We start from the raw sequence: 50,887 nt of genomic DNA, 5'->3' as shown, positions 1-50,887 counted from the left end.
TTGAAATAGGAATTTAATAAATAAACATGAGCCATTAGCAGGACCTCACCCGGCAGCATCAGCGCACGGCTGGACCAGCGGCTCATCCCTCATCCCCAGTTTTCTCCAGTGGCGATGCCTGTGTGTCCCCACAGGGCTTTCCTGTGCAGCTTCTCTCCTTCAGAGAAGAGGAGCTGGAGGCTCTAAGCAAGTTTTGTAGTGGTGGCTTTTGTGCAGGAGCTTTGCCAGACCCAGAAGGAAGTAAAACAGCCCCAAGGGTGCCCATGGCTGCTGGGCAGGTCTCATGGCTGCACCATGCTGTGTGTGCCCCAGGTGGGTGTGGATCTGGTGCCAGCCCCTCACCAGGCATGGCTGAGTGCAAGACTGTCCTGGCACTTCCCCCAGTCCTCTTGGCATTGTTATTGCTGCATGTTTATGGCTTGTGCCAGGGTCTGGATTTGAGCACGGGGATGTTTGCAGCTCAAAGATGGGTCAAAGCTCTTCTCAAGAGCTGTGCTCCCACCTCGGCAGCATGTTCTGAAATCTTTCCCCAAATTATGTTGTTTTCCCATCTTTCTGTACCCAGCCATTTCCCCTGCCTCTTTCTTTCCATCTTTATTTTTATGGATTTACTTGGATGAGTTTCCTGCCATCATTCCCATGTTTTCCCCAATTAATCTGGGGTGGACAGACCAGTGGCCCACCCTGCAGAGCAGGTTCCACAGCCCCCACCAGCCACCGTCCCCTGTTAATAAGTTTATAACCAGTCCAATCCCACAGCCCAGGGGATTTAGGAACGCAGGGAGGTTTATAATCCTGTTAACCCTTCACTGCAGTTGACACCTAAACTGGAGCCACAGCACCAGCCCCAAGCAGAGCAACAGATTGGCTGCCTCATGGGAGGGTGAGGAGGAGGAGGAGGAGGGAGGAAGGCTTCCTTGTGTGAGAGATGTGACAACACTTTGGTCTTCCTTTCCTTGGGGTGAAAATGGAGGACCCTGTGTGAGCTTTCCCATGTGATTGTATTTAAATTGTGTTAATCCCCATCTCAAGTGGGTACATCCGAGGGCTGGGCTGGATGGGGGACACTTATCTCGGCTACATACAGGCCTCTGGAATAAACACCTTTGCCTAAAACCTCTGGCAGACCAAACCTGACCTCTCTTCCACTTGAAACAGCCTCTCTTCCTAATTACTGTGAGACAGGCTAATTGAAGAGGTCCTTTTTGCCTTTTCCTCAACCAAAACCTTTTGGAGCAGCACAGGAAGAGCTGCCTGTGGATGTCCATGGGAAAATACCTGTACCCCCTTGTTATGGTTTAACCTCTCCAAGCCCCAGAAGTCTTGGAGAGCAGCTCTGCCAGGCAGGTGCTCATGGATTGACTGTCTTCATCCTGGGCAAGAAACACCTCCAGAAAGTGCTCCACCTCTGTTGACTTGATGCAAAATTTTCAGGTGGGATGAGCCCCTGTCCCCACCAGGGTGTAGGTGATGGGCAGCAAAGACCTGACTTTCAGACAGCAAAGGTTCATTGGGATGAATCCCTCATGCTGAATAAATCCACTGAGAAGGATATTGGGGATAAAGTTTAGAGGAGGATGATAAAAGGGGTGGAAGAATGGAAAAACCTGGCCAGCAGTGAGAGATGGCATCTCCATGGTCTTGGTGGCCTGGTGGTGCTGGTTCATGGGGCAGATGTCTGGGAGAAGGGGCCTTCCTTTCTGAGGAGTGAGGAGATACATCCAGCCTCAGGTGGAGACGTCTTCCTTCAGCAGGAGAAGGGAGCGAGCACTGGAAAACTGCCTCGGCATTAAAAACTCCTCATCTCTCCATCTTCAAACTAATGAGCTTGACTCAGGTGGGAGTGAGGGGTGATCCACCACCAGAAGGAGTAGGGAGGGAAAAACGCTTCCAGAAGCCACCGTCTGACCTCTGCAGCTGGAGGGGGCTCAGAGGAAGGGACTGAGGGAGAACCGGGGTCTGGATGGGAGGAGGAAGGTGCCTGTCGGGTGTGTGGACATCGAGGTGTGACTGTTGGCAGCCCTGCTCCTGGGGCTGAGGTTTCACCACACGAGGTTTCCTGAGGAAAGACCTCAGGCTTGGAGGAGCAGTGCTGCCCACCCAGGGCTGGCAGCATCACTTCACCTGCTGCCACCCCTCTGCCCACCTCAGCTGATGCTGAGGGCAGGGATGGGAGCATGGAGCTGCCTGTCCTTGGGTGCTCCCCACAGGACCTGCCTGCTGCCTTCACCAGGAATTTCAGCAGCATGGTTTTGTTTGGGTACAGGTGATTCCTGGGGAGATTACAGTTGGATGCAAGAGGCGAACTTGTCACAGTGCAAACAATAAGCCATTGGAATCATCTCCCCAGGGAAGTGGTGGATCCCCCAACACTGGATACTTTCAAGATTTAGCTGGGCAGGGTGCTGGGCTGTCTTATCTAGACATGCTTTTGACAAGAAAGGTTGGACCAGATGCTCCCTGAGGTTCCTTCCAACCTTATTGTTTGTTCTCTCTTCTGTTCAGACTTGTTTGTGAACGTCTCTGATCTCAAGAGCTCATCTGAAGTGACTCCACGGGTAGAATTGTGGAAACACTGTGTGGGTGCACTGTGACTCCGACTCCTTCCCAGCTCCAGAGCAGCTGATTTATTTTTTGATTGATTCCCAGTGCTCTGTAGCTGATCTTGCAAGCAGCACAGTTGCATTTTTCTCTCTTCTAATCGGGTGGAAATGCCTCTGCACCCCACGCTAATTTTGTTTTGTCACGAAATGAACTCACTTAATAACGATCCAATGTTCCCGACGCTGCCTGGGCAGCCCTTGGCTCCCTCTGTAGCTCCTGGTGGGACGTGGGCAGAGACTGTGACACAGTGCCCTGCCGAGGTGAACCCTCCCACCCCCAACCTCCTTAATGCCGCTTTCCGGAGCCGAAAGCCCTCAGACAGACCTCGCTGCCACTGCAGGATGTCTTTCCACTTCTAATGCCCTCCCACGCAAACCTACTTGGACCCCGTTCCCTGCTCAGCCGTGCTCTGAGGCTCCCTGTGGGCTGGGTGATGCTGCTGTCAGCACATCCTTCCCACCCCGTCCTGGCACCCTTGTGCTGCTGCTTCACCGAGCTCAGGATCCTGCCCGGGATCCACCCTCTGTTTGGGGTGATTTGGTCCTGGCCTAATCTCCTGGTCCACTCAGGGGTGCTCCCTGTGGGACCTGGCCAGGCTGGGCATCCCCACGGGGTCTGGCCATACCTGGGCTCGGCTGCTCCCCACACCTGGTCCCTGGGTTTTAGCCTGGATGTTGGGGCTGGAATACCTGAGGAGACTCATGGCTCTGTTCCTTGCTTGTATGGCCTTAACATGACCTGGAGGTGACCCCACCTGAGCAGACAGGATGCAAAGGGCTGTTTGGCTGGGGAGAGCACTCAGGGAACCCCTGAATTTCAAATGGAAGTACGTTGCACAAGAGATGAGCCTTGAGTGACATCCTCCCACATAATTCTGCCTTGTCTGCTGCACATGTTGATCATGTGATGCCAACACTTCCAATGATTTTAAACCCATCCCCTACCCTCACAGTCCAGCTGTTCCCAGCACTGTTTGCTTCTCATCTGTGTAGGAAGGACAAAGGGAGACTTGAATTATGAGAAGAAACAACTTTACTATTGGTTGTGCTCATTTCAGCCATCCTCTTCAACTCTTTTCTCTCTGGAAGCCAAATACATCACCACCACCTTCTCCACCAGCTTCCTCTTGGCAGTGGTTCCTGGGCCTCTCCCCAGCGCTCCCAGTTTCACTCTCCCACACTTTGCCCTTTATGATCTCTCAGAAAAATGTATTGGAAATGCACCTGACTTGTGCTATGTTCTGCTGTCAGCATTTTTAAACTCTGCTTCTGCTCTAAGCCTTGTTTTGATTCCACTTACAGTTTCCCAGCTCTGCTTATACATGGTAGTGTTAAGTAAAGCTGACTGACACAGTTTCTCTCAACTTTGTCTATTAAAAATATATTTTTCTAGCAAAAATAACTTTTCCATTGTGAAAAAAAATCCATTTTTCAATGGGTTCAATGAGTTTTCCTAATTTTTCTATCAGTCAATGAAAAAGTGGACACACAAGTAGAGTACATGTTTATTTGCTGTCCAGCCCCAGGGGGTTAGTTTGTACTTAATTCACAGTCCTTCCATTCTCTCATTTATTCAAGAATGTAAAGTCTCACATTGGTGGTTTCCTGAGTTAGAATCCTGGATTTCCTGAGTTACTCAGCTGGGTCCCAGCTCCGTAAAGAGCTTGAGCAGGTGACACATCCCCTTTGCCAGAGGGACGTTTGCCTTCAACACTGGTTACACAGAGCAGGACTGGGACCCTTGGGCAGGTTATAAACCCTTTCTGAATGTGATTCTGGGTTTTAAAACTCTGAAAATCTTGTGAAACATTTTTGCTGAAACTTTCTCTAGTAAGACAGACATTAATCAGCAGGAGCAGCACCAGCATCTGATGCTTTTGGGGTCAGACTGTGTTTTGGAGGAAGCAATCGAGGATCTGTGTGTTTGGAGATAAACTTGGACACTGAGCACTGCTCCTCTTCCCTGAGGGCCTCTTGGATTCCATTTTCATTTACTTTACCACCTCATGGTCAAACCTGTGGTTTGTTGGAACATCCCGCCCGGATGGTGTGAAGCACTGGCACATGGGAAGGATGGGGAAGCCCGTGGTTGGTCTGCTGAGGGACTTGATGTGGAAGGTGCTGAGCACCCAGACCCCAGTCAGACACATCTGCTTGATGCTGAGTGTGGAAATTGTTCCCTGAGATGCAGAAATCATGGTGGGTGAATTACTGAATTGCCAGGCAGGGAAATTTTCCCATTTTCCTGCATGTTTTGGGTTGGGCTGGCCTGGCTCCAGTCAGCTCTCCTGCAGCACCTCTGATGCTGGGCAAAGAGGTCACCTTACCACAGAATGGTTTGGCTGGGAGGGACCTTAAAGCCCAACCAGTTCCACCCCCTGCCATGGGCCACTGGACCAGGTTGCTCCAAGCCCCGTCCAACCTGGCCTTGGACACTTCCAGGGATGGGGCAGCCACAGCTTCTCTGGGCAACCTGTGCCAGGGCTTGTGTTATCCCTTGCCTTCAGCAGCCCTGATTTATTCCAGCCAAGACTCTGGCCCATGAATCAAAGGCATAATTATGTGACCATGCATCAGGAGAGCCTCAAAGGACCTCAGAAGGCTGTATGTTGTATTTGGTCATGGGATGGAAATTGTCTCTTACTGTGACCAGGGTGGTTATTGGTGCATTAGGGGATCTAGAGTGTGATCATTAGTGTAAGTGGCTGGAGGCTGGTGGGTGAGGGCTGCTTGGGCATCCATTCACAGCTTAGCTGCCCAAAAAGGGCACTCCAAGTTGGGTGTGGTGCCAGGACACTCCTGCCCCTTGAGGAGCTGTGCCCTGGTGTGGAGCAGCTCCCCGCAGAACAGGCACGGATGGAAGGTCACCACACCCCAGGGATGAATTCGTGTCTGTGTTCTGGCTCAAAACCTCCTGGTGAGCCTTGAACGAGTCACTTTCTCCAGAACTGGAGGTCAGCAGGTGTTGGACTCTCCTCCCTTAATTTTTGGCTCTCCATGTCCCGGTCATTGTCTACAGGATGGCAGGAGAAAGAGCATCTCCCTGACCTTGGGTCACTGTGAGGACGAGCAGGTTTTGAGGCTCTTGGTGCAGTGAAGGCTGAACCAACAGTCTGGGACATGGGCCCAGGCTTAGCCTGGTTTGGCCAAAGCCTTGATGTGGACATGGACTAGGTGTGGCCACGTCTTGCTGTGGTGGGGTGTAATGTGTAATGTATTGCCAGACGTGTCTATGTTTGATGTCTAGCTGACATAATTTTTTAGGTAAGTTTCGGTCATCTAAAGGTTTAGTCTGCTCAGATTTTTAATATTTCATCTGAATGCCATTTTTTAAAAAATGGCATTTAATTAAAGTGGAGGAGAACTTTTCCCATTTTTCACTCTTTTGAAGCACCTTGCACTTGTGAGGCTTCACACGGCCATCGGGGGGGCTCCTGCTGATAAAACTGGTTGTTCACACATGGGAAAAGTACCATCCAACAGCATCAGAGTCAAGGAATTATTTGGCAAAGGGTCTGCAGTCCCAAGCAAGCACGTCCACATCTGATGATGCTCAGCTAACGAGGTCAAGTGCCACTAATGGGGCCTGGCCAGGAGCCTGCAGAGATGGTGTGGGAACAGCACAAGGAGGACACTGTTGATGGAGTCAGGGCTGAGAGCTTTCCTGTGACCTTAGATGTCCCCCAGAGCTGGTTGGGATGCAGGATCCCTGTCCTCCTGCAGCTCCAGGGGAGCATGTTTCCAGATGATTTCTCTTCTCAGGAAAGATCACCAGATCTTTTCCACCAAGATCACAGCCCTGCTCCTGCCAAGCCCTGAGGTGGATTGTTGTAGGTCCGTCCTTGCTCGCTGGCCAACCTTGAATAGTCTTTTTTCATCCCTCCATCCCCACATCCCACAAAGTGGGGGTCCTGCTTCTCTACCTGGATGATGTGCATCAGGATTGAGGTGGAAGAGGCTGTTCAAAGGCAAATCATGATTCTGACCTCCCAGCAGACAGTGGAACAGCTGAACTTGCTTTGCAGCAAGAAGGAAATGCTGTGGGCTGGAAAAGATGCTAAAAAAAAAAAAAAGAAAAATCAACAACAACCCTAAACCCCTAAGTGCTACATTCTGTTATTACTTCCAAAGCTTTGCTACGGATTTTAATCCTTTAGGGATGCTGAGCACACATGTCCTGCACCGAACGCTGCCCTCCATCCCTGGGGGGGCGTTCCATCCAATGCACCCCGATAATTAGCCCGTTGTGCTAACGAGGAAGGGGCCAGCCCTGCTGGGGGGCAGCCGAGCTCCTGCCCCGCTGTGGGAAGGCGCTCACGATGGGCCGCGTTGGCTTTGGCTTGCGTAAGCTTTAATCTAAAGTTGGGGATGTTTTTAGCTGATCTGTGTTAATGTTGGGTGGAATTAACATGCATACGGGGAGACCACGTGACCCCCTCCGACCTCCCCCTTTTTTTCCCATTTTTTTTCCCCATCACTTTAACGGATTCCTGCCAAATCCGAGCGGCTGGTGCCTGGCAGGGCTGGGCTGCCGCCGCCAGCAAGATGCCCGCGGTCTCTGTCCTTTACAAGGGAGCCATCATCATCAGCAGGTAATCCCCCCAGCCGGGGCAGGAGTGGGGAGGGAGTGGCAGCCCTGGGGGGCCCGTGGCCACCTCTAGCCAAGGTTCCTGTGCTGTGGCTCTCCAGGAGCAGGGTGGGGTGGCAGGGGTGGCGTGTGCGCAGCAGAAGGAGCCAAGGGCGCTGTCCCCAGCCCCTGGGGTTGGGTCTGTGCCTCTCTGGCGTTAGCAAAGCTGCTGCTGCTGCTCCCTGTCCGCGCACCCGTCGGGGATCAGAGTTGATCGTATCAAGGAGGCATCTGCTCCGCCGAACTGCTGCCCGTGTGTCGCGTCCCAGCCCGGTCTGAGCTATTTCTGTTCACCCCTGGGGGAATTTCCTTGGTGATTTACTCAAAGTACTCTGAAAATCCTGGGTGGTTACTTGAACCAGCCTGGGCCCAGGGCTGCTCTGGCTTCCTGGGATGTCTTCAAGCTCCATTTTCTGACAGCCAGATGTGTCCAGTGGTTTGTTCGGTCTTGAATACGTGAAACAGTGCAAGAATATCAAGGAGGGGCATTGTTTTAACAGGGAGAAAAAGCTTCCAGTCCGAATCTTAGAGGTGGGTGTTACTGGCTTTGCAGAATAGCTTGATATTTTGGGATTTATTTTGGACTCCTGAGAAGAAAAGTCCTCACAGTTGATTCTTATCCTGCATCCCGCTGGACTCGGAGGAGCCTGTTGTTTCCCATGGCTTTGTTCCTCCTCATCTGTGTTCAGATCTGGGACCTGATATTCATTTGGAACCACCTTTTCTCTTGCAACTTAAACCCTAGGGAGTGTTCTGGGAGCCACTCAGCCCTGGTTTCCCACCTGGCTTGTCTGGCTCTGGGTTTCTCAGGTCAAAGCTCACCATCCTCATGGGGGTGACCACCACGGGCCACCCAAGGAGGAGAAGCATCAGTGGTCCTGGGTTTAGAGTCTGACATCCCCAATTGGGGCAGAGTGGGACTGGTGGTTTTTGAGGTCATTCATTTGGGACACCCCCCTTGCCTGATGGTGTTGGGGGGAGACTGTGGGGTGTTTGGGAGAGTTTCTTGGCTCAGGGGAATCTCAGGTGTACGATCTCTGGCTTGTGATGAGAAGCTCCCACCCTGCACTCGGCCAGGCAGGGACTTGAAGCGGCTCAGCAGATCTTGCATCCCCCTTTTCCAGACCCCCTGCCCACATTAAAAAACCCTCAGGAGCAGATTGTGCCTGGCTGTCTTCATTCCAGGCTGCCTGTATTTGTGAAACTGGTTTATTCCCAGAACATTGGTCCGAGCTCTGATCTCATTTTCCGGGAGCTGGACAGCTGTCCAGCCCCGATAATCTGAGGTAATGAATCACAGACAGGTCTATCAGATTTGCTGGGTGGGGAGGATGATGTCCAGCCCTGCACATATTCTCTCATTTATCTGTGTGAACTCCGGGGGGGCAGAAGGGGGTTGATTTTGCCACAGTGTGGGTGTAACGTGGGGCCGTGGCCCTCACCCTGCGTGTCTGCAGTGGTGTTAGGCCAGGTCCGGGGAGGTGGGGAGGATGTGCCTGTGTGTGTTGGTTGGGTGCTTGTGCATCTGTTTATTTTAGCCTGTGACAGAAAGATGCTCCTCTTCTCTCTCCCAGGACACTCATGGGACCATACGGGATGGACCGAACCGTGCACTGCTTTGACTTCTATGACTGTGCAAACGGGCTGGGTGAGTGCAGACCCTCCAGCAGGGACACTGGGGTGGGCTGGGGTAGCTCCAGCATCCCCTTGGTCCCTGTGTTGTGATGTGCCTCCCCATGTGACAGTCTGATATCTCACCAAAGTTATGGTTCCTGTGCCTGCCTGTGCCAAGCACCTGATGGCACGTTTTGCAGCTGGGATGTTAAAATCATATCAAAATCCCAGTTAGTTCCATGTTAATGGTGAGCAGCCAAAGTGCTGAGAGCTGTGCAGGAGCCCAGGACCAGAGCCCCAACCTTGAGCAGGACGGGGGGGAAAGGCTTTACAGGATTTCCTGAATTAAATAAATTAAAAATTATATTAAATAAATAAATAAATGTATAAATAAATAAATAGAATCCCCAGCACTTCCCAGTCACCTGCCCCTGTCCTGCTGCAGACTTTCCCCCACCAGAAATCACCCCAATGGACAATGCAAGGTGCTGTAGCTCTCCTGGGGACTGGGCTGTATGAGTTATTTTGGGAAAGTTTGGCCCACAGGTTAAGGTTATGAGCACCCAGTGAGTCAGATGTCCTTCCACAGTGCTCTGAACATCAAAGCATGTAAGAGAAAGGAAAAGAGAAGGTTCTATCCAGCAGAACATGAGAAAGTCCCAGGTACATGCCACTCATCCCAAAGGGATCCAACAAAGCATCTCATCTGTCTTCTATATATCCAGCAGCATAAATACTGGTGCTTTGCCATGGGCTTTATAAAAATCTGTTATCCTGCATCAGGGTTTCTTGGGGTCCACCTTGCAGTGTCCCCCATAACTCAGTTGTGAGTGCAGCCCATCCTCCTGCAGAGCAGCTGCTGGCCCCTCTGTGAGGTCTCTGTGACCATTTGGGGACCCTTCCTGAGAAGCCAGACTCACCAGAGAAACAAGTTCAGGTTTCCTGAGCCCTGAGATTAATGATAGATTAATTATTGGCTGTTTCCAGCTCTGGGCTAACGGGACTTTCTGCCATGGAGAAACGGCTTTGCTGACTCTTCCCTTGGTCACGAGGTTCATGAGGTTCACAGGAGCTCAGGAAAATGTCTTTTCTCGGTGAATATGATATTTTAATCTCCAGAGGTGGATTTGGTTGAGTTTATGAGATTTTAACTGCTGGGTTAGATTAGCTTGTTGAAGGAGGAGACCCAGGAAAGCCTGACCTCTGGAAGGAGTGCACAGATGTGGCAGCCACTGTGAGCCACTTCACATGCTCCAGCTGCTCTCCTTTCCCCCAGTTAGTGGCCAGAGGGTCTTTGCAGGCTCTTGCAGACCCTCTACAGCATCTTGTGATGTGCTGCAGGAAGGTGTAACAATGTGGATTTCCTAATGCCATCATCACCTGACTTCATCCTCTTCTGTGAGGCTTGAAACACCCAAGACAAGGGATCATCCCCCAGAAATCACAGATTGGTTTGGTTGGAAGGGACCTTAGAGCTCATCTCGTTCCACCCCCTGCCATGGGCAGGGACACCTTCCACTAGCCCAGGTGAATCCAAGCCCTGTCCAACCTGACCTTGGACACTTCCAGGGATGGGGCAGCCACAGCTTCTCTGGGCAACCTGTGCCAGGGCCTCACCATCCTCTGAGCAAAGAACTTCTCCCCAGTACCCCATCTAACCTTCCCCTCTGGCAGCTTAACCATCACTCTCTGCTGAGGACCAAGTGGTGCTTGCAGGATCCCCATGTCTGCTGTAGGTGTAATTGCTCAGAGTATGGGGTTTTTTTGGGAGAAAAGCTCATTCATGAGTTTCCTGGTTAGATGCAGGTGTCGTTCCAGCAGAGTTCCTCTAGAGCAGCATCACCCGCTCGGTGCTGGCGTGGCAGGTCAGCGTTTGGCCCCGGGTCTGTTGCTCTGTGGCTTTAGGTAGAAACCCACATGTGAACTTCAGCAGAAGTTCAAAGGGGTTACTGGCAGCTCCTAAAACCTGCACCTCGAATTACGGAATAGCCATCAAAGGGAAGTGCTGATTAAGAAGCATTTCTCAGAAACACTGAGATCTCATTATCTTGACCTTCATCTTCTTAGGACAGGGCAGTGAGTGATTCACCTCCAATCTGTCCCTTCCTCCAGACAGAAAAAGCTGGCCAGGGCCACAAGATCAACAGAGGGATTAAGGGAAATGTAATTGAACATTGCTGGCTTAGGCACAGAGTGGCCTCTCCATGCAGCAGCCGGTGGGGTCAGGATGCTCCAGAGATGATCCCAGTTGGGCTAAACAACCAGATTAGCCAGGACACCCCCTGACCTGTGGAATAGGGAGCTGGGAGCAGGTGAGATTATAGCCTGAGAACTGCAACTATGGCATTAGTGGGAGCGGGATTAGAGGCACCAGAGAAGCTTGAGGGTCTTTAAGAAACTTATAGGATCGTTCAGAGTCTAAAGAAAACACCACCTCGGTCAGTAAGTTCATCTGGAGTTTTCCTGTCAAACTTTATTTTGCAAAAGAGAAAATACTGGGGACATGGGCACCAACTCCAGGACCTTTGCCAGAAAGGAAAGATTAAATAGAGGGATCCAAAATAGGCTAGATTATCTGGCCCTAAGTATGACTTAATAAGCATTATACCAGGACTTTGATGCTGTGACAATTAGAGAGCTGTTATTTACCTACACTGGGTCCCAAACAGAAATTTTGATTGAAGTAAGTGTTAATAAAATGGATAAGAAAATATACTCCCAGGGTGCTGCCACCAAAATCCTCGATGATTCGGGTTTGCTGCCATCAGTCCTGGGCTGTCCCCTGGCTTGGTCTGAGCTCTGGAAGGGGTGAGACCTCCTGCCCTGGTGGGGACCCTTCAGTGCATTTTAGGGGGCAGGACTGGCACCCACAGCACCTCCTTGGCGAGGTGATGGGTGGGAGGGCAGCGTGGGCAGAGCTTGGCAGCACCCAGCTGCTTTCCCAACAAGGGAGTTAAAAACCAGGGATTTTTCCCTCCCCCCATCGAAGTTTGAGTGTGTCTGCAGCAATACTGTGAGTAATCACCGATTTTAATAACAAGATCGGATTTTCTCATGACATCGTTGGGGATAAAGGAGGATTTGTAGATACTTCAGCTATATTAAGGCATTATTACAATTGATTTGCAGACACAAAAGGAAAATGAGTCATTATTGATCTGATGCCTCGGCAGAGGTGCCACTCACACGCAGGTCCCGTGGGCTGCTGGGAGATGCTGAGGCTGAGCCTCCACAGATGCAGATTTTTTACACAATTTGTCCAATGTGCCTCATCATTCACAATTACTTCGTGTTCTGATGTGAAGAAAGACGTGGGATGACTTCTTGAGTCCTCACCTTGGCTTAGGCTGGACTTCCAGTGTTCTCCCCATCCAGGGGAGATGGGACTTTGCCTCTGCAGGACCCCCAGTGCCAGGGGTTTCCCAAACCCATTCCAAGTGTGACCCTGCAGCCAAGGTGTCTCTGCAAAGCCCAGCAGCAGCCACTCTGGTCCCATTGGGAGGGGAGAAGTTTTCCAGCCGAGCATCCTGGCCAATAAGCAGGTTTTACCTTCTTTCCCTGAGCTTTGGGGCTGCAGCATCTCCTCTCTGTGCTGGTTTACAGGTGTCTGACCTGCTCCCCCTGCCTTGGGGAGGCTTGTGTTGCTTGGAGATACTTCTTTTGGGCAATATTTCCAATTTGAGTGAATTTCTTTTAAAATGCAATGGAGAACAAAATTAGTGCCTATTCTTGAGGTGTTCTGCTGTGAGTTCCCTGTTCCATCAGTAAAACAGCTCCTCACAGGTGCCTGGTTAATGCATTAAGCCCAGAGAATAAACTCAGCACTCAGACAGAGCTGGGGTTTTGAGCCTGGGAAAAGCAGCAATTGGTGCACATAGGAACGAACTGAAAAACTGTAATAATCTAATTCTAATATAAAGGTGATTTAAGAGACTAGATCTTTCCCTAGAGACAGATGGAAACTGTGAGGGGCCTTAAAGCAGAGCCTGGGTTAAAAAAGGAAAGGAAACAGGGATGGAAATAGTTCTGTGTCCTGAATAATCCCAATCCAGGGTCTGCTCCTCTCCCCTCCTGCCTGTTTCAGAAGGGGGTCTCTTGTCTGGGGGAGCAGCTGTGCTCTGCTCCCCGGGGGCAGGAATTTCTTGCACAGGGTCACTCTGTGCACCCAGGACCTCACCAAGGCTCGGGGCAGCCCATCAACCCGGGCAGCAGCTGGAGGGTGAGGCTGGGCTGGCACTGGCAGTGCCTCTCTCCGTGGCACAGCCTGTCCCCAGCCTGCCCTCCTGGCCAGAGCAGCAAAGTGCCTGACCGGCGGCTCTCAGGGGAGATTTGTTAATTAAAGCCAGGCTTTTTAATCCTTCTGTCCACAGCCTGGATCTTCGAAGTAGGACTTAATGAGCCCTGGATAAATAAGTCTCTTGGACCTTTTCCTGCCAGCCAGCTTATGCTCTCCAGCAGGGAAAGGTCCCGTGGCTGGAGGGGTGGCCGTGTGGAGCAGGAGCCCTTTGCCAAAGTGCCACAGGGCACCTGAGCTGTGCTGCTGCAATGAGGGGGTTCAGAGCAGCAACTGGGTCATCTCTGTGCCTGGGTTCCTGCCTCTGGGAGTTTGGCTCCTTCTGGGTCCAAACACTGATAAAAGTGGCTGCTCCTGATGTTCAGCTCTGCCATCAGTGGCAGCATCAAAGACTGTGGTGGAGATGGTGCTGGGGCCTGGCAGGAGGGTGGGCAGTGGGGGTGTCCCAACCACCCCAGTGAACCTGGGGCTTGTCCAGATGTTGCACCTGGAAGTGGGTCCCCTGCAGAAACTCCTTGTCACCAGGAATGTTTTGTATGACAGTTCTTATCAGAGAAATGAGCACAGGCTGAGGCATCCACAGCAGAAGCAGATTCTTTCCTGTCACTGATGGATTTGGAGCTTCTGGAGAGAGTCCAGAGGAGGCCAAGAAGATGCTCCAAGAGCTGGAGCCCCTCTGCTCTGGAGCCAGGCTGGGAGAGCTGGGGAGGTTCACCTGGAGAAGAGAAGGCTCCAGGGAGATCTGAGAGCCCCTTCCAGGGCCTAAAGGGGCTCCAGGAGAGCTGGAGAGGGACTGGGGACAAGGGCCTGGAGAGACAGGACAAGGGGGAATGGCTTCCCACTGCCAGAGGGGAAGGTTAGATGGGATATTGGGAAGGAATTGTTGACTGTGAGGGTGGTGAGGCCCTGGCACAGGTTGCCCAGAGAAGCTGTGGCTGCCCCATCCCTGGAAGTGTCCAAGGCCAGGTTGGACGGGCCTTGGAGCAACCTGGGCTAGTGGAAGGTGTCCCTGCCTGTGGCAGGGGGTGGAACGGGATGATCTTTAAGGTCCCTTCCAACTCAAACTATTCCATGATTCTGTGAACTTCGGGTTGAGGCTGCATCCCTTTGAGACTGCCCATGGAAACTGATTCTCCTCCTTTTGTATGGACTCTGCTTTCCCTCCAGGTATTAAGGTCATTGGTGGCATCAAGGAACTCACTGGAGAAGAATATGGAGTTTATGTCAAGAGGATCCTTCCAGGGGGTGTTGCTTATGCAGATGGTGAGTTAAACACAGTGCAGAGCACCACAGAGTCTGGAAATAGCCCCAATCCAGTGTATTTATTTTGCACATTGCCATATTAGATATTTCAGTGGGAAATGTGGGACATTTCAGGTGCTTCCTCAGAGTTTTTCCAGTAGTGGGAGTATTTTTTTAGCGTGGCAGTTGTTCTAACACTCAGTGGCAGTCTTGGATTGGCTTCTCAGCACATGTACAATTGCTTCATGTCTCTAAAGCTGTTCCCATCTCTGCCACAGCAGAACTTCACTTGGCTGCCTGTCCTTCCCCACCTGCCACTCACTGCCTGTAGCCCCAAAATGACCTGAGATACTTTGCAAATTCAGCTCTGCTCTGGGTCACTGATTTAATTCTGAATATGTTCAAATAAGTAGGTATTAGGGGTCTGCAGAGTTCACCTGTTAGAACTTAAGCCAAAAAGATATGGGTTTTTTTCCAAATGTTACATCATTTTTCCATCCAATAAAGGAAAATAAATCCAGAACAGGTGGAAGTGCCAGTCATGGTTTTCTACCTGACCTCCAACTGAACTATGTGACCTCAAACTGAATTAAGTAAAAGCTTCATTGCATTTTTTGGAATTTACTTTCGTAACTTCCTGGAGCAGAGGAAGTGCTGGGACATTGGCACAGGTTGCTCTGGGAGGTTGCAGAAACTTCATCTCTGGACATCCTGAAAAACAGGTTGGACGAGCACCTCCGGAAGGACCAATGCATTTTTCATCCTGTCTCTGGGCAAAGGCAGGATCTGCCCAGCCTCTCCCAGTCCCTCCAAGCTGTACTTTCTGGAGTTTCTATCCATTAGTTTTCTTTTCTAGGGCGCCTGCAGCCAGGAGACCAGATCCTGGAGGTCAATGGAGATTCCCTAATTGGAGTTACGAGTGAGAGGTACCATATCCAAATGGAAATGTGGCATTCCTGTTGTTTTTGTGTAATTCTGGGAAGTGGCTTAGGCTGAGGGTTGCATGGAGGACACCAGGGAATCACTCTGTCTGTGCTGTTCCCAAGAGCCCAGTTGGGAATTCTCAGTCCAAAAAGATTTGATATGAAAATAGACCGGTGAACCCAAACAGTATTTGTGAGATATTCAGACATTTCCCCCAAATACTGGGGTTTTACACAGCTCCTGGCACCCCCACTCCATCTGCTCCAGTTTCCCAGCCAGCCCTGCAGCTCCCAGCACAGAAGGTTAGCTGGAGCCTAAGCCTGACAGTGCTGCTCTGTGTGGGGGATTCCCTGTGGAGCCACAGTCCAGCCCCTCAGCTCCCCACCAAGAAAATAATTAACGGCTCCAGAGGAGCAACAACCCTCTTGGGGCTCCCCTTTCCCACTAAGCATGGGGCTAGGCCACTGTCTGCCTTAAATACCTGCAGGGTGTGCTGGATGGATCTTGGGAAGCACCATAAGGAGCTTGTCCTGCTCCCAGAGCCCCAAAGCAGCTGGGTTGATGGTGGAAGTCCCTGAGGATGCCTCTGTGGCTGTGGGAGGCTGTGCCTGGCCCCAGCACACTGTTCTGGCTCCCATGGGAATACCTGTATTTTGAACCAGAAAGGGGCTGTCCCTGAGATGGAAACTTCCACAGGGAGGGGATTATAGAATCCTGGAATGGTTTGAGTTGGCAGGGACCTTAAAGACCATCTCGTTCCAAGCCCCTGCCGTGGGTGTGCTGGGAGGTGTTTGCTCACCACCATGGGCATCCCCTGAGTTTTGTTATCAGGGACTTCTCATTTATTGCAGAAGTGGGAAAATCGGGATGTGAGCTGGCTGCTCTCTGGCCCCACAGCCAGAACAGGGAACATGTCTGTTCCACGGGCATCCAGCTGGAACTGGTCACTCAGCTGCTGACAGGGCTTGCCCAGGCCACGGGTCTCTGCCCAGTTTACACAAGCTCTGCTGTGAGGCTGGGGGAGCTCGGAGGGCAGTGCTGTGAGCCAGCCACGGGCTGTGTCCGTGTTTTCCAGGGCCGTGGACATCCTGAGGACGGCGTCGGCCACCAGCCACATGCGGCTTCTCATCGCCCGCGACGACGACGCCAGGTGAGGGGGGTGAGGGGGGTGAGGGAGGTGAGGGAGGTGAGGGGGGTGAGGGGGGTGAGGGGGGTGAGGAGTGGTGAGGGGGTGGTGTCACACCGGGCAGGGGCATCGTGGCACTCGCTGGCACCACAGCCAGAGTGCCCTGGTGTGGAGGCTGAGGTGGCCACTGAGATGGCCCAGTGTCTTTGGTAACTCTGTGCTGGTGGGAACACAATGGAGCTGTAACTGGAAGGGAAGCAAAGCTGGTGGCTCCCAGCTCCAGCCCTGACCGTGCCGGGTGTGTGGGACATTCCACAGCTGAGCAGATTTCCACAGGCCTTTTCCCAGGGAGGACCAGGGCAGCTCCAGCCTTGGCTGTAGGGTGGCACAGCTCCCCCAGCTCTGCTGTGTGGTGATGAGCTGCCTGTGGTTTATCATGTCCTTCAGAGCTTTGGATGAAGATATACAGGTACAGCAGGATCTTCCTTTTCCTTTCCAATTGGACACGTTAAGGTCTTCCTTGTCCAGAGGATTCTTCTCCCCTTGCCACTCCCTGGAAAACTTTACTTTTTCTGGAGGGGCTTGGATGATTCAAAAGGAGAAGGAAAGAGTTCAGTCTTGTCTTGGCTGGATTTAGGCTGTGTGGGACAATGATGGTCCCAAGAGAGAGGGCAGAGCTGTGGGAACCAACATATAGGATCAGCAGGGTCTTTCCTTGCATTGCCTGGAAGATCTGGCACAATGTGGTGGCACATCCTCTCCCTGGAATAGAAACACAGGTCTGGAAAGCTGAGGTGCACCAGGAGCCACAGAAATGAGGGTGGGTTTCAGCAGAGCGTGGCCGTGGGCCCACAGGCTGCTGGACCAGGGCTTTGCACCATCTGTGGGTGACTGGAGGTTACAGAGGCACCTGCTCCATGTACCCACATCCCATTAGGGTGGAGGTGATGGATTCGTTCCTTATCCATCAGCCACTGTGGAGAGTTCCTGCCTTGACAGGAGAGTGAGAGTGCTGTAATGACAGAGGTGAGACTAATTCTGACACAGCAATACACTGGTGAAAGAATTATTTGCTATTAATGACGGGCTGCTTTTTACCCACCCTCTTCCACTGGAAATAACATCTCCAATTATTCTATTAAGTGCAAGTCCTTCAGCAGCTGCTGAGGAAGTGCAGGGTGAAGCAGGCAGGTCACCTCTGGTCTCAGTAAGGATGCTCAGGATGCAGTTCTGTACCACAGCACTTCCCCTGGGAAGTGACAGGATCCTGGGCGACAGGATCCCACCCCTCCCAGCAGGAGCATCCATCCCTCAGCAGCAGCACTTGCTGCAGCAAACACTTCATTTCTCAGCCAGAGCCCCCCGAGCAGGTTTTCTGCCTTCGCCCTGCTCTGTTCCGAGCTGTTCGGGCATCTCGCTGTGGTTCCTAATCCCCTAAACTGCAGCAGATGTTCTCCGAGCATACGCACGCGTGGCTGTGCCGGCGGCTCCGGCTCCCCCTGCAGCTGCCGCAGTCCCCAGTCGCCCTGCCCGGAGCCGGGGGAGCCCGGCAGGGCAAGGAAACTTTAAGCAATTTATTCGGCCTCCGTTTGCTGTTGGTTATCTGTTAAATCTGCAAAAGGTTAGCCAGAGGGAGAGGGGGGAAAGTAATCAGTTTATTTATTTTTTTTAAAAAAGATTTGCAGAGATTTCACTTACATAATCATCTCACAAACTGTTTAATACACGAATACATATCTCCAGGATTAAGGGCTGTGGGAACAGGGGGAAGGATTTTTCTGCTCTCTGCTTTTTTTTTTCCCCCCTTAGTTTTGTCTTTTATTGATGCCCTGTTATCTTTTAAGTCTATCCTTGAGTGTGGGTGAGCAGACAGCCGGGTTGAAATGGGCTCAGCTCTGGAGGTGCCACATCATGAGTTGTGGGCAACCTTAAACCTTCCCACTGCCCAGCAAAGCAGCTCACGAGACCTGAAAGCTGAGAAGGACACAGGGAGGACCATAAATCAGTGTATTTTCAGATCCTTCAGAACCCCAGAGTGCACAGAGGAGGGAACGTCATGGCTCTGGGTTTGGACGACAATCCGACCTGCCTGCCAATTTTTCCAGTGACTCAGCTGAGTAGCATTTTGTTGTGGTTGCCCTGGGGTGAATTTGACTCATAAATGCTATTATTTGTCCCTGGAGTTAATTATAGGCCCAAATTACCTGTGCTTTTCATGGAACTCAGGCCTGGCATGTATCAGATGCATGTTTTCAGCCTGTCGCATCAGCCCTGCTGCACAGAGGGGCAGCAATGCCAGGGCTGAAAGCAGAACATTCAGATTTGGAGCTGGACATGCTGGGTTTGGGGGATGGTTAGCTCCAATTTTTGCCTGTGCTCACCTTCAGCTAATGAGGATAATTTTATTGCATACACATAATTATTGTTTATTCATTCTCAGCCTGGGAGTTACAATAGGTCCCTGTTTCTCTGTGCTGCACAGATATCATCCTTGTCTTTCAGGTTTATCACTGTGAGAAAGACAGTTTGAGCTGCACCTCCTTGTCCTTCATGATAAAATGCTAAATACATCGTGTCTCTGCAGTGTCATCTCGGGGAACATGGGCTGGGGATTAACAGGGCTCCCACAAGGAGCAGCAAGGAAAGTGGGCAGCTTCTCTGCAAGTGCCCAAGCAACAGGCAGGAACAGAATCACAGAATCATTAAGGTTGGAAAAGACCTCCGAGCTCATCAAATCCAACCTTTGACTGTCTCCATCTTGTCAACCAGACCAGAGCACTGAGTGCCATATCCAGTCATTTCTTGACTCCATCACCTCCCTGGGCAGCCCATTCCAATGCTTGGCCACCTTCCAGTCAAGAAATTCCTCCTGATGGCCAACCTGACCCTCTCCTGGCACACCTTGAGGCTGTTCCCTCTCGTCCTGTCCCTTGTTCCCTGGGAGCAGAGCCCGACCCCCCCCAGCTCCCCCCTCCTGTCAGGTTGTTGCAGAGCCAGAAGGTCCCCCCTGAGCCTCCTTTTCTCCAGGCTGAGCCCCCCCAGCTCCCTCAGCTGCTCCTGCTGCTCCAGCCCCTTCCCCAGCTCCGTTCCCTTCCCTGGACACGCTCCAGCCCCTCAGTGTCTCTCTTGTTGTGAGGGGCTCAGAACTGGACACAAGACTTGAGGTGTGGCCTTTGGGTTGTTGTCTGACCACTTGGTGCTAAACTGGCAGGGAGGGCTGGGACTGACTCCAGCAACCCTGGGGGTGCTGGGGACATGGGCTGTGCTTTGGGAAAAACACACATCCTTTTACACAGCAGCTGAGATGCACCTGTGCATGTCACTGCTTCCATCCCACCCTGCCAGTGGTGGAAATGATGGAATGCTTTGGGTGGGAAGGGACCTTCAAGACCACTCCATTCCCACCCCCTGCCATGGGCAGGGACACCTTCCACTAGCCCAGGTGGATCCAAGCTCCATCCAACCTGGCCTTGGACACTTCCAGGGATGGGGCAGCCACAGCTTCTCTGGGCAACCTGTGCCAGGGCCTCACCACCCTCACAGCCAACAGTTCCTTCCCAATATCTCATCTAACCCTGCCCTCTGGCAGTGGGAAGCCATTCCCCCTTGTCCTGTGACTCCAGGCCCTTGTCCCAAGTCCCTCTCCAGCTCTCCTGGAGCCCCTTTAGGCCCTGGAAGGGGCTCTCAGGTCTCCCTGGAGCCTTCTCTTCTCCAGGTGAACCCCCCCAGCTCTCCCAGCCTGGCTCCAGAGCAGAGGGGCTCCAGCCCTTGGAGCATCTCCGTGGCCTCCTCTGGACTCTCTCCAACAGCTCCACGTCCTTGTGCTGTTGGTTCCCCCATATCCTGAGGCAGCTCTGCAGGGGGGTCTCACCTGAGGGGGCAGAGGGGCAGAATCCCCCCCTCCCCTGCTGCCCACGCTGTGGGATCAGCCCAGGGCACGGGGGGTTTCTGGGTCCCAGCACACACAGCCAGGGCATGTCCAGCCCCTCACCCACCAGCACCCCCAGATCCTTCTCCCAGAACTGCTCTCCATCCGTTCTCTGCCCAGCCTGGATTTGTGCTTGGCACTGCCCTGACCCAGGTGCAGTATTTTGCACTTGGCCCTGTAGATCTACATAAGGTTCACACAGACCCACCTCTCCAGCCTGTCCAGGTCCCTCTGGATGCCCCATCCCTTCCCTGCAGTGTGTGACCTCACACACAGCTCTGTCAGCTCCAAACTGGCTGAGGGTGCCCTTGATCCCACTGTTGCTGTGACCTGCATGTGAGAAAATCTGCTTTTGTGACGCTTTTGCAGTGCTTTGGGTTCATGGCTCCCACTCACCTGCAGGTTTGGTTTTTTTGAGGCAAACTATTAATTTCTGATGTCACAGGCTCCACTTTCTCTCCCAGCTGAGGTTTCCAGACGCTATGTGCTCATAACCTTTGATGTAGGAATCACCCTTTGTTCTCCCAAGAACAAAAGGGCAGGACAAAGAGGCATTATGAGATAAAACAACAATATCTTCTGCGGGAAGATTGACCCCCTGCTGCTTAATCTGTAGCAAAGTCACCCTCCAGCTGACTGTGCTGGCAGACCCCGGCATCCTGAAGGCTGTGTGGGACAGAGCTCTGTTACAGGCATCCTCCAGACCTCTAATGTTTGCATCCTAATGAAAAAAAGCTGGAGAAGGCTTGTTAAAATGAACTTTCCACCTAATAGAACGCCATGGTTGTTGTTTTTTAATAAAGCTGGGCATTTTAGTCCTGCAGGCACCTGACAATTCACAATGTTTTAGCAAGGGTCAAATTTTAAATATTAAAGACATCTTCTGAGGTGTCTTGGTGTCTGAAAGCACAAAGCTGGCATTCCCTCAGTGTGCGTGTTCATCACTCGGCAATGTTTGGGCTCCGTCTGCCTGTTTGCAAACTCCTCCAAACACAGCACCGAGCACAAAATTAATTCCCAGGAGATTGACACCAGAAAGTGTATTGCTTCCTGCTGGGATAAGTGTGTGCCTCGAGTTAGTCATGTGTTTATGTCCCTGCTGGAACTGACACTTGCAGCAGTGACCAACAAAGCCGGGCTGGGACGGTGGCGTGTGACGTAGCGTTGAGTCACATCGTGCTGGGCTGGACCCGGGCTCAAGGGGCAGCCCTGGGCTCCCAGCTCGTCGTTCAGGCTCCTGAGCAAACAATGCTAAATACTGCTTTGTGGAGGAACTGAACAGCACAGAATAAACAACAACAAAGGGTGCTCAGGCCGTGCATGTCCTCGCTCAGAGCAGCGCTGGACAGCTCAGAGCCCTGACCGGGCTCACAGGGCTGGAGGAGCACAAGAGCTGCTGAACGAGTCACATTTGCATTGACTAAGACTATTTTAGCCATTGTTTTAGGTTCATAACCTGTTCTGTGCTCTGATGGATTATTATCTGAGGAAAATGTAACAATAGGTGACCACAGAAATACCCAACCCAAAACACAACCCGGCCGCTGAAGGTTTGGGAACCACTGGAAATAATACAGCAGATTCCAGCGTGTTTGACCTGCCCCTGCACTGGGTCAGGGAGGGGTAAGGCCATGGCTGAGTGAGTGACCAGTGAAACTGGGGTGAATCACCTGTAGAAACACAGCAGCTTTGCTGGAAAGTGGAAAAATTCTGCTAAGGTAAGATCCACCCAAGGCTCAGCCCAGGGAATCACAGAACAGCAACCACTGTCCTCCTGCTGTAGGAGCTGAGTTGTCCTCCCACTTTCCCAGTGCTTGTGGAATCATTCAGGTTGGAAAAGCTCTCTGAGATCTTCCAGACCAACCATTCCCCCAGCACTGCCAAGACCACCACTAAACCACATCCCCAAGTGCCACATCCCCACATTTTTTGAACATTTCCAGGGATGGTGACTCCACCACTTCCTTGGGCTGTTCCAGTGCCTGACATCCTTGCAGTGAAGAATTTTTTCCTAATATTTTGTATATATTTTGGTGTCCAACTTTATGAAACTTGACACCCCTCGGGCACAGTATGTACAGGTCACACAGGGCTGGCCCAACACGTGGTGGGTCATGAAAACATCACCACATGTCTAACACTTTCTGGGGGGTAGATCCAATAAATAATTACAGTGCTTAGAGAATGGCTTTGATCATCCTTATATTCTTTATACTGTTCTATCACTACAATGGCTGGAGACCACAGCACCTGGAAGATGCTGTGGTGGCATCTTGACTGTTCCCAGGAAGTTTGTGCCCAAGAGGTGAAAACTAAAACAGCTTTGTGGGAGGTGGGGTTTCTGAACAAAGTAATTGTCTTTTTTTAAGGTCATGGGTTTAATTGATAAAGACAATAGTGTCGATGCAAATATTGGGATTCACTAAGGCATGTCACTGAGTATTGTGTGACACTTGGGTTTTAAATTAGCATTAGATGGGATGAATAAGGCATAAATTTGATGGCAATATTAGATAAGGCATGCACTGGTCTTTGAAGTCTGTTAATGAGCTGGTTGTTACTGGGAAGATGTAAATTACTGAGAGCATTTCCAGCAGGAACCCGAGGAGCTGATGATTCATTCATCATTTAATATTGTTGACTCTAATCTAGCCAATAATATATAACCTGTGTCCCGGTGAGGAACACAGATGACACAGCGTCTGCGTGTGTGTGAGAGCTGTCTCCTCGCTCAGGGAACTTTGCTGTGGCTGCTTTCCTACAGGTTTATGTCTTGAGCTTGTCTGACTGTCAAGCCTGAGAGCGAGCCACTCATACCCAGGCTTTTCCTGGGGCTATAGCATCAGGAAGGCACCTTCCCATGGGGATTCCCTCATGCCTTCAAAGAGGACATCTAATGGTGCTGCTGTGGCCACAGAAACACTTTCAGGGTCTCTCCCACTGCCTGGCTGCTTATTTATTGGCATGTGTAAGAAATTAGTCATCCTTGAGGCTCTTCTCTCTGCCAAAGGTCAGATTGATCAGGTAGGGTGGGGTTATAAAAGTTGGGTTATGAAAGGAGGGGACCCCCCCTTGCAGAGGGACAGATGTTCCTGGGAGCAAAGAGCCAACGTGGCTGGGATGGATCAGGAGACTGATGAAGATCAACATGATGATGTCACCCCTGTCCATGTCTCCTCATCCAAAAGGGTGTGAGAGGCTCAAAGAAAGGTTTCAGAAATGAGGCAGGAGCTGGTAAACATGGATAGTGGTGGTTCTTAGTGGGGTTTACAAACCCCAGATGTCACACGTGGCAAAGGGAAGGCCACAAAGCAACTCACCTGTGGTGTACAGGTCGTTACAGCTCATTGAGGGCTTGGGTCGTTACACGGTGGTCAAACTCCACTGGGAACAAAGCACTAAGGGAGGTGCCTGAGCATGGAGCCAGCTCTCCAGGGGATTGTCTGGATGAGATTGTGTGCAGGTCTTTGTTAAGGTGTTATGCTCCAAGAGCTTCCTCAGAGATGTTCATGGAGGGCATCACCATGGATGGATTCAGAGAGTTGGCAGCTGCTTCTGCATGTGCTCCAGAAAGCCACATCCTATCTTCACTCCAGCAAGAACTAGAAGGATCTGCCTTCTGTCCAGGAAGGAGGAGTAAAAACCAGAGAATAATCTTTACTTAACTGTTCTAGAAAGAGTCACAAACTGTCACTTCTGACAATCTGTTTAATTTGTGTGGTGTGTGATTCCAAAATTTTGAGCCCGATAGTTGGGGGTGAAAATATTTTGCCTGATTCCTGGGAGGCTCCATGAGGTTGGGTGCAAGGCAGGGCTCCAATGTCCATCTGCCCTCTTTCAGGAATGACAGTCCTCAACACCAGAGCCTGTCCATAGGATCACAGAATCATTCAGAATAAATCCCTTCCCAGCTCCTCTTGCCCAAGTTCACCCTGAACACATTCCAGGGCAGGGAAGGAGCACACTGAAGCTCCAGCCCATTGCAGGAAAGCTGCTGTGCCATGAGATTGATTACAGACCTGAAGCCTTGCACAAGCTCCTGAGACCAGAGTGTTCCCCTTGTGCACAGGGCAGCCCTGTCTGCTCCCCACTGCTGGAGGGCACGGCCCTGCAGACTTGGTACTAAGTCACTGCCACCAGCGGCACCATTGCCAGGTAATCAGGTGGGGATAATCTTGAGCAGCAGCTGACTTCACCATGTTGTTGTTTCCAGGAGGGAGTTCTCTGAGCTGCTGGAGAAGTTTGGCTCCCAGAGCAACACAGGCTCGGCGCGGAGCTCGCCGGTCCTGCACGGCGGCGGTGAGTAACTCAGGGTGTCCTTGGGGGGAACCAAAGGGAGTTTCCTTTGTCCCAGTGTAATTCTGAAGGAGTTGGGATTGGATTTGGGCAGGTGTTTGGGTGGAGGTTTGAAGGAAGCTCGTCCTTATTCCAAGCCCAGGTGCAGAGCAGGGTGGCCAGCACAGGGCAAGCGTGAAGCGAGGCAACGAGCCACCTCCTCAGAGGGAACAAGGGATACTTGAGTTGGGATTGTGATCACTCCCCAGATCCCCAGACTCTGCTCAACTGATGTGTCATGCAGGTGACTCCATCAGTACCCATCTCTGCAGGGGCAGCTGTACCTTTTTGCTCTGGATTTCAAAACATCTCAGCAATAATTCATTCAACCATCACTAGTTTTTATTTGCAAATGGGAAATGTTTAATGAGGTGCAAGAGGGTTGATGTAAGCGAGGTGCCAGCACACAAATCCATGTGTGCATGGGGAAGGAAGCTGTCCCTGTGACTTGGCATCCCACCAACCCTTCCCTATGGCAGGGGTATGTAGGGCTGCCAGTGGGGTGACATCCTGGAACTGTGCCGAGGTGGCTGAATGTTTCCTCTCCATAAGCCATATCCTGATGATTTTAACAAATGTGATTTTCCTAAAAAAGACAGGAACAAAGTGACAGCTCTCAGAGGCAGAGCAGGGGAGGAGGGTGATGCTGGGTTTGTGTGCCCTGGACTGACTCGGACTTTGCTGTTCAGGTCGATACCTGGAAAGCACATCCTCGGGCTCCTCCTCCCGCTCCCAGAGCCCGCTGCTGCTGAGTCCTGCCAACTCCCACGGGCCCTGCCTCGGGACCGCGGCGCACGCCCCTCACGCACAGTACGTACCCGTCCCGGGGCTGGCCCCACACAGCCCGGCCCTGCTGGGCCATGGGGACACCACCCAGAGTCTGACACTGCCTTAGAGCCAGAAAATAATTCCAGTGCTTGGAGAATGGCTTTGTTCCTCCTTATGTCCTTTCCACTGATCTATCACCAATGGCCGGGAGATCACAGCATCTTCTAGATGGCATGGTGGCATCTTGGCTGTTCCTGGGAAGTTTGTGCCCAAGAAGTGGAAAGCTTCCCAGTTGAGGCAGTCAATATATTTGCACTATGGTTAACTATGAAACAGCTCCTCTTCATCCCCTCCAGATCCCAGGGAAAGGTGCTGGTTTACAGCCAGCTGAGAGGACCCTGCACATCACCTTTACAAAACATGCCATGAGCAGAGTGTTCCTGCAAGGCCAGTGGTGCTTTCAGGAGGTGTTTTGGGATCTTGTTTCCTATTGCTCTGCTTCTGGCATGTTGACCCTGTGTACCAAGAGCACAAGCACCTCTCCATACAAACATTCCTGATGCCCTTTGCTTTGGGGTCAACAGCAGTTGCCAGGAGTCACCACCTCCTTTGGTCTCCAGAGCATCTCCTGGAGCGTGTGTTTTGATGTGGTCATCTGTCCCTTTCGCATTCCACAGGTCAGAGCTTTGGACAGGCAGAGCTTGTTTTTCTGCACAGTCTCATCTCTGGGGCACTCAGGGTTGTCCTTCTCCAGAGGGACAGCTTGGAGGGTGTTCCCAGTCGTGGAATGGGGACCACTTGTGCCCAGGGCTTGCAGCTTCCCTCCCTCTGCCAGCGTAAACAAGCCAAGTTGCTGGTAAAGAGAATCAGCCCTCACTGCAGAACCAGTAAATCCTCTTGCTAAATACCAGCTTATTAGGGATTTGTAGAGGACAAATATTTGGCACCAGAGGTTTAAGCTGCTTGCATGGAGTGAGAGACCCACACAGAGGAGAGGCCAGATTATCTACTTGGCAGTTGGTTTGGACAAACCATCCTTCCTGTGCTGTTAACCCACCCCAGGCTGAGATACAGAAGCCCAGAATGGCTTGGGTTGGAAGGCACCTTAAAGATCATCTCATTCCAACCACCCTGCAATGAGCAGGGAAATGGGCACATAGGCTAGAGAGGGCCTGCTTTGGTGGCCTCCTCGCTCAGCACTGCCCTGCTGTGCCTTGTTCTGCTTGTCTCCATGCCAGTGGTCTTCTGGAATCACAGACCACTGATTGCAGCTGAGTGTTGGTGGTCAGCTGAGAGGTGTAATTTGGGCCATGGGTCTTTTCATGCTCATGGCTGCCATCCCTTCTGCCAGGGCTGTCCAACGCTGTGAGCTCTCATTGTGCTGTCACCTGAGGCCCTGCCACCCCACTGAGCAGCAGGACTCAGACACAGTTCAGAGTCACCACAGACAGTGTCTGATATTTTGATTTGAGTGGAGGTTTTAAGGCTGTTATTTCATGACATCATTTTGTAAAATCCTTTACCTTAAAACACTTTTTCATAAGAATAAGGCACATGCACCCCTTTCAGTGCAGTGTCTGACCTCCAGGAATGGCATCACTGGGGAGCACAGGGTGGTGACACGCTGGTGTCACTGTGGGGCACAGGATGCACAGCTGTCATTGTGTCTTAAGCTTTGAGACAACATCAGCAGGACCAGAAAATTCAGATTGTTTGGGGACTGGCTGCTATGGAAATAAATGGAAAAGGTGAAAAGCCAGCTGCACCCATCCCATTTGGAGAAAACTGTTTGCTGACTCTTAGACCCTACCAAATCCTTCCCCAAACCTCTCTGCTGCAGTGGTGCCCACCAGCCCATGGGAGGTCAGTGAAATCTCTGCTCCCCCAACCCCTGACCTGCTGTGGCCGTGTCTTGTGGCCTGTTGGGTCCTGTCTGGTCACTCTTGGAGAGAAAGGTCCCACCTGGTTGCTGCTCCATTTACATCCTTCACTGGGAGAGCCATCTCTCCCCCTGCCACAGCAGCACTCACAGTGTAGTGGGTGTTGCTGCAAAGGATGACCATTTCTTAGGGAATCTTCCAGGATTTTGAGTTCCAAACCTCAGTTTAGACACACTCAGCTGTGTATCCCAAGCTTCCCTTGGATGTTTCCTAAGAGCTGCTTAGTACTTGACCAATCTGTAAATTGCTGTCTGGTGATTTAGCTGGATTCAAGCAATAACCATGTTGATCTTTTGTGTGCTTTTAGCTATAAAAACCAGGAGTGCCAAACCTATTCTAGTTAAACCTTTAGTTTCTTCTCTATTTTAACCCTGAGATGAGCTCAGTTGGTCAGAACATGGTGCTGATAACATCAAGGTTGTGGGCTTGATCCCTGTATGGGCCATTCATTTAAGAGTTGGACTTGATGATCCTTGTGGGTCCCTTCCAACTCAGAATATTCCGTGGTTCTGTGAGTATTCCCTGGTATTTGGGATTATGTGAGCCAGTCACCTTCGTAACGCTGAACAGTGTCTGCCAAGGAACAAGAGCCTCTTTCCAACTCATCTCCTCTCTCCAAGGCTGGGTGGAAGAAAGGATGCAGGGAAAAGGTTGGGAGAAGGTAGAAGGATCATGCACGAGAAGAAATCCAGGCAGAGTTCATTCAGTGACATGGGAAATAACCCGGCTCACCTCGAGTCACCTGCGAACGTCTCTCCCTTGCAGCTGCTCCATTGACTCAGGAATCCAGAGCATTTCCATAGCAAACTCCTCCGGCCTGGGGCTGACAATCAGTGGTGGATCTAACAGGCCTGATGGGCCTATGATTTATGTCCAAGAGCTTTTGCCAGATGGTGACTGTTACAAGGTAAGTCAGCGTGGAGACCCTCGGTGGCCTCTCGGGACCTCTCCTGGAGGTTGGAGCTGTTCTGAAACAGCTTTTCTAAGAGTAAATGGACAATGCACTGCACAGGCTAATGAGGATTTGTGTTGCAGGAGAAGGCTTTGGGCAGAGACATTCCTTCCCAACGCTGTGTCTTTCTCCCTGTTTGTTTAGGATGGTCGGCTCCGACCTGGTGACCAACTAATCGCCATCAATAGAGATTCTTTGGTGGGCAGCACACATGAAGAGGCCAGAAAAATAATTGAAAAAGCCAAATTCAGGTAGGCATAGAACATATTTCCTGTTGTCATCATCAGGGTGCTGTTGAGTCTTAGGCAGAAACCCTTCATGTCATCTTTGCCTTCAAGAGCATCATTAGTCTTAAATGATGCTTCGAGATGGTCCTGATAGGTGGTCACATAAGGAAATCTTGAAGGCAAGGGTCATCCTGAAGTGTAATCCAGACCTTCCCAATGTTCTGGACCTCGTGAATATCTCCTATCACTGCCCAGCAGAGTTCTGCAACAGAACTGAAGTTCAAAGAACCATAAAAAAGGAGGCTCAGGAGAGACCTTGTTGATCTGTAAAGGAGGGTGGAGCCAGGTGGGTGTCGGTGTCTTCTCCCAAGTAACAGCTGATGGAAAAAGAGACAAAGGCCTCAAGTTGTGCCAGGGGAGGTTTAGATTGGATATTAGGAAAAATTTCTTCATGGAAAGGGTTGTAAAGCCCTGGCACGGGCTGCCCAGGGCAGTAGTGGAATCACCATCCCTGTCAGTGTTCAAAAAACATGTAAATGTGGCACTTGGGGACATGGTTTAGTGGTGGCCTTGGCAGTGATGGGTTAAGGGTTGGACTTGATGATCTTAGAGGTGTTTTCCAACCTTAATGATTCCATGATTCTATGAATCTGTGGAACACAGCTGGTGCAGATCCAGCTGCGCTGGTGGAGGCTGCACGGGCTTAAGTGAGATTACCCTGGAGACAGAACCAGGGCATGGAAGTTCTGCAGCTCTGTACCTTTTGTTTTGTTAATAAGATGTCCTGTATTTGCTGTTTGTTTAAGACACGAGGGAAGCACAGAAGTGGCCTTTATTCCTGGAAGGGGACGGTTACACCCTGGACTGTCAGTGCACAACAACATCCCATCACCACCTCCGAAGGCTGTGGGGAACGGCCTGAGCTCCTGCAGGCTCAAGGTCCACGTGAGGTCCCCAGAGGTAGGCTGAAGTTCATATCTCACAGCACAGATCCTGTGACCTTTCTTTGATCAGAAAATTCATCTTTAGGGACTCCCTGGCAATATTTTGGGACAGTGGAAAGTCTGTAATACTGATACACGTTGCCCTGTTTTACAGGCAGGTATTTTAAATTTGAAATAATTTCTTCTCTCTTGGGTTTGAGACAGAGAAGGATCTGTGGAGGTAATGAGAGGAATTTCATCTCCAGGGCCTGCATTCAGACCTGTTCCAGGAGTCTCAGGTTTTCAAAAACAAAACCCTTCTGTGGATAGCAACCTGCATCTCATTCCACTCCAGTCATAGAGCTGGAAGGGATCTCTGGAGTCAGTTTGATCTAGGCTGGCTCCTACCCAAAGGCAGGAACAACCCTTTATTCTTCAAGCCCTCTGATGAGGATGGATCCAGAGCGTTCCTACGCAGCCCATTGCTGCTCCTGACTGCTCTAATGATAAGCCAGGCTCATTCCCCCTGGGAGGCCGAGCCCCACGTTGGGTTGGCAGAGACAAGTGCTCCAGCTGTGTGTGCTGGGACACACAATCCTCACCATTCTTTAGGTCTCTGTCTGGATTCTGTGCATTTGTTGCTCCTCTCCTGGGCTGGTGCCATGCCAGGTGTACCCTCTGCCCTCTCCCTCAGAAGCTTCCTTCAGAAGTTCCTTTCCCTCATGTCTGTTTGGCTGTGAGCAAAATAACAAAACCCCTTTAAAGAAAAAAGTTTAAAGTTCTGGGACCAAACTCCTTAATCCCCTGTTTTCCAGCAATCCAGAATATTTTCTACCTGTGGACATAAGTAGCAACCACACCCTTCCTTTGGAAAGTCTGATTTTATTTCATTTTATTGTAGATAAAATAAGATAGATCTGAGACACAATTCTTACTCACAGGTACAGTCTGAATGCAAAAGCAGGCAAACAGTGAGGAAAGAGTGGGTTTTTTTGGCAAAAGGAAGAGGCCAGCTGGATGTTCCTTTCATACAAGATCATTCACAAAACATCTCTTTCCAGCCCTGTGGAGACATAGACTTGCACAAATGTCATCTGCGTGTTTCTCTTGGGTGCACCAGGCTGGGAAGTGCTTATGAAAAGCAGCAGCAGGCCCTAGAGCTGTAGCTGAGTGGTATGGTCGGATCCTTTACCCACAGCTCACTGTGGTAATTTTGTGTTTGGGGTAAATATTACACCTACTGTGGTCAGATTACTCGGGCCCTCACTGGTGGGTTGGACACAGAGCTTTAGGGAGAACCTCTGTGCAGGAACCAGACGAGGCCAAATTCAGCATCAGCTCTCAGTCACAGTTACATTAAGGACAGATTTGTTTGTGTGTGACCAGAAGTCTTGGGATGGCTCAGGAACATTCCTGTACCAGATGCTCCCAGAAAACCCCCGGAGTCTCTTTTGGCCCATCTGCACATGTGGTGCCTTCGTGGGCCAGCTGGGTGGCTCTCTCTTGAACACCTCTATCTTCTGCTCTTTTTAACACCAGCAGATTCTTCTTAGTGACTGTTTGTGCTATTTTGTCTTGTTTTTCTAGAATAGACGTGAAAATCCTTTTCCTGTGCCTTCTTTGTCACCGGACATTTGCCCACCAGAGCTTACGGTCTCAGGTAAGAGTCCTGCTCAACCACTCTCCTTGTGTGGGGGACAAACAGCTGGGGCTCCTCAAGCTCAGGATGATGAAATTACAAAATCACAGAATCCCAAACTGGTTTGGGTTGGAAGGGACCTTTAAGATGATCTCATTCCAACTCCCTGCCATGGGCAGGGACACCTTCCACTGTCCCAGGTTGCTCCAAGCCCCGTCCAACCTGGCCTTGGACACTTCCAGGGATGGGGCAGCCACAGCTTCTCTGGCCAACCTGTGCCAGGGCCTCACCACCCTCACAGGGAAAAATTCCTTTCCAATATCCTATGTAACCCCGTCCTCTGGCAGTGGGAAGCCATTCCCCCTTGTCCTATCACTACATTTTTTTATCAGTGTTTATACTGCTGTGGTGGAATTTAATGGGGTGATAACGAGACTCAGGCTGCTCAGAGAGAGGGAAGGCAGCAGCTTGGCTTACTCAACGAGTAGTAACTATGTCCATGTTTGCCCAAAGTAGCAAAACTCTTTACTAAGGCATTCGAGGACTGAGGTATTCACAGTTCATAAATTCTTCCCCTCTCAGCCTTTGGTTCGTTTGCAGCAGTGCCTTTGCCCATGTCAGACATTCAGCAGGTCCCATCACAGGCCACATTCCCTCTGACGGGAATGGGGGGTCCTCGGACACACAGTGTGACACCAGGCAGTGACAGTGGTGACATACACACCAACCCTGGTGCTGAACAGGCAGTAAGGATGCCCTCAGTCGGCCAAACTGGGAAATGGCTTCTAGATGTGACTAAATCAGACTCCTCTCTACATCCAAACTTCACTTTTTGCTTATTTTCCATGCTGTGTTTTTTCTCCCTGCTCTGGGTCTACTGAGCTCTTACCTTTTGTGGAGAGACCGACTCTGTTCACCCAACAGGGTGGCAGCAGTGGAGGTGAACTCAAATCACCCTGCAGCTTCCCAGATCCCTTAGGAATGGCAGGAAACCTCCATAACCTCTGTGACCCAGAGCCCAGGGAGACAACCTCCACCAAAATACCCCATATCCCTGTGACAGGAATGTTCTCCTGCCCCGAGGCAAAGATAGGCTTTGCTGTCAGCCCTGGACACGGAGATATCCAGGCCATCCACCAGTCTCCAGCAAGTGCTGCCCATCCTTCTTGCAGCCTCAAATCCTTCCCCACGCTCTGCCAGGGCAGTGGCTCTGCTTACAAATCCCTGTGCCTTGTTGTAATTCCCATCTGGAAGGCTGAGAGCAAGCACTGGAGGCCAATCGTGTTTAGTCCATACCTGGGATCGGTGGCAGATGGAGTAGCTGGTGCTGGGCTGGGTGTGTGCCAGCTCTGCTTCCAGGGGTGCCTGTGCCACCTTGGGCAACTCAACAGGCTCTAGCTCTGTCTTCCATGCTCCTCTGGAGAGGCCCTGGGACAGGGATTTGCTCTGTCCTCCTTGCCCTGAGGGTCCTGCAGGTGTCAGGTGGGCTCTCAGGTGGCCACCACGGAGAGCCAGCACTGCCAGGGATGGGGACAGAGCAATCCAACAATAGCAGTGACCTAATCACTGCCTGATTTAGCTGGGAGATTGATCCCACCAGGGTTTTACTGTGAAATGCTGAGGAGGCTTCGTGTCAGTGTTGCCACCCATGAAAACAGACAACTGGCTTTGAAAGAGCAGCAGTCAGGCTTGGAGCCGGGGCCAGTGCCTGCCAGTCTCTGGGTGCCTGGTGGATGCCCTGGATATCTCCGTGTCCAGGGCTGACAGCAAAGCCACCCAGAGCTAATCCTGATTAGCCAAGCTGGGGAGGGTGATGGCTCCACCCTTGAACTTGGAGAGGGAAGTGCTGGTGGCCCATCCAGCAAACCCAGTTGTTACCTCTTGCTGCTCCCAGCTCTGGCAGAGTAGATGGATCCTGGATCAGGAGGATCACATTTGTGCAGCACCTCTGCTGCTCCTTCCTCTTGCACTGGGCTCTGCCCTAATGGTCAGGAGGGTGTGGGGAGAAGTGCTCCAGAGATTCCAGAGGAGTGGAGTTACTTGGCAAAGAGGGGCTTCCCATGGTGTTAATCAGATCCCAGGCAGACAGAAGGAATTGCTTCCTGGGCAAATCTCGGGCCACTGGCATGAGAAGGAATTTTATCACCTGGGCTGAGGGTTTGAGGGTGGGCAGGGGCAGGCACAGCAATCCTGCACCTTTCTGGACTCTGGTGGGTTGTCCCCAGCAGGCAATGCCTTCTGCAGTGCTTTCCCAGGGAATATCCTGGTTCCTTACAGACAAGGGCTAATCATAATGGAAAAGGTGAGGATCCCTCCAGGGGTGGAGGGGCAGGGCTTTGCTCTGGACCCTTTCAGCTGTGCAGCAGTGCTGGCAGTGCTGAGCCAGCTGGATCTTCCAGCTCACAACAGCTTTTCCCCAGCACAGCAGCTGCTCTTTCTGCCTCTTTCTCCCTTTGTGGCCACCTCACCATGCATGTGGCTCCTTCTACCCAAAACACTCTGCCTGCCCAACAGAGGGGGAAAGGGCTAAAGGATTTTTGCAGTCTTGAAGAGGGAAAAAATCTTGCAGTGTTTTTCCACATTGCTTTTAATCTGTCCATTCCCATGGGTGTCATGAATTGCTTCAGTTTTGCTTAATCAGTTAGAGCAGATGAGAACCAGGTAGATTTTGTTTAATTCTTTTTTTTTCACAGCTCACCACAACTGCAGGCCCCAAGACTCCACAAAACTCTGTGACTGGAAATTTCCAAAGTGCTATTTTTGCAGTCCAAGGTCCTTGGATGAAACATCCCTTTCTAAACCATGCAGAAACCCAGTTTCAGAAGGGTTTGCCCCAATATCCTATCTTTCCAAGAGTGGCCTAGTTCAGCCTTTCAGAACCGGATTCAATAAATCCTGAACTTTGATTTTTGTCCTGCTGCACACACAAAATATTTCATATAATCAGAGTTCTAAGTGTGCTTTGCAGACATCTCTTTCTTCTACCAAATGCTCCCCCATTAACATTTATTTTTGATTTTTCAGCACCTGCTTCAGCATCTAATCACAAAGCAGCTTCAGGCACCAAACCAAAAGTAGCACTGGATCCCCATATCCGGCTCAAGGATGGGAAACTGGAACTGGTAAGTAGAATGGGTCCCTCTTCCCAAAGCAAGGTGAGCTATGCAGGACATAGCCCTTCCTCTCTTCAGCTGAGAGTGCTGGAGGTTCACTCCAGCCTCTGAAGGTAAAAAGGGAGAAGGAGTAGTGGAATATCCTGACTGTGTGCAAAGGGGAATTTGGACACACCTTGTCTCCTCTTGGCTATTTCTCAGTGCTCTGGGGGGCTCCAGAAGTCTTCTCCTGGCATTCACACCTCCCTTGGACTACAAATATTTGGTGCTGGGGTGACCACGGGCAGCCTGGTGGGGGCGAGGAGAGGCTGAGATAGGAGACATGTCATCGAGGATCCAGCTAGAACTGCTAATTCTTTCAGCATTTTATGGAGAGCCCACTCTATGGGCAGAGAGCAGAGCTGCCCATTTGCTCACCAAGACCCGGTGAAGGGCAGAGTGCCCTGGGGGGGCCGTGTCCCTGTCTGGTTTGGGGTGCATGTCCCCCCGGGTTCTGGGGGCGTTGGAGGGGGACAGCGGGAGCAGGGTCCCTGGTGCAGGGTCCCTGGTGCAGGGTCCCTGGTGCAGGGTCCCTGGTGCCGGGGGACACCGCGGTGGCCCCGATGTGACGAACATCTGCTGCCACCTGACGGCGGCCCAGAGCTCGCCCTCGGCTGCTCCCACCTCCCGGGAGGGCAGGGACTCCTCCAGGCCTGCCTAATCCTCCTAAAGCGGGATTTAGGCCTGCATTTTGCAGCGACCTCTGCCCGTGGCGGGTACAAAGCAGCTCCCCTGGGTAGGAGGAGTGGGACGCCGGGTTTCGCCTTTCGAAAGCCCGTGTTACACACGGGCACTGCGGCGGTGACAGGGTCGGGCTGTGACACCGACAGGCACAACCGGAGGTGGTTTTGGGGTGGCCAAGCCAGCCAGCACCCCAAAGTGTGGGAGCCGGCCTGGGAGCCTGCAGCACTGCCCTGCACAGGGGGCAGAGGAGCAGCAATGAGAGACCAGACGGGTCCCAGGGACTCGCTCGTGATGGAAACGGGAGCAAGGATTCATTGCCCGCCCCTTCCCAGGGGGCCTGGTGGGAGCAGCTGAGCAGGAGCTGTGTGTGCAGCCTGGGACAGGGCAATGGTTCATTCCAGCTCTTTCCCAGGGTCTGCTGGGCTCCACTTCGTCCTTTAAAAGCTTTTAGTCGCTGCCGCCCGCAGTGAAGTGGGGCTTGCACAGGTTCATCTACTCTCTCTGGTGCCCTGGGGTTCAACTGATAAATATCAGTAGAAGTCAGGGCATCAGGAGTAATGAGAGAGCAAAAGATGAAGCGGAGAAGCAAAATGTTTGAATGTCTCCTCTCACCATGGGAAATACTCTAAGAGCTTTTATCTTCCTGGTCCTAAACACAATTCCCAGGCAGCAAGAGAAAAGAGAGGCCAAGCTCTTTCCAGATGAGCCTTGCTAAACTCCACTGGCTATGAATAAAAGCCCTGACAGCTCATCAGAGCTGCAAATCTGACTGCAGCCTGTAAAGAATGTTCTTGGAAGGACGTGAACATGTCCCTGTCTTCAGGAACAGACATTTCTGTACACATGTAGGAAAGGAGAGACTGGAAACCCAACCAAAGCCTGCTTCTTTGGGAGATGCCTTCTGGAGAGCCACCTCCAGGAGAAACCCGGCCCCAAGTGTCTTCCCAGTGCTTACTCCAAAGAGTTGCTTTTCCAGTATTTTTCTTTTTAAAGGCTCCTTGTTTCTGCTCAAGGTTCTGCGGTATCTTGGCCTGGATGTGACCGAGGAGAAGAAGAGGCAGTTGCGGCAGAGCCTGACCACGGACTCGCAGGGGACGGTGGCCTACGGAGGTGAGCGGGGCCTGGGCTGGGCTTGGGGAGCTTTGCTGGCAGATAAGAAAGGAGAGAGGCAGCAGGTGAGACCCTGCCTGGGCACTGATGGAGCCTCAAAACAGTTAAGAAAAGTCACAAACACAAAAAAAGGCATTTGGTAGAATCACAGAGTGGTTTGGGTTGGAAGGGACCTCAAAGCTCATCTCATTCCTCTGCCATGGGCAGGGACACTTTCCACTAGCCCAGGTGAATCCAAGCCACGTCCAACCTGACCTTGGACACTTCCAGGGATGGAGCAGCCACAGCTTCCCTGGGCAGCCTGTGCAAGGGCCTCACCACCTTCACAGGGAAGAATTTCTTCTTAACATCTAATCTAAACCTACTCTCTGTCAGTTTAAAGCCATTCCCCTTGTCCTATCAGATGTAAAATCAGACTAAAATAAAAGTTGCTGCAAGGGCTCACTTAAAATCCCAGCTTTCCTAGCAGGAGCTGACCAGAGGACACACAGAAAATAAGAGCCAGCTCTGCTTTCTGTGACCTGCCAGAGCATGTCTGACCCACAAAGTCTGCTCCCCAGAAGGTTCTTAGTAAAAATCCAAAGCCATCAGCAATGTCCCCACCAGACAGAACAGACACAAGGCAACTTGGACCAATGTTTTTGTGCAGAGCAAGGGCTGGGACACAAAACCACGTGAGGCCTGTGCAAACCTCATGAGGTTCAACAAGGCCAAGTGCAAGGTTCTGCACCTGGGTCAGGGCAATCCAGGGCATGGATCCAGGCTGGGCAGAGAACGGATGGAGAGCAGCCCTGGGAGAAGGATCTGGGGCTGCTGGTGGGTGAGGGGCTGGACATGCCCTGGCTGTGTGTGCTGGGACCCAGAAACCCCCCGTGCCCTGGGCTGATCCCACAGCGTGGGCAGCAGGGGAGGGGGGGATTCTGCCCCTCTGCCCCCTCAGGTGAGACCCCCCTGCAGAGCTGCCTCAGGATATGGGGGAACCAACAGCACAAGGACGTGGAGCTGCTGGAGAGAGTCCAGAGGAGGCCACAGAGATACTCCAAGGGCTGGAGCCCCTCTGCTCTGGAGCCAGGCTGGGACAGCTGGGGGGGTTCACCTGGAGAAGAGAAGGCTCCAGGGAGACCTGAGAGCCCCTTCCAGTGCCTAAAGGGGCTCCAGGAGAGCTGGAGAGGGACTTGAGACAAGGGCCTGGAGTCACAGGCCAAGGGGGAATGACTTCCCACTGCTTGAGGGCAGGGTTGGATGGAATATTGGGAAGGAATTGTTGGCTGTGAGGGTGGGGAGGCCCTGGCACAGGTTGCCCAGAGAAGCTGTGGCTGCCCCATCCCTGGAAGTGTCCAAGGCCAGGTTGGATGGGGCTTGGATCCACCTGGGCTAGTGGAAGGTGTCCCTGCCCATGGCAGGGGGTGGAATGGGATGATCTTTAAGGTCCCTTCCAGCCCAAGCCATTCATGATTCTGTGATTCTGTGACTGGAGGCTCTGGGATTCAGGTGCCACCTCCCTGATGGCTCCCATCTGTCCCACACAGCCTCTCTTGTCGTGCTTTCTTTCACATTTGAAAGCAAAATGAATCTGGATTTTCAGACTTGTCAATTTAACACCTTTTCTAAGTGCTGAACTCACTGAGTTGGCTTTTTGTTTAAATCAGCAACATGAGAAATGGCAGCAGGAGGCAGGTGCAGGTCAGGGAAATGTAGGTTTGGCTTAAAGTTTTAAAACTCCCAGAACCACAATCATGAAAATTCCCCTCTGAAAATATCTGGGGGTTTTGGGGTTTAAAAGTAGGTTTTTTCAATTGGATAAGAAACAAGAGTCTGATAAAGATTACCAACAACTCATTTAAGCTTGATGGGATTGCTGAGGAACCCGGGAATGTTAGAGAGGACTGTTTGGCCTCTCCAAACCCTCTCTGATTGGCATCAGTGGTGCCCCAAAATCAGTGACATTTTCTCCTAACGCAAAACACTTTTCTCTTTTAGCCTGGTAAAAACTGCTTGTTTCTCACAGATGTTCTCCAAGCACTCAGGGATCTGATGCAGGAGGAGCTGGACGAGGCTGGTCTGGATTCCAACTCCATGCTCTTCACACAGCACGAAGTGGCCAATTTGCTGGATACATCAGCTTTTCATTCCCCGGTCAGTCAGTCCAAAGCTCTTCTTTGTGAAATCCAGGGAATTCTGAGATGGGAAAAGCTAAATTGCCATTTTCTGATTGTCCTAGAGTTATAAAGAGAAGGCAGAACTACGCATTAATCATTTTGATTATAGGAAATTCTATAAAAGACCTCAAACTACTCATTTTTAATAAGGAAATAATAACATCTATGGGATAATATGAGGAAGCAGCTTGGCAGTGATGCAGAAGGAAAAATAGCCGTAATTAATCAATATTAGCTAATTTCATTTGGTTCACAAAATGAAAATTCACTGTAAGACAACTATTGAACAATGACAGGGATCAGAGAGTGAAATCCTGTGGTGTGAAAAAACCCCCTGGTGTTGAATTATTTAATGTGCATTTTTATCTTTTGCACAAAAACGCTGACTCCTTCTTGAGGTGGTTTGGATTGGATGTGTGATGAGTCTGTCCCTCTCCTTGCAGACCTTTGACTCTCTCAACTGCAATGGCAACGAGGACCTGGAGCAGCTGCAGCTGGAGATGACGGATCTGCGGCACGAAGTCCGGCGGCTCAAGGTGGAGCAGCTTTCCTGGCTGGGGCCTTCTGTTGAGGTTGTCCACAGGGGTAATGGTGTGGCCTGTTCCTCTTGAGTTTGCATTCTGTGCATTCCTTGTCACAAAGGAGCCTCTCACCCTCCGCTCTCCTTAATTGCCTCTTTCTCACTCTCAACTTCAAACAAAACCTTATTTGTACTCAAAGTCTGCAGTCCCTTCTTAGAAGAGTTAATATATTTAAAAATACCAAAGAGTGCCTCACGAGTCATTCAAGTCCATGATAAACAGAAGGAACCACCTGGGCTCCCCCCCTCTCTTGGCTGCAGATCCCCAGTGAGGCTGTCAGCACCATGCTTGTGTCCAAGGGGGTTTCTGCAGACCTGCAGTTCACAGGCCAAAAAAGTTTTCCCTGTGGCGGGGAGAGTGCACAGAACTCCCTCTGTAAAATAATAGTCTGGTGGGTAGGGGCTACAAGACCAGGGAATTTTCTAGAGAACGTCCTGTCACTTGTTGCTGCTAACCTAGTGAAAATATTTGCTGTAGTCTCTCCTGAAAGAGGTGGAGAACAGCAAGAAGTCAATGGAAGATGAGCTTCAGAGGCTGAACCAGGTTAGTGAAGGGGTTTTGGGGCCCTTAGGATGAGTTTGGTGGTTGGCAGCTGAGGGGGATGTGGTGAGTTCACCAGAACTTCTCACTGCTTCCAGAAAGCTCTGGGGTTCCTCTCCGAGAACCGGACGCTGCACAACAAGCTGCAGATGGCCGAGGTGGTGCAGAGACAGGCCCACAGCGCCGAGCAGGACTACGAGGAAGTGATCCACTTGCTGGAAGCTGAAATTGCAGAACTGAAGATGCAGCTGGCAGGGAAGAAAGCAAAACACGTCTCTGAAATAGAGGTAATGCAACCCCCCAGCCTGGGAAAGCCCCACAACCTTACAGACCCTTCTGTGGGTTCAGAGAATCATGGAATGGTTTGGGCTGGAAGGAGCCTTGAAGCTCATCTCATTCCACCCTGCCGTGGGCAGGGACACCTTCCACAAGACCAGGTTGCTCAGACCCCCATCCGACCTCGCCTTGAACACTTCCAGGGACAGGGCAGCCAGAACTAAGGTTCCCCTCCTTCTTTTTATACAGGAGAAAATGAAATAGCACATAGATCGTTTGTTGTGTGTGACCCCAGGGCCAACATGCTCTCTGGGTCCGTGTTATAATTTACTTCATTCCCACTGTCCCTTCCCAAAGGACACTGCTTTTGTGTGTAGCAAATGTCATAAACTGGTGCTTCCAAAAGCCAAGGCTGCAGCATCACCACCACCTCTCTCTTCCTTCTGTGTCCCTGTGTCAGGAGGACATCCTGGAGCTGAAGAGGCAGCTGTCCCTGGCTGATGGCCAGTTACGGAAATCAGAAGTCTCACGGAAGCGCCTGGAGATCTGCAACAGGAAACTGCTCCTGTTTGTGCAGGTGAGGTGTGGAGCCACCTCGGTGCTGGGCCATCCTGCAGCCTCCCACCTTGAGGGGGACTTTGCAAGTCCAATGAACTTCCTGCTCCCTAAGCAAGAGGGTTTTTTTTTCCTACCTCACCCTAAAAAGACACTGTCTGTTGGCTGAGAGGAACCAGGGGATGAACTCATATATCTTCACATCCCTAAGAGCGATGTCAGCTCCGTGGGGCAGGTTTTGCTGGTGGCTCTGCTCTCCCTGGCTCACCAGCCCCACCGGGATGTTCTGGTTGAGGCTGTTCCAGGAGCTCTGCTGTTGAAATCATCCCTGCAAACCTTCCCTGGGTAGAGCTGCTGGTTGCTTCTCTACAAACTTGAAGAGTGGTTTTGTTCTTCCAGTGCTTCCCCCCCAACCCCAGATTTCCTGAAAAATCCCACACACAATTGGTTTAGTCTTTTAATTGGCTGTTCTTCCACTTCACTCACTGTACTGGGAATACCAGTGTGTGTAATCAGTAAACTGGCCACTATGAGAGGCTCTAATACTCAGTGTATCTGCTGTGGCTTCTAGTGGCCTGTCCCAAGAGCTCTTCAAATCAAGAGGAAACAGTGGAGCAAAAGGAAATGTAGATGCTGTGTCCTCTACTCCAGAGAAGGAAGAATTAAAATGCTCCAGACGGGCAGCACTACGTGCTGGAGCCTGTGCAGTTTGGGGTCAGACTTTGGAAATGTATTTAACTTGACCCCAGGGTCAAACATCACAGGATTTTGAGCACTGGACCAAAATATCTTCCTTTTTCATCCACCCCTCAGTAGTGTCTGGGAAGTCATGACCCATGTATGTAATGAGAGCTTACACGTGCAGGTACAACCCAGAATCCAGGGATTGCTGGCAGCAGTGATCAAGGCTTGCTGAAATATAGCCTGCAAAAATGTTCTTTGGAAGGGGATTTTTGTGTTGCATTTCATGTATTTTAGCACTGGCATTAAAATGCAGAATTCAGATGTGTCTGTGGATTTGCATAGGCTGCAAATGTTGCCTGAGCTGCAAAAGGCCTTGAGATATTCCCTTCAAGGGCAATGAATAAGCAGAAGCTGATTACTGTCATATTAAATCTGATCATCAGGAAAAACCCATGGGGTTTGTTCTCAGGAATTATTCAGTCCTACAAGTTTGAAATATTTTTTTTTTTCTTTTCTTTCCTTTTTTTTTTTTTTGTTTTTTTTTTTTTTTTTTTTTTTTTTGTTGCATGGCAGAACGTTCACAAGGTCCTGAGCACACCCAGTCATTTACCAGATGAGAAAAGGTAGGAGATGGCTCCTGGGAATGGTGAACAGCAACATGAAATGTCCTTTTCTGACCTTTCTCAGGGGAAGGTGCTTCACACGTAACCTATCCAGAGTTTCTAAACACGCTCTGGGAGTGAAACTATGGGAGAAAGATGATCTGGGGGCTGCTGGTGGGTTGGTGCTGGGGGGGGTTGGCCTCTGTTCAGGCTTTTTTGGGGAATAAGCTGCTGAAACACTGCTCTGGTTAAGTTGCTTTGTTAGCAGAGACCTTAAGAAGGTTGTTTCAGAATTTTGACCCACCTGCTTTTCCACACATAAACCAGGTTTTGTCTCCAGGAGCATATATCCTTATTTATCAGCAGTCACAGTAGATGAGTGTAAGCAAAGAGCTTCACATGGCTCTCAACTGCATGAATGGCTGCAGAAATAGAGCTTAGGCTCCTGGACTCCCCCCCCAGCCTGAACCTATGTCCTACCATGTGGGAATAAATGTATCACAACTCTCTGTGTGTTTTTAACTGATTAAATCATTGAAAGCTCACTGTCCCATGGATAATGACCAGCCCCTTTAAAAAAAGACATGTTTTAAGAAGGATAGAAAACAGTTTTTAAGTGTCCAGGATGGTTATTTCTAATGTAATGAGGGGAAAATACTTTAGAGATATTCTAAAGAATACTTTGATATCTGTCTGTAACAAAACAGTGCAAGTCTGTCTAACAGAGAGTCTCCCATGCTGCTGAGGGGTTGAGATGCAATCCCCCCTGAACACCCAGAATTTATGTAGCACATCCCTCATGAGAGGCTGGCCAGGATTTTCAATGACCCTTCCATGACAGAGGTATTGATGGCACTTTCCATATTTATAAGCGTCAACAATGCAACAGAAGAGGATAAAACAGACGCAGTCTCAGACACATCTCTTCCATCTTCAGATCTTGTTGACCTCTTGCTGTCAGAAGCTAAAGAACTGTTAGCACCAATCCTCTCCAGCAAGGATGGTAAGCACTAAATTCACTGGAGAAACCTGAATCCAGGCAGGTCTCAGGGATGTCTGTCAGTGTCAGGGACAGTTTGCACCACCTTCCACAACTTTTGCCATACCTCCCATACATGTACCTGACTGTCTCATGCAAACAGAGATGGAATTGCCCTCCCTGTATCCATGTGACTCATCTTGGAATCTGAAATGCAGACTTGCAGGGTCAGGAGTCAAAGGTGCCACTTGTGCTCAAGCCCACAGGAAAGTGAAAAAAAAAATATCAGGAAGGAGGGTGGTTTCACAGAATCATAGAACTGCTGGTTGGAAGGGACTGCTGGAGATCAGGAGTCAAATCTTCTGCCCCAGGCAGGACCACCCCACTAGATGGGATCTGCAGTGGCTTTAGCCAGCTTTAGTTCAGCCTCCCAGGGTGTTGATCCACAGCCTTCCAGGATGATGTGTTCCTTCACTGAGGAAGGTTTTCCCAGCACCCAGCCTGAACTGCCCCAGGGCAGGATGTGGCCACTGCCCCCAGTTACAGTGTCTGCACTGCCAAGAACAGCTTGGCTCCAGCATCCTTCTCACTGCCCCTGCAGAGGCAGTGCTGTGGCCTCTCCTCCTCTTTGCCAGGTTAGACACACCCAGCTCCCTCAGCCCTCCCCAGCCTCTCCTTGCAGGTAATGAGCCCTGGGGCTCCCACTGCTGGACCCCATCCAGTTTTCCAATAGCTTTGAACTAGGGATCCAACCCTTCCTTGTGCCATCCAGGTCTGGCTGCAGCGATGCTGAGCAGAGGGAACAGTCAGCTCCCCTTTTCCTTGGCGTACAAACCAGCCACACTGATGAGAAAATCAGAGAAAAACCATCCAGCTCCATGGGAGTCTGGATGAACTTCCCTAGACTGGGACTCTGAGCTAGTCCATGAGCCATAAACAATTCTTGGCAGCAGTTATTTGGCCCCACTTGTCTCCTTCCACACCGAATGAGTTTCTGATCTCCTCTATGTCATGACCAGGTGAGCAAACAGCCCCAAACAGGTGCCCAGTCTTTGCTCTTTGATGCTCTTCACCAACTCAACGTGGCCATGGCCCAGCACTGGATTTCTCTCAGGGAAATAATTGTAGCCTTTCAGGAGCACCTCTGACATATGAGTGTGTCAGCATTTTCCAAGTTCCTGCCTCATTTAAAGGGGAATTATCATAATGTAGCAGCACATTGGGCATGTTTTCTAACCCTTCACTTACACTTGGCTGTGTGCTTCCATTTGCAGCTCTGCCATGGGACAAGGACCAGTGCCTGCCTGCTGAAGGAATCCCAAATTACAAGGAGTAGGTGTCAGAACCCTGGTCTGTAATTTTGACAACGCACATACTAAAAATTCCTGTTTTGTTTGTTGGGTTTTTTTAATCAAAACTGTTGCTTGACAACTTTTAATCAGATAGAGGCCTCCAGATGCCATGTCAGAGAAATACATCCCTTTCTAGACAGCAAGAGACTTCCTGCCCTGTACAGTGAAGGATGCTGTGAATTCCTGGATCTCTCTTTTGTTTTCTAAAATGTTGTTATTCCTTCAGGCCAGATGGGGATTTGTGGCTCTGTGGCTTGTCTAGCTGGCATTTTTGTAATGCATAAGGGAAAAATCATCACTGAATGTGTTAATCTTTTATGCTGTGGTATCAGGATGCTGTCAAGCCCTGGCCAAGGAGAGCAGGATGACATGGTTTTGTTTGAACCTGAAATTTCCCTAAAACCTCTTAAATGGCTTATGTTTAACAGAGCTGTATCCTAAAGTTATCTGCTAAAAGGGCACTTTAAGACCTAAATGTCTCCTACTACTGATCACCTTAGCTCAAACTGAAGACTTGCCAGCACAGTTCTTCAGTTAGGTACAAAATAGACATTTGAAAACCACAATTTCAAGGTTATAAAAAGCATTTTCAGACAAGACAGATGGCCAGCACAGACCACTAGCCCGGCAAGATCCGTGGCCTCCTCTTCTTTCCCAAGTAACCAGTGCTGTCTTCACATTGTCCTCTGTGTCCTCCTCCCAGACCACCTAACCCCTATTTCTCCTCTTCAGCCACCTCCATCAGAAGACCACGTGGCCCCCTCCTGCGAGCCAGACCAAGAGTGAGGAACCACAGGCGCCGAGTCCAGCGGAGCTGCCGAAGAAGCCGACATAAATGTCCCACGGCTTGGTCGTGCTCACACCACAGGTGCTGCTGTGCTGGGAGACGGGAAGGACACCCCATGGGCACCTCTCCAGGCAAAGCAGACTGAGAACAAGCTTCCTGACATGAGATTAACTCTTCCTCACTGTCCAAGACTTTTTCAGCGACCTCCCCTGCGCGTCTACCTCCGAGTTATCATACAAGGCTATTTGCTCACGGTTCTGCAGCTTTATAGGAAAAGTATTCTCAAGAGGCTCCAGGGGCCTGGATTTCAGTGGCAGCCTTTTAGAGCTTGTATTCTGGGTAGTAAGAGGAGCATGAACTCTCCTGAGGGACTCAGGGGTCTCCAACAGACTCCTTTTGGTATTTCGGATGGAAAACCAAAGTCTATTTAGTGACTGTAATCAAAGCAGCTTAATCTGTAGCGTCCTAGCTGTCTTGGGATAGGTACTGCTCTTTTTATTCTTTTTGTATAGCTTATCCCAGCTGCAATGCTTGAAGAGGAAAGCACCATCTCAGCCAGTTGTTGGACCAAGAGCACAGAGATATCCAGCGGGACGGTCCAGTGACAACGGACACCGTCCCGGAATGTGAGAGGGGACATAGTGGACATAGTGAACACAGCTCAGTAAAGGTCCACGGTGTCACTGAGAAATGAGATACACATGATGCAAGACTGTACTGTGAGAGGGCAGTTAATGGGGCACAGATCTGAGATGAACAGAAGGTCTGGAAAATAAAATGGAAACACTTCTGAAAGATGTTCGCTCTCTGGGCTGTGATTGCAGTGGTTGTGTTCAGAGTCTCTGAGACAAAGACACAGCCTGAGTCCATTTTTCCTCCCTCTGATTTTGGCAGCTCCTAGTGAGATGCATTGAGAAGCTGCAGGGAAATGGGGTGCAATCTGGCTTTTACAAATAATTTGTTAAGATTACTTGAAATCTCCTTTGTGGGGGTTCAAAGCATGTGGATCCTTCATAGCCTAAATTAAAGGCTTAGGAAAAATCATGACCCTCACCAGTATCTATTGCACTTGGGGATATCACTGCACTGCTAAACCAGTAAATGTGTGATGGAATATATCCCACAAATAACCAGTCTGAAATGTTGGTTAAACTTAATTTCATAGCTTAAAGCAAATAAATCTTGTGAATTCATGCCTTGGGATATAATTTAAAGGACTTCTTTCAAAAGGACACATAATTCTTTGGACCACTCACAAGGAATATTCCCAGGGAGAAGATACTTTCAAAAAATATTCATCTTGGGATAGCTTATGTTTAATACCTCATTCCCCAGTGCTCTCTGCTTCGATGGAATGATAGTAAATACTGGTGTTACCTGTGGGTTTGGCCCTATGGCTTTGTTCTCACCCCCTGTGTTATACAGACAGGTAAGAGGTGCACAGAGCAAAATCTAGTCTCACCAGTTTGGTGTACCCTGACTCCGGAAAAACACCTCGAGTTCCCCTGGGGCAGATCCCAATGTGCTCCTGGCAGTGTGTCTTCCAAAGCATTTGGCCAGGAGCTGCATCCTGGGGGATGTCTCTGGCCACTGCTCGCCCTCGGCAGGGAACAGCACCAACAAGATTTTGGGAGGTAGCGGGGCTGTGCTGTGTCATTCCATCCACCCAACGGCACTTGAGACACTTGGTAGAAAAGGGAGGAGTTATGAGGGAAACAGAACTGTTCAGGCTGAACTTAAATCTTGCGGAAATGAACAGAAGTTTTAATACCAACTGTGAGAATCATGGAATTTTCTCAAAATACAAGTGTTGAACTCCACCTCCCTGAGTGCTGGAAAGGCACAGCCCAGTCCTGTCCCAGCAGGGACCAGTTACGTGGTCCAAAAGAGAATATCCTTGACGCTGCTTCCATAGTCAAGTGATCTGCATTTGAACGTCCCAAGAAAGAAGACTTTGTATCAAAGCATCCCAGTGGGTGAGGGCTTGGATGAGACAGGCACCATGCAGGTGGTGCTGGCACCTGGCAAGGGCTGAAAACAACAGGATGCTGCCCCAAGGCCGCTGGCTTTGGGGTCTCCTGAGCAGTCTGCCAGCAAAGGAGCCAGGAAGAAATTAACCTCTTCAAAAGCCCTGACAGTTCTGTGCTCTCTGGAAAAGAAATCCTCCATGTTCCCATCAGCCACTGGAGACCCTCGTGTGGAGTGAGGATCAAGCACTGTGTGCTTTCCAAAGCTTTCATATTTCTTATCTGGTTTCCAGTATTTTCTTTGCATTTATCATGTTCCTTTTGCCTTTGCTTCGAGCACAGAAAACTTTCTGCTCTCTATTAATAGCATCGTTACCAACCACTACCTTCGCAGAGCAACGCTCAGAGCTAAGCTCTGCTGAGCGCTCTGCTCCTGGAGGTGATGCTGATTGCAGTGACCCAGAATAACAAACCTGTGTCATGCTTTACTCGCAGGCAAGTGGAATTAGGCAGAACTCAGGGCTGACATCTCCTCACAGAGCTACCGAGAGGCAAAAGGGGAAACGCTAAAGGAGCAAACAGCACGCGAGGAGCAGTCACAGATCACGTCACTGAACAGGACGTGTTTTATTTACGCAGGGCCTGTCTAGCACTGCAAGGGACCTGAATTCTGAATTCATTTGCAATATTTTAGCTTGCTTGTAAGGCTGTGGAGATGTGCTGCTGTCACAATGTGCTGTGTTTGTCTCAGAGTATCTGTCTCAGAGGGTCCCAGCGTGACTGCACAGAAATGAGGAGGAGTATTTGTGATAAAAACGAGTCCTGCATGGTATCAGATCATTCTGAGTGGCCTCCCAGTACCTGAAGGGAGCCTACAGGAAAGATGCAGAGGGATTTTTCACAAGAGTATGTAGTGACAGGACAAGGGGGAATGGATTAAAACTGAAAGAGAGAAGGGTTAGATGGGATATTGGGAAGAAATTCTTCCCTGTGAGGGTGGGGAGGCCCTGGCACAGGCTGCCCAGAGGGCTGCCTCTGGATCCCTGGAAGTGTCCAAGGCCAGGTTGGATAGGGCTTGGATTCACCTGGGTTAGTGGAAGGTGTCCCTGCCCATGGCAGAGGGTGGGACTGGATGATCTTTAAGGTCCCTTCCAACACAAACAATTCTGGGACTCTATGATAAGATGGAAAATGGCAAATATTTTATGATCTATGTGAGAAAATGCAGAGTCCCCGTAAACAGAAATAACCAAGCATGTTCAACACATCCCATGTGATAAACTCATAAAGATACATTTAAAGAGCATCAGCAGGGTCAGATGTTGAGCTGGAAGATTTGAGGGTTAACCATCAGTGATGTGATGGGTTTATTTTGTATTTTTCTTATGCAAAGAGAAATTCAGTTCTTAACTATTGGTGGGTTGCAGGTTGGGGGACCTCTCTTCCTCACAAAATAAACCAAAACAAGATTCGAGTATCTGTTTTAACAGCTGCAAAAGCAGTGAAGGAGGAGCAGGGAGTCACCTCAGCATCGTGTTGAAAGGTGAATGTAGCAGAGGGCCATTAACACACTGTTTATCTGCAGTCCCGTGGACGAGGTAACCCAATCTGCTCTAAATGTGCTGGGCTTGAGCTGGTTAGGGCTCCAGTTTCGTCCCCGACAGTGATCTCTGCCATCTCACTGTGTGACCTTGGGCAGTTCACTTCAGCCCTGTTTTGCACCAGAAAATAAATGGGACTGAGAGTATCAGGGGAAGACAAAGCCCTGGGGACCCATAGGATGTGAGGGGACAAGAGGCACAAGAGGATCTGTGAGTGGTGTGGGATCAGGTACTGCTGATCTGTGTTTTCAGAGGAGAAAGTGAAGAAAGCCTCAATATTTCAACTTTTGCTGGCTCTCAAAACAACAGATCCAACTTTTGCTTAGCTTTGGTGAAACAGTTAAGTGCTAAAGGTTTCTCTAGAGAGGTGTGAAGGTGAAATCCATCCCTGAACACTGCAGTGGAGTGGGCTGGTGTGTGTACTCCCAATGCTGGAGCTCCAGAGTCTCCTCTTTCTCCCAGCTCCACTCAGTGACACCTGGACTGAAGCCCAGCTTTAGAGAGTGGGAATCCACTTCCACGCTGCTTTAAAGATGGCTCTAAAAAGCAGGTGAACTCAGCTGCTGAATTTTTAAAGAGGCTCTTTAATGATTTAACAGTGCTGATTTTCTCAGGGTTGTTGAACACGTGTGAAAGGGGGCTGGAAAGCACCTCCTCAGTGTGATGATGCAGGAAGGGCCGGGCTGGTGGTGTGATACTGCCTTTCCTCTTCTGCTTTTCCTCAGGGGTCGGGGGGCTCTTTCTCCTGCTCAGGGCCGAGTCTGCCCCAGCACCTCCATGACAGACCACACAGTTTTCTGGCCTCACTGACTGCAGCGTTGCCCCAAACCTCCTTTGCAGCTTCTTACGGGGTTTTCATAATAATATAATTAGGAATTACAACACCATGAACAATCCCTACAAGTTTTCTCTGTATGTGATGTACCGACTTGCTTGAATTTTTTAAATTTATGCCAACAGATGAGGTATAAATGCTTAGACAAAGAGAGTTTGTGGTGAAAAGCCCTTGGTAATGGGGGAAGTGAAGACTGAATGATATCTCCAGACCAGATGTCCTTCCTGGAAGACCTTCTCCTTTCTAACTGCAGGACTGGCAGCAGTTCCTGGGCTGGGCTGCTATGGGGTGAGAACTTCTTTCTGAGCAGCTCCCATGAGAAATACTGAGGGTCAGTGCCAGCCCTTGAGGCAAGAACCCAGTCCTGGTAGGGGGAAGGACAGCCAGAGACTTCAAGGCCCTTGGGAATGCTGTGGAAAGTTGGCTTTGCATCAGGGAAAAAGGTGACTGACACTGGAAGATGCCAAGGTGACCTTTTGGCAGCAGGAGAAAATAAATGTTGGAAAATGGGAATTACAGTCGGGGCTGCCCAGCAGAGAAAAGGACAGGATGGGACTCATCAAAATCTCATCCAGTTCTTATGACTAGAACAAAAGGAAAACTACCACAACTAAGGCACAAAGTGGTTATGGGTTGGTGTAAGTTTTGGAGCAAGAGGATGGAAATAATTGGGGGGGTTTCCTCCTATTTTCTCAGAGAAAATTTACAGTGAAAAAGAAATGGGAGAGAAATATATCATCTTTGGAAAAAAAAGTTCCATTCTGAATGGGAAATTCAGAATATTTATCAATAAATATATTTATATATTCATAATGTTTATGTATAAAGTAAACGTAGATGTTGCAGGTCTGGGGTAACTTTGTGGGTTTTTTTGCCCAGCTGTTGTGCAAAGGCCTTTAGGATAAGTGCTCTGAGTCGACAGGCTGCAGCTTCGGGAGCTTTGACGGTCTGTGAGTTCATTGTTTCAGAGCAGTGTCAGGGCTAGGCTCCTCGGTCTGAGATAGCAGAACATTTCAGGAAATGCTGCTGATCAGAAATAGAACCGCAGCTTCCTGAAATGCCCCCAGATAAGGGGATGCTCTACAGCTGGAAGTGATAAGGAGACAGGAAAAGACAAAGCAGCAGTAAATGTAATTTACTTCAATAACATCAGGCAAAGTAGCACCTGGTTCCTAGGGAGATCCTGAAAGGAGGCTTTGAAGGTACAAAACACACACAAGCTGGTCTCCCTCTGCTTCCCCACTCTTAGTGCCACATGCCCCTCCTGTGCCTGCCCAGCAGCTCTCTCTGCCACCCCAAAGTTCTCCAGCCTGGGCGTCGTTTCCTCCACAGAGCCATGTCCTTAAGGGCCATCCCTGGATGGTGACAACTCTCTGCCACAGCCTTTTTCCCCAGCACACGCCTTGACCAACAGGGCCCACTCACCATGTGCCCCCAAGCACAGGGCAAGGACAATGTCCCCGAGGCTCATGAGCCAACGTACAGATTTTCAGAGATGGTGGGAGAGGAGGAGGATGAGAAGTGAGGATGCATCCCAGTGTCCTTCTCTACATCCCTCCCCCTTGTTCTTCGTTGGAGATTTGAGTTATGGGAATCTTTGCAGAAAGTGTGAGTTTATAGTCACGTAATAAATCAAACAATACACTGCGCTGATGGCATTAAGGGCTGAGGTGAGCAGCATCTTTGTTCATGAAGGGCTGATTGTGATTAGTGGGATTAGGTCCTGTTTGGGAGCTGTGGCTCTGCCTCCTCCAGCCCTGACCTGAGCAGGTTCCTCCTCAAGGGCACGTGCCAATTTGGGAAGAACCACAGAATCATGGAATATGCAGAGTTGGAAGGGACCCACAAGGATCATTGAGTCCAACCTCTGGGCCTGCCCAG

General features: G+C 50.5%; 1 protein-coding gene across 2 annotated transcripts; it reads left to right on the top strand.

Moving 5' to 3' along the window:
* The first annotated feature begins 6,781 nt into the window (after positions 1-6,781).
* On the top strand, positions 6,782-45,860 carry LOC135422899 (syntaxin-binding protein 4-like). 2 transcript variants are annotated; one of them, XM_064672472.1, is made up of 22 exons: positions 6,787-7,195; positions 8,805-8,878; positions 14,306-14,401; positions 15,237-15,306; positions 16,380-16,454; positions 24,572-24,657; positions 25,383-25,503; positions 28,167-28,308; positions 28,498-28,604; positions 29,387-29,540; positions 31,091-31,163; positions 34,167-34,264; positions 35,992-36,088; positions 38,097-38,224; positions 38,691-38,783; positions 39,306-39,371; positions 39,467-39,655; positions 40,105-40,221; positions 41,457-41,506; positions 42,358-42,488; positions 43,739-43,796; positions 44,549-45,860. In XM_064672472.1, exons 1-22 carry the CDS (start codon positions 7,149-7,151, stop codon positions 44,649-44,651), a joined length of 2,175 nt encoding a protein of 724 aa, XP_064528542.1. In that variant the 5' UTR covers positions 6,787-7,148; the 3' UTR covers positions 44,652-45,860. The 2 variants fall into 2 exon arrangements, with proteins under 2 accessions (XP_064528543.1, XP_064528542.1); XM_064672473.1 differs by lacking the exon at positions 42,358-42,488 and having other exon boundaries at positions 6,782-7,195; positions 44,549-44,660.
* Positions 45,861-50,887: the final 5,027 nt, after the last annotated feature.

This window comes from Pseudopipra pipra, chromosome 16 (assembly GCF_036250125.1).
Source record: "Pseudopipra pipra isolate bDixPip1 chromosome 16, bDixPip1.hap1, whole genome shotgun sequence".
In the NCBI taxonomy this organism is placed as follows: domain Eukaryota; kingdom Metazoa; phylum Chordata; class Aves; order Passeriformes; family Pipridae; genus Pseudopipra; species Pseudopipra pipra.
This window is presented reverse-complemented; position numbering and strand designations above follow the sequence as displayed.

Coding starts and splice junctions, on each gene's coding strand:
- LOC135422899 (XM_064672472.1), top strand. CDS start 7,149: ATGCCCGCGGTCTCTGTCCTTTACAAGGGAGCCATCATCATCAGCAG. Junction 15,307..16,379: donor ATTGGAGTTACGAGTGAGAG/GTACCATATCCA, acceptor CGTGTTTTCCAG/GGCCGTGGACATCCTGAGGA. Junction 31,164..34,166: donor ACCAGAGCTTACGGTCTCAG/GTAAGAGTCCTG, acceptor TTGATTTTTCAG/CACCTGCTTCAGCATCTAAT.